The sequence below is a fragment of the Odocoileus virginianus genome, chromosome 27, assembly GCF_023699985.2.
Source record: "Odocoileus virginianus isolate 20LAN1187 ecotype Illinois chromosome 27, Ovbor_1.2, whole genome shotgun sequence".
NCBI classification, from domain to species: domain Eukaryota; kingdom Metazoa; phylum Chordata; class Mammalia; order Artiodactyla; family Cervidae; genus Odocoileus; species Odocoileus virginianus.
Genome location: NC_069700.1, coordinates 14,253,821 through 14,325,909, shown reverse-complemented (window position 1 = coordinate 14,325,909; position 72,089 = coordinate 14,253,821). Strand labels below are relative to the sequence as shown.

General features: G+C 38.8%; 1 protein-coding gene and 1 long non-coding RNA gene across 2 annotated transcripts; one reads left to right on the top strand and one right to left on the bottom strand.

Annotated features, from left to right (window-relative positions):
* Positions 1 to 35,401: 35,401 nt before the first annotated feature.
* HDGFL1 (HDGF like 1) lies at positions 35,402 to 37,402 on the bottom strand. Its single transcript, XM_070456207.1, has one exon. The coding sequence runs from the start codon at positions 37,331 to 37,333 to the stop codon at positions 36,632 to 36,634; it is 702 nt and encodes a 233-aa protein (XP_070312308.1). The 5' UTR covers positions 37,334 to 37,402; the 3' UTR covers positions 35,402 to 36,631.
* Positions 37,403 to 37,481: 79 nt separating this feature from the next.
* Positions 37,482 to 69,879, top strand: LOC110122700 (uncharacterized). The gene is made up of 7 exons (XR_011483855.1): positions 37,482 to 37,943; positions 38,526 to 38,659; positions 44,572 to 44,639; positions 62,220 to 62,274; positions 66,682 to 66,796; positions 69,368 to 69,559; positions 69,675 to 69,879. It is a non-coding gene; the product is annotated as an uncharacterized lncRNA (long non-coding RNA).
* Positions 69,880 to 72,089: the final 2,210 nt, after the last annotated feature.

Here is a 72,089-nt window from a genome sequence, read left to right as displayed (position 1 = left end):
CCTAAGTTGGTCATAACCTTCCTTCCAAGGAGTAAGTGTCTTTTAATTGCACGGTTGCAATCACCATCTGCAGTGATTTTGGAGCCCAGAAAAATAAAGTCAGCCACTGTTCCCACTGTCTCCCCATCTATTTGACATGAAGTGATGGGACCGGATGCCATGATCTTAGCTTTCTGAATGTTGAGCTTTAAGACAACTTTCTCACTCTCCACTTTCACTTTCATCAAGAGGCTCTTTAGTTCTTCACTTTCTGCCATAACGATAGTGTCATCTATATATCTGAGGTTATTGATATTTCTCCCGGCAATCTTGATTCCAGCTTGTGCTTCATTCAGTTCAGTGTTTCTCATGATGCACTCTGCATATAAGTTAAATAAGCAGAGTGGCAATACACAGCCTTGATGTACTCCTTTTACTATTTGTAACCAGTCTGTTGTTCCATATCCACTTCTAAGTGTTGCTTCCTGACCTGCATACAGGTTTCTCAAGAGGCAGGTCAGGTGATCTGGTATTCCCATCTCTTTCAGGATTTTCCACAGTTTGCTGTGATCCACAGTCAAAGGCTTTGGCATAGTCAATAAAGCAGAAATAGATGTTTTTCTGGAACTCTCTTGCTTTTTCAATGATCCAGCGAATGTTGGCAATTTGATTTCTGGTTCCTCTGCCTTTTCTAAAACCAGATTGAACATCTGGAAGTTAACAGTTCACATATTGCTGAAGCCTGGCTTAGAGAATTTTGAGCATTACTTTGCTAGCGTGTGAGATGAGTGCAACTGTGTGGTAGTTTGAGCATTCTTTGGCATTGCCTTTCTTTGGGATTGGAATGAAAACTGACCTTTTCCAGTCCTGTGGCCACTGCTGAGTTTTCCAAATTTGCTGGCATGTTGAGTGCAACACTTTCACAGCATTGTGTTTTAGGATTTGAAATAGCTCAACTGGAATTCCATTACCTCCATTAACTTTGGTTGTAGTGATGCTTCCTAAGGCATAATTACACAGGTAAGTCAGTAAATATACCTGTTTCAATAGGATAGACACATTTACTCCATGAAAGCAAACCCCCATGGAAAGCAACAGTATACAAATACAAGAAGAGTACATGTGGACAAATAAATGCCCTTTTACTGCACAATGCACAGAACTTTGACCACACTAAGTATGAAGGGCAAGTTTAATTCAAGAGGCATTTAGTTATACTCAATGACACTTTTCAAGTTTGCTATTCAAACACCCAAATATGTTATCAAGCTCATCTCCTGGCTCTCATAGGGCTACATACATAATGTTGACACGTTAAGCAACTTGCATGGAAGAATTTCAAGCCACTTAGGGAGTGGGATCCTCAGAGAAAGCTACTAGTGCTAATTGAAAGCTTAAAGACATTAAAACCAAATCCAAGTCATGTTTGTTTTAAGGATAAAGATAAAGCCAGAAGAGGAATTAGGATGAAGGGCTTCAATCCAGAGGTGCAAGCACTCATTCACTCATGAGCTGTTTATTGTGAAACAGTTATTTTTGGCCAACTATTGTTTTCTGTGCTAGAAATAAAGTGGTCTTCAGAGAGGTCTTTTCCCTCAAGGTGATCACCTTCTACAAAGATAGACATTATATGTACCCACTTTTGGTGGACTTCCCAGGTGGTGCTAGTGGTAATGAACCCACCTACCAATGCATGAGTCTTAAGAGATCTGGGTTAGACCTCCCAGAATATTGGAAATAAAAGCAAAAATAAACAAATGGGACCTAATGAAACTTAAAAGCTTTTGCACAACAAAGGAAACTATAAGCAAGGTGAAAAGACAGCCTGCAGAATGGGAGAAAATAATAGCATATGAAGAAACAGACAAAGGATTAATTTCAAAAATATACATCAACTCCTGCAGCTCAATTCCAGAAAAATAAATGACCCAATCAAAAAATGGGCCAAAGATCTAAACAGACATTTCTCCAAAGAAGACATACAGATGGCTAACAAACACGTGAAAAGATGCTTAACATCACTCATTATCAGAGAAATGCAAATCAAAACCTCAATGAGGTACCATTACACGCCAGTCAGGATGGCTGCTATCCAAAAGTCTACAAGCAATAAATGCTGGAGAGGGTGTGGAGAAAAGGGAACCCTCTTACACTGTTGGTGGGAATGCAAACTAGTACAGCCACTATGGACAACAGTGTGGAGATTCCTTAAAAAACTGGAAATAGAACTGCCATATGACCCAGCAATCCCACTCCTGGGCATACACACTGAGGAAACCAGATCTGAAAGAGATACGTGTACCCCAATGTTCATCGCAGCACTGTTCATAATAGTCAGGACGTGGAAGCAACCTAGATGCCCATCAGCAGACGAATGGATGAGGAAGCTGTGGTACATATACACAATGGAATATTAAAAAGAATTCATTTGAATCAGTTGTAATGAGATGGATGAAAATGGAGCCCATTATACAGAGTGAAGTAAGCCAGAAAGATAAACACCAATACAGTATACTAATGCATATATATGGAATTTAGAAAGATGGTAATGATAACCCCATATGCAAAACAGAAAAAGAGACACAGATGTACAGAACAGACTTTTGGACTCTGTGGGAGAAGGCAAAGTTGGGATGTTCTGAGAGAACAGCACTGAGACATGTATACTATCAAGGGTGATCACCAGCCCAGGTTGGATGCATGAGACAAGTGCTCAGGGCTGGTGCACTGGGAAGACCCAGAGGGATGGGATGGGGAGGAAGGCAGAAGAGGGGATCGCGATGGGGAACACATGTAAATCCATGGCTGATTCATGTCAATGTATGGCAAAACCACTAAAAAAATAAAATAAAATAAAATCCCTTGGAATTAAAAAAAAAAAGAGAGAGATCTGGGTTTGGGAAGATATACTGGAGGGCTTAGCCACCCACTCCAGTTTTCCTGCCTGGAGAATCTCATGGACCGAGGAGCCTGGTGGGCTACAATCCATAGGGTTGCAAAGAGTCAGACACAACTGAGGTGACTTAGCACACGTGCACATACTTACGGGCAGACCTTGTTTTTTGTGCTTCACTTTATAGCACTTTGTAGATACTGCTTTTTTCTTTTTTTTTTACAAAGTGAATGTTCCTGATAACCCAGCCTCAACAAGTCTGTGGGTGTCATCTTTCCAACAGCATTTGCTCACTTCATGTCTCTGTGTCACATTTCAATAATTCACAGTGTTTCACACTTTTTCATTATTATATTTGCTACAGTGACCTGTGATCAGTGACATTTGATGTAGCTAATATTGCTGACTGAAGACTCAGATATTGATGATTTTTTGGCAATGAAGTATTTTTTAACTAAGGTGTGTACATTTCTTTAGACATAATGCTATTGCACACTTTACAGACTACAGTATAGTAAACATAACTTTATATACACCAGGAAACCAAAAAACGCGCGTGACTGGTTTTCTGGCAATATTCGCTTTATGGCGGTGGCCAGAACCCGAACCTGTAGCATCTCCAAGGGCTGCCTATAGATAAACAAGATTTACTTTCAGGTAGATGCTCTGAGAAAAACACAAATGGAGATTAGAGATAAGGGCTGACTGAGATGAGGAACCAGTTTCAAAAAAGTCTTCAGGGACAGCCTTTCTACAGAGGTCATGTTTGCACATGCAACTGAAAGATCAAACAGAAGGAGTCAAATGAAGATCTGAGGAGGCCAGAACAAGGTTGACACATTCAAGGACCAACAAGGGGTTCAGTATGGTTAGAGTACAGAGTGAGGAAACAGTAGGAAATGGCATGGAAAAGGCAAATGGGAAGCAGATCATGTCAGGCTTTTAAAACTATGATGAGTGGCTTGGGTTTCTTTTTTTTTTTTAATTAATTTATTTATTCTAATTGGAGAATGATTACTTCACAATATTGTGATGGTTTTTGCCATACATCAACATGAATTAGCCACATGTACACATGTGTTTTTATTTTAACTGAAATGAAAACACATTTGTAGGGCTTTAAGCAAGACAAACACAATGCCTACACTTTGAAAAGATCACTCTGGTGCCCTATATAGAAGCCTGCTTCCATACTGAGAAAATGTGGAAATGAAATACCTTTTAATCATCAACAGACTTACTTTCCAATGGACAAAACATTCTCTGAAATATTTTATAACAGCACCCAGCTCAGTGCTCTCTCCTCCACATTTTTCAGGCTGTTTATTTCCAGGAATTTTGTGATTGATAGCATTACCCTCAGATTCATAGAAATCTAAGGAAGATCAGAAATAAAGGACAGTTATCCCAAGGTTCTCTAAAGAGAAACTAAATTTTAAAGAAATAGTATATAGGATGTCCCTGCTGGTCCAGTGGTTGAGACCCCATGCTTCCACTACAGGGGGACACAGGTTTGATTCCTGGTTGGGAAACTCAAACGCTGTGCAGGCCAGCCAAAAATTTTTCAAAAAAGAAATAGCAGATGACTTAACATCATCACTACACAATATGAAAAGTTCCTTAGGTTGCCAGAATTTGTAACCACGTTTATGGCTTGCCTTCCTCACAGTTCTGCATATCTCTAACTAGGTGAGTAAAAAGACTTTTTAGGTATGATTTCTAGGTTTTGTGAAGATTATCATCCCTAAACTCAGAGACTGTTTCCTCTGTTAACTCTGATCCCTAAAAATTAGGTTGTCAGCTCACTAATCTTTGCTCTCAATTCATCTGAAAATAGGAAATGCTTCTTATCATCTTTGTGAGATATGAAGTCACAACTATCTTCGTTTTCCCTATAAAACAAATGTTCGAAGCATGTTAGAACATTATCTCCCAGCTGGCTATCACTTGAGGTCACTCTCAGGTGAAATACCAGTGACTAGAAATGGGTCAAGGATGAGTCCAATTTCATTAACATCTGAAAGCTTCCATCTGATAGAACAGCCAGCACTCCTCTCGTTGCCAAACAGATCCCTCCAAAGAAAGTTATTAGTCAAAAGGACAAACTAGAATCCCAGTGGTGATACTTCTTGTGCCATGAGTACTAGATTAAGTGAGGCAAATAATGGATGGTCTGTTCACTGGGGAGTTGATTTCAGCCCTTCTCAAGATGCAGATGGACATTTTAACCCGCTCACATCCGAGGTCAGTCTGGAGCCATCTTTCTTTTCCTCCAAAGAATAGAGACTGAATTTCAGGCTAGTTAAATCATTTCCCAGCTATCCTGTTGTAACCTGATAAGGTCTGGTTTCCCAGAAGAAAGAGAACCAGGAATGGCTTTCTTGAGAGAGGAGAAGCCATTTTTGGCCTAAGTCATTTTGTGATCTAAACGTGGCCACAATGTTTGCCGTAAACAGGTCTCAGTAATTGATGATCTAAGGGAACAAAAGAATATAGGAACACTGCCTGTTACCAAGCAAGACAAGGAATGATAGCAAAGGAAACATATTAGTTGTAAAGACAGCCAGTTTTGTCTCACTAGTAAAGATCAGTCTGAAGCACTCAACCACCAGATATACAGGAACCTAACGGATGATGATGTTGACCTTTTCTGACACTTATGACTTCAATCAACTAAAGCTTGGACTCTATCAACCACTCAAGCCTCTTCATGAATATGCATATATGCTATTGGGTTAGCCCAAATGCTCTTTTGGGATTTCCGTAAGATGTTACAGGAAAATCTCAATGAATTGTCTGGCCAACCCAATACTTATAGCTTTAAACTTTTCCAGTATTACTGTTCAGGGAGACACGGCTTTGGGAAAGATCCCCCGTGTTCTCCTTACTTTCTGCAAGTAGTAACAAATCCTTCCTTCTGACCTTCAGCATGGTTGTTTTGACTCAATACCCATCAAGAGGTGAACCCTGGAAAAAAAAAAAAGAAAGAGGTGAACGCTGTTCTCAGGTAACACTATGGGTATACAAGAACTAGATGGATCCCTGCTCTGAACTTCTGCCCTGGTAGAGTTGACTACCCGTTATTTATCTTCCAAACCCAAATCAGGTTATAGCATGTAACCTTATTCTCTTGGTAGAGGCACCCACCTGAGCCTCTTTTGATTTTGATTTTATATGTGTATGTACACACATACACAACTATGCTGGCTAATCTTCTCTTCTTTTCCCGAATGCAGTCTGGTTTCACATTCAATTCAGCTGATGGGAGACTCTGGTAGAACAGAGGGCAGGAACAAAGTGAGGTCAGGATATGTAAGTTCTCCCTGAGCTCAGCTGCTGAAGAGTAGGGTTACATTTCTCCATGGAAGGCCACCGTTCCATCTGGCTGCCCTCACACACAGCTTCTAGTCTCCCTTGTTCTCTTCACTTTGAGATACCTCCCTGAAAATTCCATGCATTAATTTCTTTTTGTTTGAGCATACCATCATTTTCCTGCCTTGCTATACCAGGCTTTACTTACAACATTCAATTACAAAAATATTATATGGGGATTACTATGGTATACATATTACCAACAGTAATATTATTTTACTATAGAAGATCAAGGGTACAAAAATGTAATCAATCTAAGATACCTCATTGGAATTAATTATAAAAGAATGGCTTTATATGATTCTTGAAACAATGGGTGATCATTTGCCTTAGCATGCATCAGCCAATAAATTAAGTTTAAACTTTTAAAGTAAACAGAAGAGGAGAGCTAACATTTATTTTAAGTCCTCCATGTACTGGAGAATTTATATATTTTTCATTTCAGCTGTGTTTTTCACTGTTTGACTCTTGTACTTCTTGATATTTTCTCTTTATTGAAATTCACACTATGTTCATTCTTCTCCCCAGTTTGGTGAGCATCTTTGAAATTATCGTGTCCAACTCTTTTCTTAGATACTTATCTCCACTTCACTTAGTTCTCTTTCTGACGTTATGTCTTATTTCTTCATTTGGAACACACTCCTCTGTCTTCTCGTGTTGCCCAACTCTCTGTGTTTATTCCTTGTGTTAGGTGGATTGGTTATGTTTCCCAATCTTGAAGCGGCCTTGTGTAGGAGACATCCTGCAGGGTCCTTACCACTCTCCCTTCTGCTCATCAGAGCGTGTGCTCTAGGGGTGCCCCTTACATGGGCAGGCTACATCATTCTGCTGTGGTGGGGCCAATTACCATGGGTGTGCTGGTAGGCGGGGCTGGTTCCTTGGCCTGGTTGGCTGTAAGGCCATGCTTTGTGCAGTTGCTTGGGATCTGCTGGAGGGCAGAATAAGTTGACTGTGGTCCAGGGAGGCTCAGGGCTGCTGCCAGCCTGCTGGAGGACAGGGCTAGGTCCCTGCGTGGCTGTGTGCATAGCCCACTAATGAAGCTACAGGGTTTGGAACTCAATTTCCCTCTGCCATCGAGCACAAATGCTTTTCTACCTTTTTTCCCAACGTTTCCACTAACAGATGGTTAGGGCTTCCCAGGTAGCGCTAGGGGTAAAGAATCTGCCTACCGATGCAGGAGAGGCAAGAGAGGAGGGTTTGATTCCTGGGTCAGGAGGATTCCCCTGGAGAAGGAAATGGCAACCCACTCCAGTATTCTCGCCTGGAAGGTTCCATGGACAGAGGAGCCTGGCGGGCTACAGTCCATGGGGTCACAAAGAGTCAGACACGACTGAGAGACTGAGTGAAGTCTGGCTGAACGCTTTTCAGCTGTCTCCTGGTACATTAGTGAGCAGCCATGGCCCCGCAGCCCTCTTCCTTTGCTCTGGGACTATAGACACGGAAAACCTCCTGCAGTCCAGTTCCCACAGCTCCACTCTCACTGCCACTTCCTCCGGCCTGTGTTTGACTTTCCTCGGGGGTCAGCTAATTTCAACTCAGCTCGCCAGGTCCTGGAAGCTCCTTGAGCCTGCTGCCTCTCACTTCCTCCCTGCTCCCATCTCCACCTCTGCTCCATGACATCATTTATCCATTTGCAGACTTCCTCTGCTGCTCCCACAGCTCAGATCACAGGCATGGGTGGAGGCGGGGACCCCTGTTCCCCGCTAGCCTTTCCCTTAGCTTAATTGCAAATGACCGTATCGATTACCAGGGGGCAGAGTGTCCAGTCAGCATCCCCAGAGAAGACTGTCTGAGAGAGTTGAGGCTTTTCCACTTTCCTTTTAAGGATTCATTTTTCTTTTCTCTTGGGATTTGCCATTGCAATTAATCTCTCTAAATCAGTGTGTTCTCCTCTTTCGACTTTTCTCTTCCTCCTTAGCTGTCTCATTTTCTCCCTCCCTTCCTGCCCCTCTTCTTCCTGTTTTTCCTTCCTCCACCCAACTCTTCATTTTGCTCTTTTCTGGGGAAAAAAATGGTAAGTGAATAATGATAAGCAAATTTTAAAAGGTGATAGTCAAGGGGTGAACCCCAAATGCCTAGCCCCTAGTGGCAATGTATAAAGAAAGAAGGCACTGTATAGAAAGGGCCATGTTCATGGAAGAACACACACTAAATAAAACATCTAAATGTTAATGCTCTGTTTTGATAAAGTGTGCTTAATTCTTCCCATACAAGGAATGACATTATAGGTTGCTCACACTGAGTAGGAGGGTTTGAGAGCTTTCTACACAAATTCACTAGCCCTCAAAAACTAGCCTTATACATACTAAAAAATAAATTTTACCCATCTTTGTCCACATGGTATTTTGTTCAAAATCTAGGATAACAAACGCATGGCATAATTCCCACATCTCTCACTCCCCAACCCCACCAAGCTCACATTAGTCTTTGCTAATTGTTCACTACTATTTTTCCATTTCGGCTTAGAAGCACTTTCTGCTTTTCTTAGAACAGTGATCCAGGTAGCTTGCCCCAGTTAATAGAAGACACCCCTGAAAGAGAAATCTATTTTCTACTTTTGTAAAAGAAGTATAGGCACGAGCTACTAACTGTGAGGTATTAATCATCTCCATACATTGCATTACGGGTGGGATTTTTTTTAATTTTCTAAATTATCAACATGTGCTATGATGATGCATCATGTTAATAATCAGATACAAATCGAGTTTTCATTAGGAAATTGACTATCCTACATAATTTAAAGACAGGGCTACCAACAAATAGATTTCATTCTGACAATACCAAAATGAAAAGTCATGCAAATTATCTGAGCAAATCTTTTTATCTTACCTAATTCTCTAGGAATTATAAATATCCCGAGATAATCATATTTAATTATGTCATTTTAAAGACATAAATACCAGGATTGATTTTTCAATCATGGTTTTAAGACTTTTATTTTTAGGGGAGCAAGGAGAGAAGGGGAATGACAAAACAAGCTGCCTGTGATGATTAGTAAGTTGAACACAACAGGCTCCAAAGAAAGAACTGTCCTCAAGGGGAAAAACATTTTCTATTTCCATTGATAAACTCTCAAGTTAGTTTCAGTATAACACTTGGGGAAAATGTTAACATTCACAGGTAAAAATATTACCCCAGCTTAAAATTAAAGTGGGTGTATGTATACATATATACGTACACTTCTATTTCACCTTTACTTACATTTACCTTGACATTTACCTGGACTTTGGTAATGGCATTTATACTTAACAATTTATCCTTAACACAAACCCTACAATGTTATTCTCAAAAGGAACTCTTAGTAAATATTGGTCAAGGATAAGGAATCTGACAGGAGGCTAATATTGGCTTTGACTTTAACATGTTTTTCTCATTTCTATATAAAAATGAAATCAGAGATCATTAGCATTCAGGATTTAAGCTTTAGTATGCATCTTATGAACAATCCTGGAATGATATCAAAGCTATCAAAAATCTGAATAATATTATTGTAGTTTGGTATGAGATATGATTTACTAAAATCACTTAGCTACATTTCACACACCAGATACTTCTACTCATAACCCTGAAAATTATAGGATGGAGTTCTGGAAAGCGCCCCCAAAAGTCACAAAGTTTATGCATTTATTTGACAAAAATGTATTGAGCATCTCTTATTGCTAGATTGTGTGCTTGTTAGAAAGTGAATAAGATAGATATGTCCCCTGCCTCATAGAGCTCACAGGTTAGTGAAAAATATAGACAAATAAATGGCCAAATACAATATAGTGTGTTAGTATTTACTAAACGATGATTCATGATCGTGCAGCATCAGTATCACCCAAGGGTTTTTTATAAACACATATTCTCAGAACTCTGCTCCAGGCATCCTGAATCAGAACCATGCTTTAGCAAGCCAGGAAGGTCAGGAGAGACAGCTCACTTCCCAGAGGAAACGAGTCTCAAAAAACGACGGGAAGTGATCAAGGAGAGGCCAGTGTGTGGCTGCTGTCAGGTGGGTGAAGGCCAGGGCTGGTGGGCCATGCCAAATACAACAGGGGTGGGAGAAGACCCTTACAGCCTGAAGGAGCAGCACGCATGACACCTTAAATGTGAGCAAGCATGTATGATGATCACAGCATAGCATACAGTGTGGACGAAGCAGGCCTAGGGACACAGTCAGGAGAAATAAAACTAGTGATGTAAGCTCTAGCTCATGCAGGGCCTCTGTTTTAAAGAGTTTAGACTAATTCAGTTAGTTAGCTACTAATTCAGTAGCAGTTAGCAGAGGAAGAATTTGCTCAGGGTCAGCGTTACAATGTTTCTGGCTTGAGAATGATGTAGATATTATAAAAATTTCTCCAAGTATGGAGCACAGAAGGAAAAAAGAGTCCTTGGGGGTAGGTTAGAGATTCCATTTTGAACACAGTTTTCAGATCCCTGTCTTACCATCTACAATAATTACCAGTTTATCAATTCCAGGGAACATTAAGAGTCACCAATCATTTACTGAGCAAATAGTCACTGAGCACTTACTCTGTGCTACACTTTGTGCTCAATCTAGAAAAACAACAGTGAAAGGAGAAGGTGGGGGTCCCCTGGACCTACTTGTGGATAATTACTGAAACCCTAGGAGAGCAAGAGATCATTCCAGAAGGGAGGTGTAGTTAAAACGGGAAAAGATTGAGAAGATGTGTGGCACATACTCTATAAATGTTAACTACTAAATAAGCAAAAAATCAACAGCAGTCATTGCAGAGAATTAAATGCGATCAGATCAAGTACAACCAGTAAAGAAGTCTGAGACCTGAATGATATTAACAAAGAATAAGCCATCCATCTGAAGATCAGGGAGAACAGTGAGAGACCGAGGGCATCGCTAAGGTGCAGACCCTGAGATAGGAAAGCATGCACACAAGGCTCTCTCTCACATTGGGCTCTGAAGGCCTGGTAAAGGCATTTGAATTTTAGCCTAAATGGAAGGGGAAAAGGTTGTGTGGTTTTAAGCCTGAGAGTGACCTGATGCCATGTGTAATTTTTAGAGATGTTACTCTGGCTGTCTCGTGGAGAACTGATTTTGAAAGCGGAAGAGAGAAAGTTGCGAGATGCTTCAGGATGTTGTTTTAGGCACCCAGGCCAGAGATGATGATGACAGCTTGGTCTCATAGTGATTGGATTTCTTTTGTTTTCCGAGAGTAGCAAAAATGGACTTGCTGATGAAGTAAATGTAGGAAAATGAGAAGAAAGGAACAAGTATGACTCCTAATTTGAGGGAGCAAGGGTCGACAGTATGCCAATTATTGAGACACATTAGAAAAAAAAGAGAGAAGTTGGGATTTTTTAGTTCTTCAGGAATCCTTATATTGGATACCGTTCTGTTGTTTTCCTAAGTATAATGTATGTTACTAGAGGAGAAAGAGCATAGTTCCTGCCACAAATGGTTAACTCTCCCTACCCTTGTTTTTTCGAATGGTCTGAAAATGTCTGAAATGTTTTCAGACAGTCTGAAAACAAGGGATGCTTTTTGAACAGATGAGTAAATGAGAGAACATGTCCTCAAGTGGAAAATGAAACAGCTACCATCATGAGTTGTTTTTCTACTGCTTAATTTTACTGTGTTCTCCTAGAGCATTAATCTCTATTGTGGTGTGTGTGTGTGTGTGTGTGTGTGTGTGCGCGCGCACACCGCTCAGGCTCTCGGTTGTGTTACACTCTTTATGACCCCATGGACTGTAGCCCGCCAAGCTCCCCTGTCCATGGAATTCTCCAGGCAAGAATACTGGAGTGGGTTGCCATTTCCTACTCCAGGGGATCTTCCCAACCCAGTGGTAGAACCTGCATCTCTCCTGTCTCCTGAATTACCAAGTGGATTCTGTAGCACTGCACCACCTGTGAAGCCCTGTCATGGTGTCCTTGATCTTTATTTACTAAAACATAGATAAAAATAAGTTGCAGCACTTTCTTATACTTTTAAGGAAAGAAACATGCAAAATAAAGGAAAATATGATAAAACAGGCTTTTCAGAGAGAGCAGGTTTATCGCTGTAGAGAGTATTCAGCATCTGGAGCTATTTGACTTCAGGAGGGGTGAGTGATGGAGGGGAAAAAAATTCGCATTAAATAAGTACCTATATTGCCAGACATCATTTAGATGTGTTCTACACCTCACAACAACACAAAGGGAGATGACATATTATTATTATTACTCTTATTTGCATTTTATATATGTGGAAACTGAGCTCTCAGAGAGGAAATGACTTGTTTAAGGTTTTTTTTTTAACAACAAGGTGCCTAGTCAGGAGTCAACCCAGGTCAGTTGGTGCTTTTTGCAGTTTTTGCTTTTTTGCATCTGAGGTTTCCCAAGGCAGACACCAATAAGACTTGTGTCTGAGAAGTCAGTGGAGACCTAGGAGAGACCTATCCACAAGTTCATGGGCACTGAGGAGCCATCTCTCCCCAGGTTTACAGATGAGCAGTGCAAAGGTTCTCCAGGAAGACCTGCCAAGCACAGACACATCTACTTCAGGGCAATCAAAGATCTGGAAGCCCTTTCCTAATTGGGCAACACACACAAATGGAAATAAGAAAGCTGAATTGAATGAATGTGGTCTTGGAAACTTTTTTCCCAGTCAGATGAAACCCAAACATTGGGTTGGCCAATCCGAAGCCTTAAAGTCTGTGACCCTGGATCCCAGCTCTTAAAGCTAGAGCTCTTTGACTACCTCTCCCATCCCTAGTGCCTGTTTAGCTCACAAGCTTCTTGGCCCACAGAAAAAGATGTTGAGGCAGGAGAAAGTTTAGGCTAAGGGTCTTAATAAATGGTTCCCATGAACTTTGCTTCTTCCATTGCACAAACTGGAAAAGAGATTTTCAAGTAAAATCATTCCAATAACTCCATTCTTACTGTATCCTCTGCCTCTCCTGGAAGACCTCTACTAGCTGTGCTTATATCTTACATTCTGTTTAACACCTCAAACCCAACCTCTTTTACACACATACACACCATTCACTTATTTCTAAGACATCACAGAAACAAGGAAATAGTTCAAGTTTCATTTTAGCAAGGTTTCATTTTAGCAAGAGGAAAATTTGGCATTGAAGGAACTTTCTAGGACAGAGGTTCCTAACCATTTTTGTAGTATGAAACCCTTTTACAGTCTGGTGACTGCCATCGACCCTTTCTCCAAATAATGTTTTTAAATGCATAAGATAAAATACAAAAAGTGCATGCTTATGTGGTCAGTTGCTCAGTCATGTTCAACTCTTTGCGACACTATGGACTGTAGCCTATCAGGCTACTCTGTCCATGGAATTTTCCAGGCAAGAATACTGGAGTGGGTTGCCATTTCCTTCTCCAGGGGATCTTCCAGACCCAGGGATCAAATGTGCACCTCCTGAATTGACAGGAGGATTCTTTACCACTGCACTTCCTGGGAAAAGCCCAGGATTAAAAAGAAAGTCAATTATATTGAAATAAAGTCTTTAAATACAAAAAAATACAATACAAAAAAAACACCTTTTTTAAAGTTTAAAAAAACAGTGCTATGGTATAGTTATTTATGCAGTTCTGTACTGATACATTAAATAAAAGATCTAGCAGTTGGTCTAATAATTACCATTATTTTTAAGTAGTGACAATCCTAAATGATATTCAGAGCTATCTGCAACCTACATAAAGTGATAAAAGAAAGAACTGTGATTCCTATTAGTAACAAAATCATAGGCATGCTAAAATGCAATTTGTCTCCATTCAAAGATGAAGGGAAATAAATTCTTAGTGGTTAATGAAACTAAAAATGTAATGTTTCCACCTCCAGGTTATGAGCCTCTTAAGTTTATGTTAAGAATCCCTATTTTAGAGTCAGAATACTATAAAGATCATAAATTAAGTGAAACTTGATTAATAAATTAAGTGCAACTAAAATATCTCTGACTTTTCTAGTCTTTGCATATGTTTGTTTTCATTGTTGAGTCCCTAAGCTGTGTCCCACTCTTTTGCAACCCCATGGACTGTAGCCTACCAGGTTCCTCTGTCCATGGATTTCCCAGGCAAGAATACTGGAGTGGGTTGCCATTTTCTGTCTCTAGGGGATCTTCCTGATGCAGGGATTGAATCCCCCCTCTCTTGCATTGCAGGCAGATTCTCTACCACTGAGCCACTAGGGAAACCCCTTCAAATGTGGTATTTCCACTTAATTTTATTATAAGAATAATCTGATGACTTGCAAAGTGGCCTAAGACAGTTTGGACAAGAGCAATTCTTTGGTGGAGAAAGTTAATCACAGAATAGTTGGAGGTGAGAGGAAGTTAGCTAGAGAATCTTATACCAAGTTATAAACAAAATAATTTTTAGAGAAAATTCTGTTGTTGTAAATATAGAAAATATTAAACATTTACATGCAATCAAATCTCTATTCTGTAAGCTGGCTGAAACCTCACTTTCCTTCCTACCATCTTGCATGAATCTTTCTCTCCAGGTAGATGTTTTAACATTTGGGGGATGTAAAACTGTGACTTTAATAGTTATCATCAGGCCATCAGGGACCAGCCACAAAGTCATGAAGGGTTCAAGCATCAGGGGCCATCCCTGAGAACCATAGGCTATGAGCCTCTTTGAATTGTTACACTCTGTCCATGCACGTCTATGCAACATCACTAAAATATTTCAGCCAGGCCAGACTCTGGGAATTAGTGATGGACAGGGAGGCCTGGCGTGCTGTGATTCATGGGATCACAAAGAGTCGGACACTAAGCAACGAAACTGAACCGAACTGAACGTCTCCAGAATAGTTTTCATTTTATCTCACCACAGTACAGTTCTACGCAAGATCATGCCAAAAACCAAGTCACTAATTTCACTGAGCAAACCCTTGTCTGACCTTCATTATGCTGATTAGAAAATCCTCAGATGTTGATTGAGCTATAGATAGTTAAAGGCTTTTAGTAGTCACCTTTGGAATTAGCCTTTTGCCTATCATGTTAAGCACCTTCCTTGGAGTATGGATTCTTGATTAGAGATACTGAATGGCCCTAGAGTTGAAGCTTTAACTAACTAGCACGCACATGATATTGTACAGTGTGTGCCAAAGTGTTTTAAAGTAAATCATTACAGACACTTGTAATAGTCCCCCATTCAGCTTGAAATTAACAAGTGTGATACTTTAATAAGTTCTCTCACCGAGTATTTCTGGATGCCTGACAGAATGCTCACATGTCCTCAGATCTACCAAGTTATCACCTGGTACCTCAAGTGAGGTGCTGACTATCACTGAAACTTTCTGCATCTTCTCCTGTCACTCCTCATCATCCCCTCCTTTTTCCAAATACCAGCACTTTAAAAACATAAGATTGAACTCCAGGATGGAAATGAGAGCCTTCTTTAACAAGTTGTTTAGTTTCTGTTATCTCACATTGTCTTATTGTCTAAGATCACAGGTATAGTGAAGTATGAGCTGTTTATTAGTTCAGTTGTGTACTTCCAGCTCCTTCCAGGGAAGGGAGATAAGAGGTCCCATTAATTCCCGTTATTATTGCAAAAGTCTAAGCATCTTTTTTCTATACAAGGTAGAGACAAATGCGTTCATTCTAAAGGAACTAGAAAATGTATGCTCGTGGCACTTGCAAGTTATTACAGTCTAATTGTAGTTAATTTTATTTTATTCTCTGGGACAACTAATCTCTCGATAACATTTGCAGTGACTGATTAAAATCCACTCCTTGCTAAAATCAAGGTCTTTAGATAATTGATGTGCTAATAGACCCGCAATTATTTGAGGCTGTGCTTCCTCATGGATAGCAAGTCAAGGAATGGATAAAGCCCACATAAAGCACCTATTTTGCAACAGGAGCTATGATAATTGCCAGGAGACAGCCTGCTTATCAGTTGTGAGAGGTTTTCATCCTTCATTAATATGGAGTTCAGTTGGACATCAGAGAAACTGGCCCCCATGGGAATATGCTTTGAATCTCCCATTATCTCATTTTCCATACATTTGGCTTGACCCAGTTTTTATCTACATTCACAGAGAGATCTGGCTTTTCACATATGGGCTTTTTAAACAATCAGCTAGCCATGAACCTGGAGTCCCTAAAGCTCCACGCAGTGTTGGTAGCTATAAATTTGGACAAGTGTGTACACCAATAAAGTATCAGTTTAAAGGGTTCAGACTAAATATTTTAGAAGTAGACAAAATAAATATTCTAAAGTGCTAAGCTGTGAGTTCTCCGTGCTGTGGCTCGTGCTTGCAAGGCTTCCTGCGGCGGGCTCTCGATGGAGGCTATAGGTCTGGATTGTTGGAGAGCCGCCCTGTCCGGCTTTAGGTTTCTTGAACGTCAGGCTGAACCCTCTACTGAGTCAAAACATACCTGTGAAGAGATTGAGAGCAATGCTTTAAAATTCCATTTAGTGAGGCAAGAACTGTAGTCCTGGGCTTGGGAGAGAATGTTTAAGTGGGTCACAATTCTTTATGGCTTTAGCTCTCTTTATCTTTGGCCTCATAAAGAATGTTCTTTCCTGGGAGTTTATAATTGAAGTTCATTGAAGATGATTCTTTACAATTATCAGTGATGACTGGTTTGTTTTTTGACTCCATCGTCATTGTAGCACAAAACAAATATCCAAGGTGGTCAATTACTGTGGGCAATTATCCAGAAAAATCAGTTGTTCAATTATTAGTAGAGTACACTTTTCAGGTACTACACTAGCGGTTAATATATGTTTTTAGTTTAGTGCATGCCAGTCTCTGTGTTAAGTGTTTTATCTCCAGCATATCATTTAATCCTTACAAGAAGTATTATTTCTATATTACATCCCAACAAGTACCATTCTCCTCCCCATTTTACAGATGAGTACACTGAGGAAGGGAAAAGTTAACTCGACTAGAGTCCTACATGTAATAAGTAGCAGATCCCAGGCCAAAACCAGAACAGTAGTCAACCGTTCGATGAGAACCCTGTTAGGTATAAGTTGTGGTCTTCTGGATAAAGTTGAACATGGGAAAACTGGCCATCCATCATTTTAACCAAGTTTAACTTTTGATGTTGATATTTAAGCATAATTTAGTCCTGGGAAATTCACAGTGAGTGATTGTGATCGAATTTTCCTCATCTACATGCCTCTGACACTCTTGTTGAGGATGCTAATCTTGTGCAGAGCTGTCTTTGGAGTTGACGATGCTGCCACATCCCACTCCTGTGGGAAATGGAGAGATGACATGCATAAAATCAAATAAAATGCATTAGGGCCAAGTTAAACCGCTAATAAGAATAATCACAGTAATAGATCAAAAAATTATTTTAAATCTAGTTTTAATTATGTAAGTTCATTCCAGAAGTCCTACTGATGTGATGAGAAATTCACAAAATCTATACAAATTGAAAACAGAAATTATATTGCTTATTAAAATACTGTCTCTATATTATCACATATGTAAATTTATGCACATATACATAAATTATACATTTACATGTATAAACATTAATTTATCAGGACTACTCAATTTCATCTCCTAGTTAATAATTTAGTACTTATTAACCTTCACTATTCCCATCAAAATATATTCTCCCATCAATTATAAGAAAAGATAAAAGCATTACAGAATGTATTTTCTAAACAAAATTTGCTTCCCATTTTAGAAACTTGATGTCACCAAGGCATTACCATCAAATTTAACTTCTGTATTTTACTTTAAGATAAAAATAGAGAAGAAAGCTTTCAAATCTGTAAGTCCAAGAAAAACTATAATTAGAATCCCTGGCTCTGGCTTAGGATGTATTCTACATCTTATTTCAGCTTGACAGTAGGCAGGAGATTTCTCATTCAATTTCAAGTTGAAGCCAGAATGAAAAATGCTTTGAAAAAAAAAAAAGCTCTGGTTTCCGTCCTTATAATTCCCTTCTCCCCATGAAATGAACCCATGCAGAATATTTGAAATAGCATCCCAAATATACCCAGCTCTTGTCTATTTGTCATTAAAGAAGTTGGATGACTGAGTCTTGAGGGGTCCATGGTGGATTCGATTGGAAACTCATGTCTACAGGGCTTTCCCACCAATGGGTTTGCAGTGGACTCAAAACACTGTTATTTGCAGAGCATTTCCTGTGGCTCATGGCTAGCATTAGATATTGCATAAGTCTTGGGATTTGAAACTCAAGACAGGCTCCCATGGATTCTCAGCTTTCTTTTTGTTTAAGGACAGAAGACTATCTATCTATCTCTGTGGCTGAGCTGTCAAAAATGCCTGCTCTGAAAATGGATAGGCCTGTAGCTGGGAAATTACTGGCCAGGAAACCTACAGCGGCAGGGCTCAAAACCCACTCCAAAGATATGATATGGAAATAAATGAGTGGGGTTGAATAGGAAGGTCAGGCTAGAGGTCAAAACACTATCCAGACAGAAAGAGACCAGATTCCTAACTTACTGTCTTTAATGGAGTAATCTTTCTCAAGTTAAATGTTTGATATGTTATTCCCTTGCTTAAGACATTTCCGTAATCAAGGCCTGGGGCAAGAGTACAAATAGAATCCCATATACATATGGTTAAATACATAAAAACTATTCAATTTAATAAACCGATAAATAGAATATGTTCTGGGAAAAATATGCCTTTATATTGACAATGTCTTATATACAACATGTAAAACTATGGCTTTTTAAATGTGAAGTTGGGAAAATAGCAAAAATAACTAGAGTATGTCACAATTCTGCATATTTTAGTATTCTGTTTAGTCTGGTGAGTTTAGAATGGGTAATAAAAGCACACAAAAATATAGATTTTACATATGTCTGTAATATTCATTTTAGGAAAATTACTAATTATATTATCTTAATTAAATTTTTTACATAATTTATGTTCTAGTGATTACAGTGATCTAGAGGATTAAAAAATAGTACAAGTATACAAAGGTTTTAGTTTCACTCATTAAAGATGTAAGACACAAGGACAAATGAAAAATAAATATGTTTTCATGTTTTCAGTCTTTACTTCCAAAATATTCAGTTATCTTTAAAATTAAAAGGTGAAAGGCAAATTACAATAAAAAGACTATCAAAAGAGTAAGTAAGATATTTTAACAAGCTGAAATCTTTATGTAATTTTAAATAATTTAGTATTTTCACATAAATAAAGCCTTTTGGATTTTAGCATTCAATGTAAAATTTGCATGCTTTATGTGTTTTCATGAATATGTTTTTGTGTATATATTATGTGTGAGTGTATATGCATAGATAAAGAGCAAAAGGCGGGGGGGGTGGGAATAGAGAATTTTTTAAGCAATATAAATACTTAATTCATTGTTGGTGTTTAGTCACGAAGTCATGTCTGACTCTTGCGACCTCATGGACTGCAGCCTCCAGGTTCCTCTGTCCATGGGATTTCCCAGGCAAAAATACTGGAGTAGGTTACCATTTCCTTCTCCAAGGGATCTTCCTGACCCAGGGATCAAACTTGTGTCTCCTGCTTGGCAGGCAGTTTCTTTACCACTGAGCCACTTAGGAAACCCATAAATATTTAATACTTTACAACATTCCTTAGCCTTTATGTGCAAATTTTGAGAATACCACCCTACTTACCAAATTAGGAATTAGGAATTAATTTTATTTCCTTCCTCGTCTACAAACTAGAACATTAAAGATAAGCAAGGATATGGATGCTCTTTTGGTCCTAATTGAAAACTGTCCTTTGTTAGGCAAGAATCTATTGCACACATATTATCTGAGAAGTTTTAGTTAACTGGGACAAATTAACGCAAGAAAATCGTTTCCATTTTTTTCTCAAGTGTCCCGTTTGTGAAACAGGGTCCATTTCTAGTACTGCAAGGGCACAGTCATAGATCTTCACAGAGTGAGCACTCAGTGACCGACAGACACAGGCCCAGCTGTGGAGAGGGGTTTCCCTGGGCCCTGAACATCCATCACAAGAGCTGATGTTTTACATTATGTGTTGAACGGGGCAGCAATGACCGCTAAACCCAGAGCACAGAGGTGGTCTTGTACGAAAAGCCTTCTAACTATATGTAACTTGTTCTGTCTTTTCCATGTCTCCTGTAAATGTGTTATCATATTTTCATAATTTAAAAAAAGAAACAAAAGCTTCCTAAAGCATGGGTTCCAGAGCAAGGGCTCCTCTCGCCTGAGACTATGAGCAATTATGTCAATAGCTATTCTGATCTTTACACTAAAATTCATATATTTCAAACACAATAAAGACAAGGGTTTTTATGCACAAACTTGCTTTTCTTTTTTCTACTTGATGCTTTCCTCATTCTTCCATGTTCTCATCCCCAACCAAAGGAAAGAAAACAAATTATTCTTCTTTTTCATTTTTTATAAGGTTGGGTGCTTTGAAAAACTCTAGCCCTTTTGCTTTCAAACCCTTTCACTTCACTCCTTCCTGATTAATTGGCCCTTAAAGACCCAAACACAGATACCACCATATACGGGAAACTTCCTTCTCACACCCATCTGGGTGAGGGTCCCTTCCAGGTACTCCTTTAGCACCCTGGGTCTCCTTCCATCATAGAATTGGCCACACCGTAGTGTAATCTTCTAATGAGAAGACGGCTCCTAATTATTTGCATGTTAAGGACAAGAACCGCATTTAATTTGATTTTATAATCCCTTCACCTTGTACATCAATTGATGCATTGTGGGTGATTAATAAACATCTGCTAAAAATAAGCTATTAAACAAGTAAAGACACTTAACTGTTGAATTGTTGCCAGTGTAGGATGATATCAACTCTATTTTTATCCATTAGTTTGATTTTGCCAGAGAGCCAAAGCGTGGTCAAATCAAAGCCCATCCCTGGGATGCCCATCCAGAACAGGGCCTTTATGGGGGTCATAAAACAAGGCACTTCCCTCAAGGTACACAAACTTCTCTTCAAATAGAAATTGAGTTGGCTGGCATCAAGCCTTGCCTCTATTCCGCTTACTCCTTATAAGCCTCAACTTCATCCCTTTGTCACCACATGTGTGAAAAGACAGCTGATGTCAGTGTTCCAGGCAGAGTTTGCAAAAAAGGTCAAGCAGCATTCAGATTTATGCTGCTAAAATTCATCCATTCTCTTTCAAAAATTTAATGAGAAAGGACAGCTTTGTGAAATGGAGGAGCAAGAACAATATTGCTTAAATAAATTGGAATTTGCACTCTGATTACCCTGCAGTTTCTGCCATACTTTACTGGAAATGCTCCCTGCGGTGCAGGCTTTCTCTGGAATGACATCATCATATGAAGCCATCCTCACTATAATTATTTCCATCCATATTTGTAGAGCACATAGCAAGAACATTCGGTAAGGAATATTTGATGCATATAGAACCATTTAAAACTGTAGAGTCACCAGAAAGCCCCATTAAAAGGCAAATGATATATCTTTATGCATGCCTTGAACCCCAAAGGAGATATTTCACATTCACATTTAGAAGAAAAAAAAAAAAAAGAGTCTCTTTCAAACAATGAGACTCTGATAAGAGCAAATATCCTATGCCATGAAATAACAAACAAGTGTAGCTTCAGTTGCTTTTCTTGGAATAACACTTTCAAAAAACTGTGATATTGCAGGAGCTGGCATATTTTAGTTCACATTCTCAAATTGAAATCCTTTTGGAACTTAGGCTCTGTCAGTGCTAATACCAAGTTTTGGGATTTTAAATTTTTATTCTTGGGAATTTTGATTTAGAAATTGATTGTTCTCTTTTGAATGTATTATTTTCAATTTTAATAAAAGTGAAAACACCAATGTATTAATTTTCTCAAAAATCAAATAGTCAGAAAAACAAGATGTTTTGACACTGTATATAATATAAATGTATAAGCTGAGATGGCTACCCTCACAATTTGCAATTCCCTGATTTCCTGGGGCTAACTGTAGTAGAGGTGGGGGTGGGGGAGTGCAGCCTCCCGCTGTTGTGATGTTAAAAATATGTGGGCAGGTTCTTTGTCTTCTGGAAAAGAAAAGCTTCTACCATCTGCTCGCAGAGGCTCTGATTTTGTTTTAAATGTAGAAAAACACGTGTTTAACTCTGCAGTTAGTGATAAGGTCCAAATTCATGTGTTCATCCATTCATTCATTCAACATAACAACCAGGGAAAAGAAAAAAGGTGTTGAATATGAAGTTGAATGGAGAAGTGTACTTAACAGGATGGAAATGTGATTCTTTGATTTCTCTCTAACCACTATTTTCAGACCTGCTCTGTAAAATCTCCCTTCCATGTCCTTTAATGTCATCTCGATCAAATGCTATCATTTTTAATGAGTATCAGTTGCTTAAAAGTTCAAACTAATCTCTGTTTAAAATTTCTGCCTACAACAGTGTACTGCCCCCTCCAGTGTGGTCTTCAGCCTTGTTGGCCACCACCTGCTAGCTTCTTCTCTCTTCTGAGCTCTCCCACCTCGGCCTTGTCCCACTGGGAGGATGGTTGTGCTGATATGTGTCATCTTTAGACTCTCTCCCCTGCCCTGTGTCACAGGTAAATGGCTATTTTCTATGGTAGGGGGAGAATCTTGGTCCCTCAAGTCTCCGCAGAGGCCCTACTCCCCATGAGCCTTGTGACTGAGTGTAACCTCCCTCCACAGCACCCTTGGCCGTGGCCTACCACAATACATCCTCAGTCTCTCAATGTTGGGGTCTCCTCAAAGGGCACACTGACCACCTGCCTTCATAGCTCTTCACCATGTCCCCGAACTCCCAGCGACAGATGCTGTCAAGCACTTTATTGACATCTGTTTTGGCTGCTCGAACATTGTTCTCCTTCATATTCTTGACTTCACTATTTTACTCTGAATGATGATGTATTTCATAAAAACTCAGATGTGAAATGAAGTCAGTATTATATATTCATCCAAGCAACAGACGATCACCCATGTTTCCGGGTCAGTATCAGATACCCATCTAAACCAGTGATCAGATACCCACCCTGGTTTATGCTGCAGTGCAAAGCCTGCAATGTAAGTCCCATTTGTCTGGACATGAGCCACTTTTTGGCTGAGCTTCGAGGGTTGCAAGTATGCTTTCATTTGCACATGGCACAAGACATTGGTCAAGTTGACTGTCTATGATAATGCTGTCAAGAGTTGTCAAACACAACAGTATTCCCTAATCTCACATTTCCTGTTTCCTTGATGGAAATTTGTGATGGTAAGTGGCAGCAAGTGGCTCCAACTAAGTTCTGACCTCACTTGTAGCAGAATGAAATTGTTCTGTTAAAATGTTTTACATTTTCCATTGTTTCTTAGGGGGACTTGCTCTGCAAGGAAAGTAAAACCACAGTGTCCCGACAGTGGATGGTTTCCTTCTCACCAGCTTTAAGCTCCTGAGAACCTCATCTTTTTTGAGTTCATAATCAGAAACTAGAAACGCTGACTCTCATGGAAAACTCTATTTCCAGGATTTGGGTAAGGAGTTATCCCAGTCACTAAATAAAGTTCTACGTGTCAGAAAAGAAACAGTTACATTAAACAAGTCTGCCAAATACTTTAAATACAGAAGGGCCATTAGGGGATTTAGGTTAAATACTGACATTTTTTACCATCACAACAATGAGCCCTTACCATCCTGCCTGACCAGGAAGGGTTTTAAATAAGTCATTTATACCTACAAACTTCATAAATTGCATGCTTCTTTCACACATGTTTAAAGAAACTTAACACCTCTTCAACTATACATCGTAAATAATATTGACCAGGAGGCAAGTAACAGATAAGACTGTAAATAACAGATAAGTGCTTTAGAATTTGGTTTAAATCATTGCACTTTCTTCATTTTTCAAAGAACACTGAATTAACACTCATAATCCATCCTTAGATCTCACTAAATAGCCCTCTTCCCCATTAATGCAAAAATATTCAAATGTTGAGCTGTTTAAAAATTTTCTGTGAAGTTATAAATGCTAATCTACAGTTTTCAGAAATTCTTTCTCATAAATTTCCAATGTAAATTTATAACTTGTTACCACGAGGGGGGAAAAAAAAACATCAACTTCTTACTATTATCATCTTAGAAAGGGAGGTGAAAGTATTTTATCATAAAGAAAGCTGGGCCTTTAAAAAAAATTTTTTTTGGAAATTATCTAAATGCCTGCTGCTAGGTGTGTGTAGGGAAATTTGTTATTCTTGAGGAACAGGGCATGATTTTACATAAAAATACTTCTCTGGTTGATTTCCCCAAATTTCTTAGTAAGTGTCTCTGGTGAGTTTACTTGAAAATGCTGATAGAATCCCTGGGTCAGGCATGAGGGACTGAGTGTGGCTGCTCACCAGGGTTCATCACTGTGCTTTCACATTCAAACGAAATAAAAGCTGATCGTTTTGCTTGGTTCTGAAAAATGACTCCAGGTCCCCTTTTCCTCTTTTCTTTATGACCATTCTTTCATTTTCTTTCTCGTTAGCTTCAATTTTTGCTTATGATTATAACTGTTCATCATCCAATAAGGCTTCGAAAGGCTGATAATACTAGGGAGAAAAACAAAGGTATTTATGGGCTGAGAGTAAAACCTAATGAGGAAATTAATTACCATTTCTGTGCATATTTTCATTAAAAAGCAATTTGGTTCCATTCCAAACAAATTTAAATTCCAGAGGAACTATGCTTGCATATCTAGATTAAGAAAGCTGGATAAAGTTTCATTTTTAACAGAAGAAATCATAAGACATATAGATGTTAACCAAATGAAAATGTAAACAATTCATAAATGTTTCAATGGTTATAACTCCTCTGTGTATGTGTTAGTCGTTCAGTGTCTGACTCTTTGCAATCCCATGGGCTGCAGCCCACCAGGCTATCTATCCATGGAATTCGCCAGGCAAGAATACTGAAGTGGGTAGCCATTTCTTTCTCTATGGATCTTCCTGACCCAGGTCTCCCGCATTGCAGGTGAATTCTCTACCATCTGAGCCACCAGGGAAACCCTCTAACTTGTCTACCTTAAACTCTGGAATTTATGCCACCCAAAGTTTCCTGATTATACCTCTAAAATGAACTTTTCCCCTGAAACATCATCCCTGGCTATTTTCAGAGAGGCAGTGTTCAAAGCAGAGTCCAATTACTAATGACTATTAATATCTTCTTTAGTAACAATAAAATAACCCCTGAAATAGTCTTAAGAAAAATGCAACTATTTTATATATGTAGGTGCTGCTTGTACAGTAACTAAGCCAAAACTGAAAAGAAGCCATAGAATTTTGCCTCCCCTGATAAATATTCTTCAGGTGGGCAAGATTAGGCAATCCTCTATTGTTCAATTTCTATTAAAAAAATAATAATTCGTTGAAAGGTCACAAGCTATAGTCTCTTATTCAATCATTTATTAATTAATTCATTAAGCATTTATTCTGTGCCTACTGAACCCTAGTACACGTATTAAATATTAGAAATGCATTGCAATGTAGAACTCCATCAACGCACCTGAAATCTCAGAGACAGTGAGTAACAGAGAGAAAGACCAGGAGATTCAGCTAATATTTGATGCATTTCATCAGGCTTCAGGAACTCAACAGGGACATAGTCTTTGGTGACTGACTGCATATATAATGAGCAGGGCAGTAAGGTTAAAAAGGCAGCCACACAGCCACAGTGAATTCAGCAAACTACATCTCACTAACACATTTGATTTTTTTTTTTTTAATGTATGAATTCTGAGTTACCTTGAATCACTAGCAGGCTCCTTCTAATTACTAACAATGACAAGTCTGCCCTCTCAGCTGCAGCTGGATGCCTCAGGCATCTTCAGAGCAAAACCAACAAATGATTGGAATACTATGATTTAAACCCAAAACTAAAGCACAGTTGGAGATTCTTTTTTTTTTACAACGCTGCTTGAAAGTCTTGCATCCAGGGTTTGCCAGATCATAGAAGATGCAGAAGGACAACACAAGGTCAAATCTACATCTCACACACAAAGAACAAACTGGTTTTCTAATCCGTTTGCCGTAGCTCATGATCTAGAGGACACGTAGGATGAATAGCAGGTTCCCGGGTACAGAGACCACACCAGTGACCCCAAGTGCCCTGCTATGAATAATGGCCATTATGAGAGGGAGGTGATGGCAGCAGGAGCAATATACCATCATCTGTCCTCCTGAACCAGAAGGGGAAAGTGCAGAAAAAGTAGCCTGCAGATATACACTATGCTAATTATTTTTGTGATATAATTCTCGGGGGCATCTCTATGTGAACAGCCAAAATAGCCCTTCAAGTGTAGCAAGAGACACCTTGCCATTAACAATCTGTGGCTCAAATTCTGTTTTTTGTTTTTTTTTTTTAATTTGATAAATATGTGGTATCCATTCTGGTCTCACAAAATCACTAAAAAAAAAAAAGATTCAATATGCAGCTTCTATGAAGGAAGGTTCTCTTTGATTCTCCATGCTAACATATATGGTGATGCTGTCAACATAAGAGTTTGGGGGCCACTTGTTATCCACCGTTTTTAACATGTTAGTTATTATTTATATTCACCGGTGGCTCAGACGGTAAAGAATCCACCTGCAATGCAGAAGAGCCAGGTTCGCTCCCCAGGTGGGAAGATCCCCTGGAGAAAGGCATGACAACTCACACCAGCACTCTTGTGTGGAGCATCCCATGGACAGAGGAGCCTGGCAGGCTGCAGTTTATGATGTTGTAATAGAGTCAGACATGACTGAGTGACTAACACTTTCACTTGAGGTAATCTAAAGAGATTACAGCTCCCAAGGTTAGTACAATCAAAGGACCAGCGAGTTGGTCTCCTGCATGATGTAATATTTGTTTCTGGGAGCTGAGAGAGATGATGTTTTCCAGGGGGAGTGAGGAGGGCTGAGGGGAAGACAAGAGAAAGTGGACTGCGTTTTGTTTTCGGTGGTTTTGTTCTACACTTAGCACGTGGGATGTAAAATGTCATTTTCCTCATTCTCTCTCTTTTTAAGCCACGGAGTCAGAAATATTACAGAGTGCCTGCACTGCTTGTAATGCTTGCACAGTGACATCTGCTTGGCATTCAAACACATATAAATCAATGTGATTAAAATATAGTTAGAATGTCCATTTCCCATGACAGTCGTAAGAAACACAAGAAGGTGGATACTCAGCTGTCTCATTCATTGATGTAGCCCAGCAGCCCTTTTCTGTCTCACGGAGGAACTGCCTGTGGACTGTTTCCACAAGGCCATGCCTGCTACCGGGTGAGAAGTGGTTACAAATGACAATCGAGTAGAAAGAGTAAAACTATTGGTTTTCTCTCTAGTGTGACAGGAGGCTTTTAACTTCTCCTAAACCCATCTCCGCACCCTCTGCACCATCACCCAACCCAGGCTTATATTGTTAATTTCAAAGATTAGCATTTCAAGAAACCCAGGATGCTACAAGGCCTCTCTGTGTGAGACTGAAGGCAAAATAGGACCCTAGAAATGTATTTGACTTATATCTATTGTATCAATTCTAAACTCTTCTCCTGAAACAACAATTCAGATTCTGGACCAGAAAAAAAAAAAAATGGCTTTCAAAATCTAAAATGATTTAACACTAACAAGAAATTCAACCTATCTTTATGCAATCTATGTAAAAAATTGATCTTAAGAGTTACAATAAAAATTTGTCTCTGGGATCTTCTCCACCTGCACACATTCTTCCCTCACTATGCACACTCCAATATGAATCACTCAGGGAAATTAGCTAGTAAAGACTGGGGTAGGGAGCTATTCAGCAAAAATACCCACACTGCAAACCTTAATCTGTAGGCAGGCAGTCACCACGTGCCTCATGCATATCCTATCAGATTACACTGGTATCCAGACCTTACCTTACCTGGTGTCACATGTGAAGCTTATCTCACACGTGCACAGAATTCTCAGGACACTGAGGTGTGCTGCTGACATCTACCTACCTTTGGTTCCATTAGGTTATAATTGACTATTTACAGTGGCCAGGACATGGAAGCAACCTAAATGTCCATTGACAGAGGAATGAATAAAGATGTGGATATACAATGGAATATTACTCAGCCATAAAAAGGAATAAAACGGTGCCATTTCCAGAGAGATGGATGGGCCTAGAGACTGTCATACAAAGTGAAGTAAGTCAGAAGGAAATAAACAAATACCATTGCCTAATGCATGTATGTGGGATCCAATACATACAGTACATAATGTATGCACCATTGCATACATGCATAATGCATGTATGTGGAATCTAGCAAAGCGGTGCAGATAAACCTTTTGCAAAGAAGACATAGAGACACAGAGGTAGAGAACAAACATATGGATACTAAGTGGGAAAAAGGGATGGAATGAATTGGGAGGTTGGGGCTGATACATATATACTACTATGTATGAAATAGGTAACTAATGAGAATCTACTGTATAGCAGGGAAAAGCACAGGGAAAAGAAGAAAAACTGCCCTTTGTGTGTAGGACATATATTAAGTTCACCTTAACAATGTATTCCAGTATACATTAGGTGCAGACAAAGACCGTTTGATTTCACGTATACGAGGTACCTAGAATAGTCAAATTTAGAGAGTTAGAAAGTACATTGGTAGATGCCACAGGCCGGAGGGTGGGGGCGGGGAATGGGGAGGGCAAATGGTAAGCTAGTGTTTAATGAATTTTAGTTTAGGAAGGTGAAAAATTCGGGAGAAATGGATGATTGTGAGAGTTGCACAATAATGGGAATGTACTTAGTACCACTGAACTGTATAGTTAAATATGGTTAAAATAGTATGTTTTATATCACGTAAATTTTTACCACAATAAAAACATTTTTTTAAAATAGATGGTTCTTTGTGAAGTGCTCTCCTAGGTATTGCAGAAGACACGGAACATTTTATAGCCTCTATGGTTGAGCAGTTCCTGTTTGGTGAGGGAAAATAAAAAACCACGTAAAAAGTTAGATGTCACAAAAAACAAAATCTTGGTCTATATCACAAAGCAAAGAAGACCACGTGGATGTGTCTGATAAATACACAAATCAATGCTCTTGGGCAATAATTCTTATTTCAAATATTAGAGAATCTGTGTGTATTCTCTGCCATAAGTTGTGCCACCTGTAACTTATTATGAATAATGAGTATTTTGAGTTTGTGTTTTCATAATTATATCGATTCAAGGCCACTTTTATAAGAATGCCATTCTATGCACTTACATTCTGATGTGACACATGGAAGGGTGCGGAATGTGAAAGACCCAGGTGCACACCTAAACCTGGCGACCAACCCTCACTGCCCTATTTAACATTACACCATTTCCCTCATGGAGTCCTTCTTACCCTGCTCTGTTCTTATTCAACAGCATTTATAACTTTCTAACATATAGTATAATTTTCTTGTTAAGAGTCAGTCAGTTCAGTTGCTCAGTCGTGTCCGACTCTTTGCGACCCCATGAACTGCAACACGCCAGGCCTCCCTTTCTATCACCAACTCCCGGAGTCCACCCAAACCCATATTCCATTGAGTCGGTGATGCCATCCAACCATCTCATCCTCTGTCATCCCCTTGTTAAATGTAGTCTTGTTAAGTTTAGTCCCCTTGTTCAGTGTAGTCTTTTTTTAAGTTTTTTTTTTTTAATTTTTATTTAGTTTTACTTATTTATTTTGGCTGTGCTGGGTCTTGGGGTCTTGGTTGCTGCATGGGCTTTTTTCTAGCTGCAGTGCTTGGTCTTCTCACTGCGGTGGCCTCTCCTGTTGTGGAGCACGGGCTCCAGAAGCATGCAGGCTTCAGTAGTTGCAGTTCCCGGGCTCTAGAACACAGGCTGAGTAGCTATGGCACATGGGATCTTCCCCCAAATTGTGAAAGTCAAGCAGTTATTCCATTTCTGATCATTCAGCAGATTGTAATTTTTAAAAGAAAAAAAAAAGCGATTCACACTATGGAAGAGTGACTCTTTTCTTTTTCAGTTTTTTGTTTTAAAAGAATATTTAAGGTATAGTCATCAAAACATCCACTGACTAAAATCAGTGCTTTGGGGTCTTCCCTGGTTGTCCAGTGGTTAAGACTTCTCCTCCCAAAGCAGGGGGTGTGGGTTCAATCCCCGGTCAGGGAGCTAAGGTGCCACATGCCTCTTGACCAAAAAACCAAACCGAACCAAAATGAACAAAAATCAGAAGCAATATTGCAAGAAATTCAATGAAGATTTTTTTAAAATGGGCCACATTGAAAAACAAAACAAATTTTTAAAAGTCAATGCTTTTGTCTCAGCCTCTCAGGGTAAAAACAAGGATGAAAAAATAAGGTTATGATTAGCATAGGGCTGAAATACAAATATTGCAGAGGAAAAGGCTCATGAAAAAAATTGCATCAAGAGCAGAACGAATGACTGACAAATACTAAGCACCAGGAGAATCACAAGTGGAATGGAAAAAGCAGGCCTTGTTGACAAGTGATGAGCAGTGAGAAAGTAGCTGAGTTGAACATATTTTTTAATGAAGTGTTAAGTCGATCACCAAGAGAGGTAGGTAATGACTGTGATGAAGAGTTGACCAGGGTGTGAAAAAAAAAAAAAAAAGCAAAATTAAGTGACACTTGGTAAATCACAGGAGGACATGAAACCTAAGAGAGCTTCTGAAAGGAATGGTCCATCCCTCGGTACACTCTGATGCCTTTTAGCAATCAAATTGCGCAGCTCATTAAAATTATGTGTGAATAGATAGATACTCTGGCAAAAAGGCAAAGGAGCCAAGTCAAAACTAGAGCAATACAATGGCTATATCCACAGATGCAGAAAACCAGTGCTGGAAGGTTCTGGAGGAGATGTACTGGAGAAACACTCATTGGAAAACAGTGAGTGGGTCCCCTGGAAATAATAGGAGCAATGAAACTGGCCATGGGAGGGGTGTGTCATGCCAAAAGAAAAATATTTAAAATTGGATGTGTTTGCATGAAATAATTCAGTTAATAGCAAGGGAATTTCAAGAAACTAGTTGAAGGAGTCATGTGAGTAAATGGGAGGATAAAATCTGGTTTCTCTCTTTGTATGGACAGAATAAATACAGGATTTTTCCCAACCAGGAAACTGTCTAGGCATTGGTCAGTGGCTTCCAGTGTTTTCCTAAATAAAAGTGATGCACTGGGCCATAATTATTTCAAATGGTATGGTTAGTTCTCTGGACAACACAGAAGGGAAGTGAATTTACTTGTACAGAATGCTGATTTTGTGTTGGGTCCTATTTGACATTTTAACATATATGAGGTCTTTGGCTTCACACAACAAAACTATCATGTAAAAGGCATGATCACCACGTGTAGCTGAAGGAACCTGAGATTGTACAGTTCTCAACAGCTCGGACTCACACCTCAGCATGGGTGGCTCCAAAGCCAGAGGCCATCAAGATGCTTGCTGCATCAAAGGAAGTTCATAATGAAGTATCAGATTATTAAAGAGAAAACATAACTTAAGGAACTGGATATTGTATTTAATATGCTTATTCACACTCAGAGTCAGATGGCCAACTTGGATAATTTGATTTATCCTCCTAGTGTCTTGCTAAGGCTTGTTATTTTATTAGACCAACACATATCTCTATATAAAAACAAAAAAAAAAATCTTTTTTAAAAATGGTACACACATCCACTTAAAAAATCTGTAGTGTGTTTTACTAAGCATGACAAAATTCCCCCAATTTTTCTCAAAGGGCTGAGATGAGGGTGAGCAGAAGGATTTAGTCATTCATTCATTTATTTCTTTATTAACAACCATTTACTGACTGCCTGGACTTCCCTAGTGGCTCAGAGAGTAAAGAATCTGCCCGCAATGTGGGAGACCCAAGTTTGATCCCTGAATTGGGAAGATCTCCTGGAGAAGGAAATGGAAACCCACTCCAGTGTTCTAGCCTGAACAACTCCATGGACAGAGGACCCTGGCGAGCTACAGTTCATGGGGTCACAAAGAGTCCAACACAACTGAACAACTAACGCATACAGACTGTGTGCCTAATGTGAACCAGGCACCTTGCTAGATTCTTAGAATAAGCAAAATGATCATAGTTCCTGTCTGCTGAGAAGGTACAGTCTATTGGTTGATACAAACTAGTAAATAAACTTTACTGATTTACTGTGCATAAGAGAGCATATTTTCTTTCTCCTCTAGTCTAGTGGAAGGGCAAAAAATATACAGGAAAGTGGAATATGATCAGTATGGATATAAAGTTCTCCAGGAACACCCAGAGTGGCTCTTGCCTTGAGTACTTGCCCAGGATCAAAGAAGGCAGCAAATTCATGTAAACACAAGGACAGCATGTGTGCATAGCATGTGTGGCAGAAGCTTCTTGACTAGAGTGATGACAGTGAAGCAAAGAGAAGGTGCCCTATGTGCCCTGAACACCTACTACATTTTCAGGAAACTTAAAATGGATGTATGAACCACAAGGAAGAATGTGTACCATGGATGAGAACTTGCAGAGGTGTGAGAGTTGAAAGAAACAAAATTTACAACCCTCAGTGGCATCTTAGTCCCCTGCCAAAGTGATGTAATCACTGATGCTTGTGTGAAATACCAAATACTTGGAAAGCCGCACAGAAACCAGAACGCTAAATATGTCTGCAGATCACTGACAATGTGATGAACACACATTTACTTGGAATGCTTAAACAGGATCTTCAGAACATTCATGAATGCATCTGACTGAATACCCCCAACAAAGCATCAGTAAAAGGTCAGGAGGTGCTCTTTGTTCAGTAAAGTAACTAACTCTTGATCAGTAATTTTGTCACTGAGACATGCTTGTTCAGAAGAAAATAAAAGATAGCACCAGAATTATGGGAGATTTTTAAATTAAAGACATTTTTAGAAAGCAGTGTCTTTTTCAGTCCACACAACATTTCTTGGTCACCAAAACATACATATAGGGCCTTCTGCCCAGAGGAAGAGGGGTGAAAACACAGATTTCCCATGCCTCCCTTTCATTATTGGGTTTTTGTGTGTGTGGTATCTACTAATTCTTGTGAATCATTCTTTAGGTGCACTATTACTTAGGTCACCATTTTAACCACAATATCATAGTCACCAAGAAGGCTGCTTCCTAATAAACACTGAGGTTTTCTATCTTCAACATTTGAACAAAAAAAAAAAAAAAAGAAGAGGAAGAAGAAAGAAATAATACAAAGAGAAAGACTCAGATGGTATAATAATAATTTCATTTTATGTCATTCAGCTTACTGAATCATTTCAGAAGATGTACCTACATAAAAACCTTATCAAACCTGCATGCCTGCCTGTGGCAAGTATAGCGATCCATATTCAGATTTCCTATAGTCATATACTTCTTGAAAAATACTGAATGTGCAATTGTCTTCATCATTTCACAAAGTCATTTAATGACAAAACAATTGTCAAATGTTCCAAATGGTTTTTCTTATACACGCACAAGCAATGGTTGCTAATATATTATTTGCCATACAAATTTCTAAATGGTCACTTCAAAATAGTAGAGCATGAGTACTTCCATTTTACTCAATAAGAAGTTTTATACAATGGGAAATGACAAAATAAAACTAAAGCACCCATGATTTAAAATGAGAGACACCTGCCTTTGAAATTTGGTTCATTGTCTAGTTGTCTGACCTTGGGAAAATAACAACTCTGACCCTCATCTCTCTCAGCTTTGAAAGAGAGTTCATAGTAGGTACCTAATTTGGTAGTTGTATTAATAAAGACATTATGTATAGAATATAGTACACTGGCCTGACTCATTTTAGAGACTTAGTACTAGCTACTCTCATGATTGTTACTGATATGAAAATAACATTTTTTTTAAACCTCTGATATCATGGTAGTGCTTTTCTGAAGGGCTTCCCTGATAGCTCAGCTGGTTAAAGAATCTCCCTACAATGCTGAAGACCCCGGTTCGATTCCTGGGTCAGGTAGACCCGCTGGAGAAGGGATAGGCTACCGTGGGCTTCCCTTGTGGTTCAGCTGGTAAAGAATCTGTCTGCAATGAGGGAGACCTAGGTTCAATTCCTGGGTTGGGAAGATCCCCTGGAGAAGGGAAAGGCTACCCACTCCAATATTCTGACCTGGAGAATTCCATGGACTGTATAGTCACAGGGTCGCTTTTCTGAATGTGCAACTCAGGGGGAGAAGCTTAGGCTTGGAGCAGTAAAATTTGTATTTGCAACCTGAGTTTTCTGTGAAATGCAAGAAAAGCCAGAGTTGCTCTCTGAACCAGAGTTGCTTTCAGTGGGAAATTTGAATACTAATACTTACCTGCCAGATTATTACAATGGTTGAATGGGGCCATTCTTCTCAGTACATGGTAAATGTTCACTGAATAGTAATTCCTAGTATTAATATTATTGTAAACAGAAATAGTTGAAAAGCAAGGAATCATCTGGTGTATCTGCCTTAGAATAAAACATGTGTGCATGCTAAGTTGCTTGAGTCATGTCCAACTCTTTGCAACCCCATGGACTGTAGCTCACCAGGCTCCTCTGTCCCAGGGGGATTCTCTAGGCAAGAATACTGGAGTGGGTTGCCATTTCTTCCTCCAGGGCATCTTCCAGATCCAGAGATTGAACCCTCTTCTTTTCCGCCTTCTGCATTGGCAGACCAGTTCTTTAACACTAGCGCCATCTGGGAAGCCCTGGAATAAAATAATACCATTTTATACAGGGATGGAAAAATAGGGCTGTCTTCAGTTGTTAACCTTACTGGTTAGCAATGGCCTGGCAGGTTCTACGAGAAGGACTCAAGTATTTACTAAGTCCTTGTATGCATGCAGTGTTGACGAATACTGAAACTGGAACCCAGCATGTGAGTACCATTAAGTAGATTCCAAGTAACCCCAGATACTTGCGCAAAGCATTGAAAAGACAAAGTATTCTGCAGATACTACATTAAGAACAGGAAATAAAAAGTAACTGCTTTTTTTTCCCTCCCATAGAAAGTGTTGGGGATAGTAAGATCTGGGAGAGCAGCAAGAACAAAAGAAAGACCGAATCTGTTTTTTGGCAAAGCCTGTAGAATATTAGAAACTCAGTTGCTGTCCAGGTGCTATCATTCCAGCATTTTAAGTTCACTTCTTTCTATTCATTCTAATCAGTGGCAGTAATTATTATAGACAGAGTGAAGGGTAAATACCTTACAGAGGTTTATCGAGGATGATTCTAAAAGATCCCTGTACATTACAAATAATTACAAACAGGATGTACAGAAAACAAAGAGGAACATTACATGTAAGGCCAAATTCTTCAGAAATCAAAGGAACAGACTTGAGATTTGTTAAAGTAATCAACGGGTTTTATTTCCTCAGAACTGAAAATATTCAGATCTAAACTTCGAAAGCTACTGTCAACAATATTTCCTCAGAGCCCAAGGGAGAAAGGCATGGGTGAGAGACAAAAGATGGCGGAAGGCAGAGAGACCACCAGGAAGAGGTGGGGGAGGGGCCCCTTGTTTTCCTGACAGTCGGTTACACATCAGATCTGGTGACAACACTGAGGGGACCAGGTCCAGGGATGTGGGTGGGAAAAAAGGAACAGCGAAGCTTAACTACATAAACGAGCCATGAAACCCCAAGTAGAAAGGGAACCGCCTAGTTCATCTAAGAAACGGGTAACCGCAACGGTAAAACTAGGAGAGTGGAGGTACCCAGTTCTTTTATACCTGGGTGATGTTTATGACTTGGAGTGGCCTTGAGGCTGGGGGAGGAGGGAAAGGGGTGGCCAGGGGTCTTCCCAGAACATCCCGTGAGCCTCTAAAGATCTAAATGGGGACAGATGTCCCTCAGCCTTACAACCCAAGAAGCTGGGCGAAGCTAAGCGTCTGCTCGCGCCGCCAACCTGGAAGTGCCCAACTTATCTGATGAAAAACGACAACTCCCATGACTCCCTGGGGCAGCAAAAGGGAGGCCCTCCCGCCAAAGCCGTTCGCTTTCTCAGAATCTAGGCCTCAGATACCGTAGGCCTGGGAGGAGTGGACGCGAGTTCAAGAAGACGCCACCCTCCTGCCACCCCCACCACCACAGCTTGAGGGTTGCCCCTGCCAGGTCCCTGGAAGTGCCCCCCCCAGCTCCTTATCCTTCACCCCTTCCAAAACTCCCGGCTCTGATTCCAACGTGGACTACAGAATGCCGGGGGGGGGGGGGGGGGGGGGGAGACAGAGGGGCATCGGCAGGTGGAAAACGGCTGGTCCGGGCTTCAACAGAAACCTTGGCAAACAGTTCCAGGCAGGGAGGGGCCACGTAGTCTCAACTCGCCCCAAGGAGCAGAGGCGCTGACTCAGATCCCAGGGTGTGGGGGCGCAGAGGTGAGGGTCTGGTGGGCTGCCCCCTCCGGGTCAATCCCCGAGCGCCAGGCGGGAGAGGCAGAGAGGGCGGTGGAGAGCAGGTTGGGGGGAGAGGGGGGGCGGGGGAGGCGGTCCCAGTTTGTAGGCCGTGGCCAGTTCCCCCTGTGACAAGCAGGCAGCAGCAGGAATGGGGCGGGGGGCTCTTCTGGAAACTTTGGTGACTACTGGCTCTCGTGGCCGCCTCCGACGCCTGGCGCCTGGGCCTCTCTCTCGGCGGACTCTTCCTCTGGCTTCTGCTCCACCGCGGGCAGCCCCCAGGCCGGGCCCGGCCCAGAGGCGGCAGGGTCGTTCTCCGCCTCCACCAGGAGTGGCCTCGCATCCTCAGCTTCCTGGGCGACAGCGGCCGCCTCCTTCATCTCCTCTCCTTCTTCCAGATCGGCCTCCTTGGGACGCTTGGCGGTGTCCTCTGGCGGGGCCTCGGCGGTCCTCTTCAGCTTCTTCTCATTCTCCTCAGCTGGCAGGTCGACGAGCAGCTTCCCTTGCCCATCGTCGTCGCCGCCGTAGGTGTGGCTCTTCAGGTCCTCGCCGCCTTCGGTGGCCTCGGGCTCGGGCTCCTCAGGGCAGCTCTCCTCCAGGGCACACAGGTAATCGGAAGCCTGGACAGTGGGGTTGTTCTCGATCTCCCACAGGCCCTCGCTGAAGCCCCTCCTCTTGTTCGGCTTGCCAAACTTCTCCTTGGACTCCTCATACGGGAAGAGGTGCCTGGGGCCCAGGAAGGCCGTCTCGTGGGTCCCGAAGAAAAACACCTGGTAGCGGTTGGCCTCGGCCGTCTGCTCGATCCTGGCGGGCCAGTGGGCGTAGCCCTTTAATTTGGCGAACACCAGGTCCCCGCATTTGTACTTGCGACGGTAGAACTGCGACATGACTGCGGACGCGGCACCAGCGGCCGAGAAAGGCGACCCACCGTGGCAAGCACGGCGGCGGCCGCTGGGCTTAGGCTGCGCGCGCCTCGCCTCGAGGGGGCCCCCCACGCGCCTCTGTGGGCTCAACGCTCCGGCGCCTTGAGAAGGTTCTAGTGCGAAGAGTGCAGAATCTCTATCTCGTAGACCCTAAGCCTGTTTGGGCCCAGCATCGACGCTGGGGTTTTTCTAGAATGAGAGCTTGAGGAGCTTGGGTGTCCCGGGTGGCGGCTCTGCTGTGCCTATCCATCACTAGGCCTCGTTTATTGGGACAGCCAGAGGGGCCTAGAAAGGGAGACAGGCAATGTGGCGAGACAACGCAGTAACAGGACGAGCACCCATTTCCGTGACACTAGTCACAGGGCACATTTGCAGGATCGTTGGGGACCGCGATCTGTTCATGGCGGAAAACTCCACTCTCGCCTCAGGAGAGCCCTAAGTCAGTGGTTTCACCCCATTTCTGATTTCCTTGAGAGCTAACGCTGGTGCCTGCAAGGGGATTCAGAAAGAGTGGAGTCAGCCACCTTATTAGGATGTCTAGAGGGTGAATCTCTTGGAAACCAGTGTCCTAAAGGTGTAGTACTTTGGGGTGGCGGGGGGGAGGGTCACGAATGTAGAGAGGCATCATGACCATGTCCAAACTGGCCATGTACTTTAGATGGGATGCTGGGCATGACTTTTTACCCTTGCAACTGTCCTTGCATCTTTTAAGAGATAAGTCTACTGTGTTTATAACATGGAAAGGATATCAAATGCTCTCAGTATTTTTCTAGGGGAAAATTGAGTTGAAGATTTAGATAGAAGTCTGTTCATATCAGATATCTTGTTGGTATCTGGAACTTCTTGGTGGGGGGGAGGGGGTAGGGTGGGTGGCACAGACTAAGGAAAAAGCATCATCTCAGCTATTTAAAGGATAGACTTTTTTCCTTAACTGATATTTATGGGAGTTTCTGTGTAACTGCCCTTGTTACACGTTTGTCTACACTTTTTTTTTTTTGGAGCCCTGCTAGCGAGCTATAAGTTTGCACTCTGAAACCTAGCCAAATTTATCATAAGGGCTGTTATGACAAAGACCTTTCAGTGTCAATTACACAATTTAACTACACAGTTCTTTTTTTTTTTTTTTTTGGTTTTTTTTTTTTTTTTTTTTTTTAAGGTGACCGACAGTGATTAGTGGAGAAATAAAACCACTGCCTGCCCTAGTTGAGCATGACTTTCAGCAAGAGGATCACAGGGGTATAAGCCAAACATCAAAGACTATTGGAGAGCTGTATCACTGCATGTGAACAGGTAGGCATTTGAGACAAAAATAAAAACTAAGGAAGAAGAAGTGAAAATATCTAGTAAAGAAGGATCCCAGAGGGTAATAGATATTCTGTTAGGCAAAAGGGGTCATTTTTATACTGTTACCCATTGCCCACCAATACACGTGTAGTGCTAAGGGCTGGCACAAAAGATGCTGATTTTGAGGACTTTATAACTTAAGAGCAAAAGCATCAGGGACTTCATTAGGAGAAATGCAAGCTAGTCTTCAAGTGTTAAATCATGTGTTCTTACATAAATATTGAAGGCATTCCAGGAGAAACCAATGGGAGTGTGGTATCCTTTACTTGCTTACCAGCCTTGTAAAGCTTGGAATAGATATAATCTTTCTGAGCTTCTGTTATAAGATCTTAAGGTGTTTAAAGTAATATTTAGAATTTCCCTCAGGATTGTTTTATATTAATGAGATTATGGGTATGAAAGTACAGACAATGGGTATAAAGTGCTAGAATGTACTAAAGAGTATGTCATACAATTTCATTATGGATGGATCGGGCTGTTATTGTTATTATTGGGCTAAACGAAGGAAAAGGTATTCAAAAAGAATAGAGTCATGAATAAGGACACTGAAGAATGAAGAAAAGTTACTTACCAACCAAATTCTCTATTATGCTTGGAATCCCATATGGTATTATATATACAGCACAACTTCTATATAAAACAACATAAAAGTTTTTCCTACATGGAAATATTTTTTTAAAGCAGTGTTCTTTAAATTTATCACCTGCATATGTGCTAAGTCACTTCAGTTGTGTCTGACTGTTTGTGACCCTGTGGTCTGTAGCCCGCCAGGCTCCTCTGTCTATGAGATCTCCAGGCAAGAATACTGGAGTGGGTTGCCATGCCCTCCTCCAGGGGCTCTTCCTGACTCAGGGATTGAACCTGCATCTCTTATATCTCTTGCATTGGCAGGAAGGTTCTTTACCACTAGCGCCACCTGGGAAGCCCACAGTTTATTTCCTAATGGTAGCTAATTCCTCAAACGGGAGGATAAGAGGAAGGTTGAGCAAAGTTGAATGCATTTACAGAGTTGGATATCATTTTGACAGATACCCCATTCCTTTTGTGCCTGCATGCTGCCTGATGGAATTAAATAACAGAATCTTGGCTTCTTTTACCCTTGAAATTAACTTGTTCTTAAAGTTATTGTCTATCTTTTGCTCAAAGTGAGGAGACTGCATAAGTAGTGGTCATGATAATTTGCTTAGGTCTGTATTTAGCTATTATATAAACAAAGTACTCATGAGCAACTCTCATTATTAATTTTCAGAAACTAGATCTCCATGAGCTCACATATTTCTAATAAAATCAAATGTACCAAGAACATCTATTTGTAGAAAGGGTCTAATTGTAGCAGCAGCAGCAAACCTATCAAAACACCTTAGATTCCAGAACAGATAACACATCACAGTTTCCTTTTCTGGAGAACTAATGATAGGATTTAAAAGCTGCTTGGCAACAATTATGAAACATGGGCAATAAAACAATGTAATTGTACAAGAGAGAGAATAGATATCTAATTGATGTTTTCTTGTTTAATTAGTTTTAAATTCAATTACTTTGGTGTAAACTATGATTTAAAATAAATGTAATTGTCTTCTACGTGCTTTTGTCTTCATTAAAAAATATTAGCTGCCTCTGGGTTTATACAACAGAAGTATTTATACACAATTGGTATTTGGGATCAAGGGTTTTCTTTTTGAAATGTTCTAGCAGACATAATCACACAGAAAATAAGCCCCCTACTCCACCATGGGTAGAAAATCCCCCACCCACCTTTCTTTAAAAGTCATAGGAGGTGAGCTACCTCTATTTATTCACTTCTTTTCATCAGAGTGAAGTGAAAGTTGCTCAGTCATGTCCAACTAATTGCAACCCCATGGACTATACAGTCCATGGAATTCTCCAGGCCAAATACTAGAGTGGGTAGCCTTTCCCTTCTCCAAGAGGTCTTCCCAACCCAGGAATTGAACCCATGTTTCCCACATTGCAGGCGGATTCTTTACCAGCTTGAGTCACAAGGAAAGCACACTTAGCCTAAGCTTTAAAGCCTCAGGGATTTCGGAAATCCACGGGATCTGCTGGGGGTGGATAAATTCTGTATCTGTGGGGATGTCCCGCAACTACAGGATAATTTAAGGAATGTCCCTGAGGAGCTGTGTCATTATCAATTTGAATGGCGTGTCAAGCCTGTGTCTCATTTAATGATGAGTTTGGAGTCGGGGAGAGAGATGGGAGTGCCGATTTTCCAAGTGATGTATGTGTTTATGTGTGCTGGTGATTCAAGCCCACTTGGCTCGTCATAAATATCACAGGGTAGAGTGTCAGAGGGGCCATACAGAGAGATCAGAATTTAGTGACCTTGGAAAGAAAATGACCACTGTAAAATGAATAAATGTGGCTGGTTTGAAATATTTCATAATAATGATTTTAGGCCTTCCTTGGGGGATCAATGGTCAAGAATCCACCTGCCAATGCAGGAGACACGGATTCAATCCCTGGGTTGGGAAGATCCCCTGGAGAAGGAAATGGCAACCCACTGCAGCATTCTTGCCGGGAGAATCCCCTAGACAGAGGAGTCTGGCAGGCCACAGTAAATGGGGTCCCAAAGAGTCAGATATGACTTAACCACTACACATCAGCACAACAACATACTGATTTTGGGATCACTTAAAGATTTTAAAAATTACTCTTTGGAAAATGAAATATATCAAATAATATGAATATTTTTCTAATTTGAATCTTGCATCATAATATTTATTTGAGCTCTGCTATGTGAAAATATATGAGGGTTTTTTCCTTTTATTTGCATAATTAGCAAAGTTTAAACGAGTTATTAATGTTGGTGAATATTAAATAATTAGGTATTGGATGTATATAACATCATCTGTTTACACAATAATTATATAGTTAGATGGCCATCTTCTGTGTTTAGAGTTTTTAAAGTATAATTTAGTTACTTGGAAATTCTTACAGTATGAAGTTGAGTGAAAAGACAGGACAAAATATATAACATAAGTAATTTATTAGCCTACGTGAAATCCAGTTCCTTAAATCTAAAATGTGGATAATCTTGAGAGAAACACTGCTTAAAATAAGCAGAAGAGTGTGTCAAGTATGTTGCCTGGCACCTATCAAGTATTCAGTTACTATTAGCCATTGCTATTAAAATAGCCAGTTCTAGCTCTATTTGGGCATCCCAAGTAGCTCAGTAGTAAAGAATTGGCCTGCCAAGCAGGAGACACAGGTTCAGTCCCTGGGTTGGGAACATCCCTTGGAGAAGGAAATGGCAACAACTCTGGTATTCTTGCCTGGGAGATCCCATGGACAGAGGAGTATGGCGGGTCCATGGGGTTGCAAAGAGAGTCAGATGTGACTTAGCAATTAAACAACAACACACTCTATTTTGTTTTGTTAAAGTGTAATTTTTTTGCAGTATATGATACATGATTTTTCTTGTAACTATTATTTTCCCCTGTTCAAGTTGTTTCTTTAATTTTATTATTATCATATTTTTTCTTATTTTTTGGAAAGGGTACATTCTTCATAAAATAAAAACACATTTTCAAAGATTTAAGATCAACAATGTCATATCTATAACTAAATATAGAGCTTGGTTTTGCAATTTCAATTTTTTACTTCTTGCCATCACATTAAAATATCACACAAATTTGGTTAAAACAACCAAAGTTTTCAGAAAGTCAGGCTAAAGTTTTTGATGAAGTAATTTCAGTCTTTACCTCAATTGTTTCTTACTGTTCCTTCCAGTGGTTTCCTAGCTTTCATATATTGAAATATTATATGAAATAATATTACCAAAATATTAGTCTTTGGGAATAAATAATTATAAAAGTTAAGGAAGTCATCAACAAGGTGAATGATAATGAAAAGGAGGACAATTTTAAACTAAGCTGTCCAATTTTGAATTAATGGTAATGGTATGTGGAGCTGGACAATCATTTTGACTTATCGAGGTTTTGCTATTTTCATTATTACAAAATGACTTTAACTTTTCACTTAATTTTCATTTAGTGATATCTGTATTGAGTTGATAGTTATCTTTAACCAGAGGATTATTGGAGGTGGGTGACTTTCTCCTTTTAAACATTATGAGAGAAATATTTGGCCTTCTGAAGAGATTAGTATTTTCTGTATTAGGGAGCATGTATATTATTTATTGGAGTAAACATTCCAATATAAATATTATAGATAAAATGTACTTCTTTTTGAGAAATGTCCTGCCCTTCTTTTTCTCTTCAGATATTTATAACTTTAAATTAACCACGTAAGAGAACTTTTTTGAAGTTTTCAAAGGGCATATATTCTGAGCTTTTTATCAGCTACCATCTTGTTTCATGACGGCTGAACCAAGCCTTTTGCTCTTTAAGTAAAAGCAAAATCAAGTTTCCATTGAACAGATAAATAAAAAATGCATAACTATTAAATTGAACAATGTTATGCTAATTAATAATAATTAATTAATGATGCATAGGAGAATCCTATGGACAGAGAAGCCTGGCAGGCTACAGTCCACTGGGTTGCAAGAGTCAGACACGACTTAACGACTAAATCACCACAATGATGCTTCAGTTGATTATAATTTTGAAGTAATTGAGTTATTTTGTCTTCACTAAATTTAGCTATTTCACACTTTTAAATATAACTGGAAGAAATAAAAGAATGAAAGCATATAGCTTTTTCATATTGGAAAAGACTAATCTGGTTTTATCAGTTTTTTCTTCTGTTCACTTAATAGGACTCCTGTGAGTTGACAGGCAGTTTGTAGGCTGCATAGAAAACAGTGAAAACTGAAATCTAGAATGTAATGTATCTTTTAGGACATTAGTTCAGGAAATCCAGTTTCTGAGTACTTATTATGTGGTCACCAGAAAGCTAGTGCTATGAGAAATATATCATGATTGTAGAATATTTTAACCACACTAGGTGGTCTGTGTTATATCAGTCCTTTGATATATTTTCAAATATTATTTGTGATGTTTTATAATTTGCATACTTTTAAAATATATACATTTTCAAAATACATAAACAATCTCATTGTTAATAGTTCTATGTACTTGCTAATATTTTATCTATTTTATTTGATTAACATCTTTTAAAATTTTTCCATGGTTTATTTCTAGATTTGCCATTTTTCCTTCCAATTAGGTTTATTTCTGCTTTGTGCATTTCAAGGCTCTATTACTGTTTAAGTACCTGCATATTCTTTATTTTAATATTGTTTTACTTTTATTAGAACCTTCATTTTATTAGAATGAAATTATTGCCTTATTGAAGGCTGTTGCTTTAATATCTGCTTTGGTATTAGCATGCTGCTTTCACTTTTTTTGATTAGCGTTTCATTGTTAACAGTTCTTTTAAGTTTCCTATGTCATTTTGTTTAGTTATACCCTTGAAGCCAGGATATGGTCTCCCTCTGTATAGGCAGGGGTTGGTTCCAAGATAGTCTCCACCTATCTCCCTGATACCAAAAATCCCCCACTGCTCAAGTCCATTATGTAAAATGGCAGAGTACAGTAGCCCCTCCCCCATCTCACCCCTTCACCCCTGCATCCCCGGTTCTACCTCTATAGATTCAAACATTAAAGTGAAAATCACTCAGTCATGTCTGAATCTTTGTGACCCCTATGGACTATATAGTCCATGGGATTCTCCAGGCCAGAATACTGGAGTGGGTAGCCTTTCTGTTCTCTAGGGGATCTTCCCAACCCAGGGATCCAACCCAGGTCTCCCACATTGCAGGCAGATTCTTTATCAGCTGAGGCACTATGGAAGCCCAAGAATACTGAAGTGGATCATCTATCCCTTCTCCAGTGAATCTTCCCAACCCAGGAATCAAACCAGGGTCTCCTGCATTGCAGGTGGAGTCTTTACCAACTATGGATCAAATCCACAGATGCTGAACTCTTGGATACAGAGGGCCAACTGTGTAAGTAAATTATCTTCAATCTAATATTTTATCAAGAGAATTTAACTTTCTTAACATGTGACGAATTCTGTGTCTACCGCCTCATTTTGTGTTTTTGACTTACACCTTTGTAGGATTTTCTTTTTCCCTTTCTGCCTTTCCGCCTTCCTGTAGGTCAGTAAAGTTTGTAACATGATCATTGTGTGCCGTGTGCCAAGTCCCTTCAGTCAGGTCCGACTGTGCGACCCTATGGGCTGTAGCCGACCAGACTCCTCTGTCCATGGGTTTCTCCAGGCCAGAATACTGGAGTGGGTAGCTAGAATCATTATCATCATTATTATTATTGTTTTCCCTTTTGCTGGTTCCTCTTTGCTGGTTGGCAACTCTTCCTTCATTATTTTCAGTAATTTTTATTTAATATGCAGAAGAATAAATTTTTAAACCAAATGTAAAGACTTGAGCATATTTTAAGCAACCCTAACACTCAACTTTGCAATTGTCTAAAATTTTACATTTTAAAAAGTTCATAATAGGTATTTTTGTAATTATTTATTAGTTTATTCACATATTTATGATTAATTTCTTACACACTCTTCCCTTACTTTCAATAAAGAAAATATGTCACATAGTAATTGTTTTAGTGATGGTATGGAGTAGTAGATATACTCTCTTAACTTTATATAGCTGAAGATATATTTATTACAACCTCATTATAAAAAGTATGTTAGCTGAGTATGTAATTTATATTTAAATTTTTATTCCTTTAATATTATGAGGGCATTATGTGTTCTAGCATTTATTATTGCTTCTGAGAAGTTTCCCATCGTGTGATCATTATTCCTTGCCAAGTGTCATATGTCTTTTTCTTTATCCTTGATATACTTCAGTTTCTTTAAGACAGATATCATTATCAACTTATTTTCATCCATTATGACTGATAGTTGGTGGAGATTTTGAATTCACGTCTGACTTCACAGGTGGCTCAGCCGTAAAGAATCTGCCTACAATGCAGGAGCCACAGGAAATGGGGGGTTCAATCCCCATGTCTGGAAGATCCCCTGGAGAAGGGCATGGCAATCCACTCCAGTATCCTTGCTTGGAGAATCCCATGGACAGAGGGGCCTGGCAGGCTACAGTCCATGGGGTGGCAAAGAGTCAGACACTGCGACTTAGCATATGTCCTTAATTCAGAAAATTCTTACATTTTAAAATATAGCCTCAGACACTTTCTCTGCTGGAACACTTACATAATAACATTAAATTATCCCAATCCATAGCCCATACTTCTTATACATGTTTTATGTTTCTATCTACCGTGCTACATTCTGTAAAACTTCCCCCAAACTGTATTCCTATTTATTTATCCTTCATGTCTCATTTAAAGGTTAACCTAATTATGAACATTTCAAAAACAATAATTTTCATTTTAAGAATCTCTTATTTTTTTTATATTTATCCTTCATTATTACATTTATATCTGTTTTGGTTTCTTAATTTCTCATTCTTGAGTTACTCATTTCTCATTCCCTTTAGAGATTCTAAACATACTTATTTTAAAACCACTATTGATGTTTTTCTCTTATTTTCATTTAATCTGTCATGAGTTCATTTCCTGCTGCCAAGTGGTGGCTTGGCTCAAGGTTGCCTGGCTGCAAGGCTGTCTGCTTCTTTTTGCCTCTATAAGAGGCAGTGTTATAAGCACTGTGTCCCCCCAAATTAGTAAATCAGGGATTTTTTTCAGCTCCTTTTCAGTGTCAAGAAGCTCCACAGTGAGACCAGCTCTAGTGCCCCCCATTGCACCCAAGGAACCACATTTCCTTCTATTCCACGGAATCTGCCTTTCCTTGCTTCTAGTCTCAGATCCTAACAGACCTGCAGTGTTAGTTTCTCTCAGTATTTTGCATTTCCTTCCATTTCTGGTCTTTCAGTATATAAAAGATATTTAATTGTATCTTTTATATTTTATCTGCTTTCTGCCATATGTTGGATCAAAAAGGGAAAGTCTCAAAGCGTGAATTTATAACATCTTAATTAGGTATCAGGAAGTTATAAAATGTCATGCATACCCTTCCCCTTAGCAGTCTGCAAATTAATTGAGAAGAAAAGATTCTCACATGAAACATTCTAGCAAGAAACATTTAGAGAATACAAAGGAGACTCTAATGAAAATAAAAACTTATACCCATTTATACCAAAATAATCAGGGAAGGCTTTTTGACCATAGCAGGAGTTGAGATTTTTCTTAGAGAATGAGTAAGGTTTGTAGGAAATACATGAATTTTAATTCTTTACAGATGCACTTTATTATGTGCCCAAGATGCAATATATGTAACTTCCACTAGTGGCTTTTCAGTAACTTCCATTAGAAAGACAGTATGTTAAATTGTAAACCTCTGGGTACACACTCAAGTGGGAATATTAGATAATTTTAAGGGGGCCCTAGAAGTTTCACATAAAACCTTGTCCCAGTAGTCACTCAGTTTTGCAGAAGCTGATGCAAGAGGTGGAAATGTGTACACACATCTATGTCCTCTAAGAAATGTTAAGGCTATAACTACTGTGTTATTGCATTTAAAAGAATATTCTTCCAGGAAAGTATTAGCAACAACTAATTGGATCAGTATTGACTCATTTCCCAGAGAAATCCAGTATCTAATGCTGAGTGTCTCTTACTCCTTTTGCCTCAATTTTCAGCTTTAAGCTACTTCATAAACTGTTCATATCCTCAGAAAAGCCTAAAAATAATTGCATTACATAATTCCCTAATATACCTCTGATGCCTCTCATCAGGGCCCATACTAGGGGTTCAGCACACAAGTCAAGAGCCAGTAAATGAACAGAAACCAGAGGCAGGACTTTTCACAACTAGGCTCATGGTTTATTTAATGCCTCTGTTTAAGTCTCTCTTATTCATGCTGCACCGAAGTTCACCCAGCCATTTTACAGAAATAATGGATATATTTGGCCCTGTGCCTTGTTAGTTCTGATGGTTAGTCTGACTCAGACGAATAACATTCCAGGCAAAGAAAAATATGTAGCTCTTCTAGTGCATGGAAAAGAGCAACTGCAGGCTTCAGCCACGGGCTGTGGCAAGGTCTGCAAATGGATGACTAAATAGGTTCAAAGTAGGTGATGGAAATCAGGAGACAGAAAGATTAACCCACAAGACTGGTCTGTTTTAAGTCAGCTTGACTTCCATTTATTGCAACCCTGACATTGGAATAAACCTATTAAATATATTTTCAAAATGAAACCAAGTGGTAAAACATGATACCTTACTTTAAAACTTTTTAAATTGAATGCACCTGGTGAGGCTCTCTATCAATTTATGTTAATACCACACACAAGCAAGCCAGGACCTAATTACCAATTAAGCAATAAAACTGTTTATAAAAGCAAATGTTCTCTGGGTCAAGTCCATGAAAAAAAATATATATATATTACATGTATGTATAAATATAAATGTAAATATTATATACCCATATTCATGCTTGCATGCTCAGTCTCATCCAACTCTTTGCGACCTCATAGACTATAGCCCACCAGGTTCGTCTGTCCATGGAATTTTCCAAGCAATAATATTGGAGTGGGTTGCCATTTCCTTCTCCAATATATACCTGTATACACATACTATATTTCCTAACCTTTGTTATAATTCTCAATATGTTATTGAATGTATGTTTCATAGAGATAACTTCTATGCAGTAATTTGATCATCCTAAATGATGAGAGGGATCCCATAATTATATAAAGTTCAGGGTCTTTGTAAGTCCAAAACAAAGATTCTTTAAAATGCATGAAAAATAATTGTTTCTTGAGTGGTCATTGACTGAGTCCTCTCATTCCGAATGTGGCTGTTTATGATCACAAGCATCCGCAAAGAGACAGTTCTGACTGAACTCACCCTAATCCGCCCAATAAACCTTCTCCAGAGAGCTGCTGTAAAAACTGAAGGTCAAGAAGCAAAGGGGCTCCCTGGAGGCTCAGCAGTAAAGAATCCGCCTGCCAATGCAGGAGATGGAAGAGATGCGGGTTTGATCCCTGGATCTAGAAGATACCCTGGAGTAGGAAATAGCAATCCACTCCAATATTTTTTGCCTGAAAAATCCCATGAACAGAGGAGCCTGGAGGGCTGCAGTCCAAAGGGTCGCAAAGACTCAGACACAACTGAACTACTAAACACGCACACACATATACACATATAGGTTGTGATTCCAACAGATACATGTTAATATGCAGCACTATTTCCACAGTGTTTCACTTACTAATTTCTCTAGTGATAAACACCTATACTAGTCTCTGTCTAGGTATCCATCCATTCATCCTTATTCTATCCTTTTAAATAGTTCAGTCATCACGTTTTTTTGACGATTTTCCCTCCCATGTAATAGAGTGTTAATGCAATTTTCAATCTCTGTGAGTAAAATACAGTGAAATCTGCTCCAGCATCTGAGAACAATCATCTTCAAATGTGAATGTTGTGAAGAAATAAGTGCTGGAGTGAGTTTCTTGGTCATCCAGGTTATACTCATTTAAATATCTTCAATATGGTTACAAACTAGATCAGAAGTCTATTTGGAATTGAAAGACTGCCTTTGTCACACACGCATGTGCTAAAATCTCTTACATACTGTGGGTTAATTTCAAGTTTATATCCAAAGAATTCTTATTTCATCCAAGTATTGTTCGCACTTCCAAATGTCAATTTCACATACTTCTCTTCTGAATTTGCCACTGAATGTATTATTTTGATTAGTGTTGTCAGGAAGTACCTAAACATTTTTCCTTCTTGATTGGTATTCAACAAATTCTTTATTAGTCCCAGGCTGCTTTGGTATGTTCAGGAAAGTGTAAAGAAGTATGGGTTCTAGATCTTGCCATCTTTCCTACTCTCTAAATCAGGTGTCCCCAACCTGTGGGGACTAATGCCTGATGATTCCAGGTGATGATGATGTTTTAATAATAGAAATAAAGTGCACAATAAATGTAATATGCTTGAATCATCCTGAAACTATTCCCCATATTTGGTCCGTAGAAAAATTGTCTTCCGTGATACTGGTCACTGGTGCCAAAAAGGCTGCTGCTCTAAATTATTCTTGGGGGACTTCTCTGGTGGTCCAGTAGGACTTCCCTGGTGGTCCCCTTTCAATGTAAGGGGCCTGGGTTCAATCCCTGGCCAGGGAGCTAGATCCCACATGCTGAAACTAAGACCTGGTTCAGTTTAATAAATAAATAATTATTTTTTAAAAATCACTCTTGGCCTCAAGTTTTCTCATCTGTACAAAAAAGGGGCAGGACTAAATCACTGATTCTAGTAGGAGATGGATATAACAAAATCACTGATGAGACAATATGAGCATGTCTGTCAATAGTGGTTGTGACATGGACTCAAGAGTCAAATCTCAGCTGTTCCACTTATTTAGTTTTGTGATTATTATTTAATTTTTGCAGCATAGCATGCCATGTAAATGAGGGAAAAATTATGGTGGTAAAAATATAATTAAAAATCTCAGTCATATGCCTTTATGTGAGTGTGTGAAAGTTAAATGTAATATATTCTGTAGGGCATTTAGTTCATGCTTCAAATGCAGTGATCACCCAGTAAACATCAGCAACAACTATAAAATGCCAGCATTACTGTGCACCAAAATGGTGCACAGGACTGTGGAGCTAAAACTATCATATAATTTATTCAGATATTTGACATTTATTGAGCACCTCCTAAGTGCCTGACATTGTTCCAAACACCATGTTACCCTCCACCCACAGAGTTTACTTACATTTTAGTCGGAAACACAACAAAAATATGATATGACAAGACATAATGGAATATTGCCAACATGACATAGAGTGAAAAAGGCCACAAAAGAAAATGAAATAGGATAAAGAAATGCAGAATGATATAGGATGGTCAGTGTTCCTTTCTATAAGGTAGCAGGCAAGGCTTCTCTGAGGAGAAAGTGTTTGAGTGAAGGAGACTATACAGATACCCGAGGGAAAAGCTTTCCCAGTAGTGGGGTCAGGATATGCAAAGACCCTGCATGTGAGCAAACTAGCTTGTTAGAAAGAAAGCAAGAAGGTCATGTGACTATCGATAGGGAGAGGGTAACCTTATACGGAGGGGCTAATTGTAGGAGATAAAGGCAGAGGCGTAGACAGAGGCCAGAGAGCTAAGACCTCGTAGAACATGGTGGACTTGGGAGTTTCAGTGTGGTGAGAAACCATCAGAGTACCATGAACAGGGAATTATCATGACTTAAGTTTTAAACACACCTGAGTTTAAATCCGCTGCAGGAGAGTTGTGAACCAATATGGCGTGTTTCTTCACTTGTTATTGGAAGGTTTAAAAGAAGCAATGGGTGTGAAAGCAATAGACACAGTGTTTGGCACAAAGGATATGCTTGAGATCCTTAAACATTAGAAATTCTTCTTCTTCACCTTGAAAGTCTTAGGCGAGAAAAGACACAAGATGGATTTCAACCCATGCTTTCCCACTATTATTCCCAGCTCCTGACATGACCTCCATTGCAGCCACTCTTTTGGATAAAAGCTTTTCCCTTAAAAAACTCTTGTAATAACATGTGTTACATAAGATGAATTAGTTCCACTGGCCTTTACTAACAGGAGTCCTAGTTACTATTATAGTTGGTGATGCTTTGAGCAAATGGGGAACAAGGTGTGCATGAAGCAGAGAGAGCCTCCTTCATGGCCCATGGAGAACAGCATGATCACTGGTCCTGGGGTTGGAAAGAGGAAATTAGATAACAGCACCCTGTGAGGGGGGTGGCGGGGTGGTTGATGAATGAGATGCTATCTTTAGACAGCCTTCCACTCCAGGTTGGAATTTTGTTTTCTTTTTCCACACTTGAGGAGTATATGTCACATGGAGCCACACAGAGAGTAACAGATACACTCATATACTGGAGGCCAAGATTTCAGAGCCAAGCTCTTCTCAGGGTTAAGATTAACACTTGAGGGTTTCCTGGACTCATTGTTTCATTTTGGAAACAGCATTTTCCATTTGATCTTTGCCTCTTATTTGCTCCTTCTTAGTTTCATCTTTTATTATGATATTTGTATTGGGCCACTGCCTTTCAGTGAGTCAGTAAGTGGGTATTCAGCACTGTAGATTTTTCTACCTAAAGCAAATCAGTTGTGAAAATCTAAAGCAAGAAGAGGGACTTCCAAAATATATACTTTCTTGCCAATGATTCAAAGAAGGCCTACCTGCCTTGGATATTATTTAACTTGAATATTCTACAATATTTTAAGTCTTGGGAAAAAATTTTTTCTAACACAATTACACCAGGAATGCTAATGAAGACTGTAGCAAATTATAAAATGTTCTCTAGGTCTGCTTCATATAGAAATTCATGTAATATTTTGCATGACATGATTCAGTATCTTGATAGCAAATATGGTACTATGTTTTGAAGTTTCTACATAGACTGAAACTCGGCACTGAGTCCCTGGGTCTTCAAAGCTGAACTGAAAACGGAAGGAAAATCAGTCCAGACTTGGGCCGAACTCTTGTCTTCACCTAATTATAAGGATAGGGATGTTTCCACTCTGGTCTCAGGAAAGACTCACAGTGTTTCCCTTGGAATCTCAAATCATAGGTCTAAAGAAACCTATGCCAGTCTGGTAAGTGTGACAACTATTACACGATAAAAGTTTCACGTCCTGCATCTCTCAGATGACAGTGCTAAATGAAAATAAATGAGAGTATAGATTTTTTTTTTTATGGGCCTGTTCCCCAAGTCCTTTGTCTCTGTTACCTTTTCATGTGGAATTCAGTGTTAGCTATCTATAAATTATCTTGCAGCTGTCTGAAATAAATTATTCAGGATGCATTTTCTTGACCTTTTACCAGCATTCCACATGCTTCTAATCCTTTTTTATGTAATAGGTGGGAAATACATTATAAATAAATGAGAAAACCATTTTCATCAGGTAAAAACTCCCCTTAGTTTTCTTGTCCCTTAACTGAATTTTATTACCACCCATTCTTTTTTCTCTATTCTATCTTGAAGTTCACCATTCTTATTCCTGACCACATACTTTTACTCCTTCTCAGTGAACTTGTTCCATCAATTATTCATTCTTTTTTATTTTTGGCCACGCTGCAGAGCTTGTAGGATCTTAGTTTCCCAATCAGGCACTGAACCTGCACCCTCAGTGATGAAAGCTCAAAGCCCTAACCAGTGGACTGTCAGAGAATTCCCTCTTCCTTTAATTTCTCAATCTTTATCAAATCTACCCACTCTAAGTTCTGATTAAAGATCTTTCACAGTAAAAATGTTATTTTCTCAAAAAGCAATGTTTTCTTATTCCTCCCTTCCCATCAGTCTCTCCCCTCCACCTTTTTTCCCATCATCTTCACACTCTACTTGGAGAAGCCACTTCACCATTTGACTCTGACTCCTCTGCTCTGTTTCCCTCTGCCACCTGCAAACTGTTCTTTCAAGTTTACCAGCGGCCTCTCCTGGCCCCTGATTGTACATCCCAGCTCCTCTGAACACCTCATTTCCTTTAAAAAGTCACACTAACTGTGTTTTTCTTTGGCCACACTCCTTTAAAAACTCAAGATCCCTTGATATTAAACATATCAGATGACATGCTGGGTCAAGTGAATCAAAAATAACTATAACAGAGTCTCAGATGAGATGAAGTTCGCAGCCTAGGAGGGTAAACAAACACATACAAAGACAGAATGCACAAATTCTTGTCACACTGCCTTTTTTGGTAAAAAGGGAGACTAGATTTCCAGAAACTTTCCTAACAAAAACCACTTCGAATGATCCAAAACTATTTTGTGTTGACTTCTCTTCAAATGCCATGCTTAACTGGCAGAAAAGCAAAGGAAATCTTCGAAGTTGGGGGAAAAAAATGTGAAAAGGTGAAGCAAGAGAGGTAAACAAACTCTAGAAGTAGTGCTTTCCTTGAGAGCTGCTAGTTCATGAACTGTACTGGGGACAGAAACATAATTAGGAGAGGGAAAAAAAAAAACATGGCACCCAATCAAAGTAGATATCTGAGCAGAGAAAGCCCTATCCTTCTCATCTTTCTGCCACAACCTTCCCTCCAATTTTCCACAAAACTTTGAATTCTGAAAGACAACTTTATCAGAAATAACACAGTGAGAAGGGGGAAAAAAAAAACCATAAAAAAGGCATAAACAACTAGAATATTAGCAGTCAAAGTCAGAAGGCAATGAAACAATATCTTTAAGGTCCTAGGAGAGATAACTCACAATCTAGAGTTATATACCCAGTTAAACTATCTTTCAAATGTTATGGCAAAGTAAAGACAGAGGATTTTATGCCAAAAACGGTCCCTCACAAATATTCCATCTGAAGGCCCATGTAAGAAGAAAAAAGTATGTCAAAAGAAATGGTGAAGAAAGAAAATGTTAAATGTCTGGGTGAATGTAAACAAACATCAGTTGCATAAAACAGTGATAACCACTACTTTGTATGGATAATAAAAACAATATTGAATTTCTGAATACTTATAATAACATAGCTTATAAATAAGAGAGGTACTTGATTTCTCTATTTCTGCTATTATATATTTTTCTTTTATTTCTTTGATATTCATTTACTGTTTTTTCTAATTTCTTAAAATAGTACAATCATCAATTTCCAGCCTTTCAAATTTTCTAATAGATGAATAGAAGACTGTACATTTTCTTCTTAACTCAGCTTTAGTTGCATCCTAATCATCTGATGTCTAATTTTCATGATCACACAAAAATATTTCTTTTAAATTTCCCTTTGATATCTTATTTGACCAACATATTATTTAGAAATGTAAAGCTTAGTTTGCTAAAAGTTGAGTACTTTTTGTTATTTTCGTTACTGATTTTTAACTTCATTAGGGTCTGTGAGGCTGTAATTTTGGTCTCTGTTCCTGCAAGATTGCCAACATCTCTACTTATTATTCTGCCTTTTAGTAGGAGTTCTCTGTCCAACACTTTGGACCCTAACTAAATCTTTTCTCCTATATCCATAATTGACAAAAGTTCTGAAGTTAAAGGTGAATTCTTTCTTCTCTATATGGTTTCCTATTGTCAGAAATTGTTTGCCCTTAAGTCTCGGTTGCCACAACAGTTTCCTAGTTTCTTTTAACAGATCACTTTTAAAGAAAACTTTCTCAGCTTGAATGTTCTCAGTGACAACCTAGGTCTGGCTGAAATAATAGCAAAAGTAAAAAACCCTCATATTCAATTTTATGTTTGCAACTTATTGTTCTTAAAAATTGTCACCAAAATTATGTGTTTTGCCACCTTAAACATACAACTTCCTCCATTTCCATTACTCCTTTGTTGTTAATATTGATCTACTTTATAATGTTATGCAACTAGAATGTAAGTTATTGAAGGCAGCAACCAGTATCCAATATATGACTACACTTTTCTGTAGAAATCTTAATTGGTATCTTTTTTTTTTTTTTGGCTGTCCATTGCACAGCATATGGGATCTTAGTTCCCTGACCAGGGATCAAACCAGCGCCCCCTGCAGTGAAGGCACTGGAAGCTTAGAGTCAACCACTAGACCTCCAAGGAAGTCCCTTAGTTGGTGTCTTTGAGCAAGAAGCTTTAAAAGAAGTGGAAAGAAGCACTGGAAGAGGGTTAGGATAGAATAAATGCACATGAAAATAGGAAAATGTGATCTATTTGTCAGAAAAAGGCTTTTTAAAAACTTTAATGGAGGAAACAAGTAAAGTCTCATTCCCCAATTTATACAGACCTCCATAATTTTATATCTTACCATTACATGTATCATCATCTATTTCCTGAATAATTAAAAAGAGTTGGAACATTTCTGATTATTTTTTCTCTGGATTTCATTTGTCAACAATGCTTCTTTCTTCCATCATTATACATAACAGAAAAATATTGAATTGCATTTCATACCAAAAGGAAGTTTTTACTGGAATATTGGGTAGCAATATTGGGTAGCAGAGATTGATATATTTTTATCAGCACTTCCCCACTAGTTACATTACATTACTTTGCATACTGTTCCCATTGACAGTGATATTATGAAAAGCCATAGTGCATGCTGGGTAATGCAGACTTCAAGCATTCACACTCCATTAATTAATTCATCACCTAAAAGCTAAGTATTGATTTTTTAATGGTTTTACAAATCTATTTAAGTTTCTGTGATGTGATTAAGAGGATATGTGTTTACTGTAAATTATCCAACAAGTACAATGGTATTACTCTCAGAAATAGCAAACAATTTAGCTTGTGAGAAAGGAGGGGAAAAGATCAGTTAAAATATTTTTCCAAATACTGATTATTTATTCAATAGCTATTATAACTTTCTATTAAAAAAAAACTCTGCTATTTCAAACCATGGTACTATATTTTTGATTTGTGATGATAATGAAATCATATACCAGTGACTTTTTCCCCTAGATCCTATTGAAAATTATAGTGGATTAAATATTCTTTGATTGCTAGAGTTGGTCAGAAATTTTTCACTTTAGTTCTTATTTGGAATATTGTGGAACATGTGGAATTATTTTGTATGTTTTCAACTTCATTCCTAAAAATTTTAGCTCACAAAACCATGCAATCTATTCTATAATTCTTAGAGTAAAAAGATATTCCTCGTCAACTTACTAAAACTAGAAATCAAGTAATTATAGGATAAATTGATTCTTAATAGCAGAACAGAAAAATAAAAGACTTTGGAAATGATGGGATTTGCATTCAAAAGAAATGATTTTTTAAGTACAGTTGGAAAACATAAGAGTCATTTATGTATCTGCACAAAGTTAAGTATATCCTCTAAAAATATTCAACGTAAAGTGTCATATAGAATGTGACAGTGACACGTAAGCTTTGGCTTATCCTCTTAAAGGAATTTTATTGCAAAGATCCTGGAGATGTTTTACCAAAAACCCTATATCATGTTTTCCTGTAGTGTAGTGCAATATAATCCTAAAACTAATTCACCTTGTAGCATTTCAGACATTGCTAATATACACAGCCAAGGAAGGCAGAGAACATTTCTTTCTAAAAGTAAAACAGTGGGCAAGAATTATGTGTGAGTGTGGGTGGTGTGTGCATAGAAAAAAAGAGTATGGAAATAATTACATGAAAGAGTTTCAAGTAAAGAGGTTTTTGTTTTTTGCTTACTGTCAAAGCAGAAAAATATTCTGGTGTTACTTTCCCAGCTAATCTTGACCTTACAACTACCTTAGAAAAAAACCTGGTCATTAGATAATTATGTGGCTGCCCATTTTCTTTTACTTTATATTCTAGAGGAAGTGGGTGCAGTATTTTTCCTAAGAATAGTTGCCGCTATTATTCAGTTTTTAGATGACATCCAACTGGTAAGGGGAGATGGGAGCTATTTGAAGCCACTTATCATGCAGAGATAAAAAGGCTGCAGAAACTCCTGCTAGGTCTTTTGATAGCATTAATTAGCATCAGAGTTAAGGTTGGTATATATCTATGACTTTCTTAAGACAAAGTTAATGTTTTATTCTCAGTGTCGAAAGAAGAAGAAAAAAAAAACCCAACATCAGAATGCTCCATATTTTATGAATAAGGAAATGAGACTATTTTGTAATGAAAGCTAAATAAGTACATGTGCAGTCAATTTGGACTTAGGGAAGCACATGCCCCTTTGTCGAGGTTTGGTTTCTTTCTAGCTCTTTCCAAATCATCACCATTTGGCATTTCTTAAAAAGTGTACATAATTAGGATTTTTAAAAGGCTTTTTATAAGTTATGAAGTAGTGCTCTCATTTGTGGTTAACATCAAGTAAGTTTTTGGACTCTGAAAAGGAAATTAAGCATTACTTATTTACATATTTCTGCATACAGCCCATCCGTTCTGCATCTGTGTACTTCAGTAACTACAGACCCACAATTCTAAAGTATGCCACCTACAGAGGGTCATCAGAGATCTTTACTACCTAAGTTCCCACTTCTGAAAATGTACTCCATATGACATCAGCTTCCCAAATGGCTGAGTGGTATTGAATCTGCCGGCCAATTCAGGAGACACAGGAGACATGGGTTAAATCCCTGGGTCAGGAAGACCCCCTGGAGGAGGAAATGGCAATCTACTCCAGTATCTATGCCTGAAAACTCCCATGAACAGAGGAGCCTGGCAGGCTACTGTCCATGGGGTCACAAAGAGCCAGGTATGACTGAGCAACTGAGCACAAATAGGCATGATAATAGTAACTGCTTTTAAATCAGGCTCTCAGCACTGGGACACATTTATGTTCTGTTGAGGAAATTTGATGATATTCCAAAACATGTCAAGTAATACATGATTGACTGTCTTCCAATGAGGGTAGTAAAAAGTCAATTTCTTGACAATGAAATCATTTTGATGACAGTACAGTTCTTAGAAATCCTGATAGTCTTGCGCTTGGAACCATGATCGTTTGATTCTGAAGTAGTAGGTTATGTTAACAGAATCTTGACTATTTGTTTGGCATTATCAACCACCTAAAGAAATTATTTTTTTAATAAATCTTTTCTTGCCCCCATCAGATATTTACATGAGTACCTTTCCTTGACAATCAGCATTCTGTAGCATAGATGTGTATATCATGCTGAAAAAACATATCTTTAGAGACAAAATTTGATTGTATTTTCAATTTTAATTCTTCACCACTGAATCAAAATTCAAAGACATATTATCGACTTCCAACTGTTTCCTCTAATTAATGTGGTAAGTGGATTGTCATCTTTGTGCAGCTTCTTTTGTTCATGTGACAATGCCTGTCCTTGCTGATCAGATAGCTGAAACCATGTCAATTAGGAACCAAATGCTATTTCAAGTTTATATTGTTTTTTAGAATAATCATTATTTAAATGAAAAGCCAATTGTTTTATCCAACTACAATATAAAAATATCTGCTAGTACATAGATAGTAATTAAACCTCCACTTTGTATGCCACTGAGACAATCTCCAAGTGTGCCGCCAGATTTCAGAATATTGCCAATTGATTATTCTGCTGTCTCTCTGAAAAAATTAGTATGAAGTGTGCAGGTTGTACAACTTAGCAATACCCTGACTTGCATCTAGTTGTGTACTGTTGAATGACACCTTTTCACACTGAAAGGAGTATTTTACCCTGTTCTGGAAATGCTCCTTGCAATATAAGAAAGGTCACTGTACTTTGAAAATGACAAGAAATCCCATCACTCATTTATGAATGAATTTATGTGATTCATTGACATAGCTTCATAATAAATAACACTCTGAAGAATTAAAGAAAAATGGATTGACTCTCCAATAAAAATCTTATTTTCAATTATTTGAAATTTGAAAATAAGGACATATGTAATAAATACAAAATAATTTTATATAATAATAAAAGGAATATTGATTCCTTTTATACTTTAGTGAATATATTATTAAACATTTTTATGACATTTTGATAAAATTCAATACAATAGTAATAATCAAATTTAGCACTTAAAAAGAATAACATTTTATTTATAACAGTTAGGACAAACTCTACACTTAGAGTATGTTAGTCAAGATAAATTGACCACATTATTCCTTACAGCTTATGTTAAACCTTAAAAATGTAACATCAAAATATATCTGTGAAAACCATAATTAATTTACATTTCACATTTGTGAAAGGTATCCTGTGATACAAAATATTCTAATGTGCTTTCCGGGCAAGCATCAGACGCCAGCAGAGGACTTATTACCCAAATGTGTATTTACCATCCAGCAGTGTGTTGCCAACAACATTTAGAAAGACTTTTAGAAAAGATGGAATCTGTTTTATTCATCAGTATGTCCTTAGTGTTGAATACAATGTCAGACACACAGCAAGTGCATAATAAACATCATTTAGATGATGTTGATAAGTCAGTATAAGACTGCATGACACTGAGAACCCAATATTATGGTGTCTAAAATGAGGGCTTCCAATAGCTTGCCTTTCATATGAGTAGTTGGTTTGGATTGAGTGAGCTTGATGGGCTCTGTAGAGTTGATCGTGTTCCTGGATCTGGGCTGCATTCCTGGGATGGCATGGTCTTGACAGGACTTCCCAGGTGGTACAAGAATACTGGAGTAGGTTGCCATGCCCTCCTCCAGGAGATCTTCCTAACCCAAGGATTGAACCTCCATCTCCTGTTTGGCAGAGGGATTCTTTACCACTGCACCACCTAGAAAGCCCATATGTGTCTGTGTGTGTGTGTGCATGTGTACACAATGCAATTAAGGTATTAGTTTTAATATTTTCTGAATGGCTAGCACTTGATTCAGAGTTTTTAATTTTAGTCCAAAGAAAGTGACAGTCACCATCTCAATTCAAATAATGGCAACCATTGCAGAATTTAAGGACAGGAACTGCATAACCATAAAAGAGTTTTAGAAAATTTGCAGATAACTAAGCCTGCGTATGTGAGAGAAAAAGTGTGATACTGACAGTCTGTAAATTTATGTTATGCCCCTCCTGGAGCTTTGGTGTCATTTTGAGATGATGTTGGAAGTGAGAATATCAACAATACTTTACAGGCAGAGATGATCCATGCAGTGATCAGATTTCTCATTTAATCTCTCATTAGCTAAGAAATGTCAGATAGTCTGCTGAGAAAAAAAAATACGGTATTCTTACACCCTGTGTGTGTTTATAAATATCTACCGATACATTAAGATGAGCATTGAAAATAATTCACTAAATGATAGCTGTAATGAAGTGTGAAATAAATTATTGTCTTTGTTGGTAATAGAGATTATTGTGCTGGGCACAAAACATATTTATCATTGGAGCCTTGACAGTACAGACCTGCTATAATAAAGGAACTATAAAACAAACAAGCTACAAGCCAAACATATGAAATTAATTTGCTATTTAAATCTATATGGTAGATATAACTAAGACACTTGTCACCAGGGTCAGAAGGTGCCTTTGAGGACATTTGGATTCCCAGACAGTAGCTGAGTGATCCACTGAAACCGTGCAAACTTGCAGCTGCTTCCTAAGATCTGAGACAGAAACTTTAAGTGAAGAGATTTTCTTAGGACTATGTCTCAAATGTGAGCACCATGATGATTTGGTTAAACTCATATCCAGCTCATCAAAATGTTGCAGTGTTTTAGGTCACTATCAAAATTCAGTTATTTTCAGGTAAAAAAAATCATACCCTCTTCAGAAAGTTTCTTGTAACTATTTCACATGGCACCCATACATCTGCTACCAACACTCCTTCTTATCACAAAAAAACTATTACTCCAAAGCCTAACATGTTATCTCCAAAGAACTATACTGACATTTTGCAAAGGGAGGAAAGGATGGTCATCACAAATAACAATTTTAAAATGGTTTGCCATTTGGGGACATTTCTCTTTACATTAATTTTAGTACATGCTAATTTATAAGTAGGGCTTCCTGATGGTTCAGTGGTAAAGAATCCGCATGCCAATCCAGGAGATACAGGTTCGATCCCTGAGTTGGGAAGATTCCCTGGAGAAGGAAATGCCTTCCCACTCCAGTATTCTTGTTTGGAAAATTGCATGGACAGAGGAGCCTGGTGGGCTACAGTCTATGGGGTCACAAAAGGGTTGGGCACGACCTAGCAACTAAATAATAACAACAAATTTATAAGTAGTATTTGTATCATTAGTAAGACAGTACACTACTTGAGGCAAGTAGAATATGTATGTTGTTCCTGTGCATTTTAACTGAAACTGACTTCGAACTGTGTGCCATGATGTATTTTTGACCACTTACTACATGTTGACTCTCACTTAAAATTAATTTATCACTATAAATCTCAGTTAAGTTGCATATCAGTTACATTGCATATTTTTTTTCATTTTCAGAATAACGAGACAGGAAGATGTATGTGCACCATAATTCCTCTTAGGGAGAACACTGCCTTTGGGAAAATTATTTAATCTATGCTTTGTGCAGCCTGGGAGTTCTTGTCTTTTCCCTCCCTGGAGCCTAGGAGCTGTCTCACACTAAGATGTCAGAACATGTGCTAAATTCCTCTGCATAATAGGAAGAGAAAAGTGGGCAGTTCTTGAGGGAAAACTAGAATAGAAAAGTAGGGAATCAGGATGTTGGGCATGACATATTATGAAAAAATGTATTAGCTTTAGTACTGAGTGAAAACACACAGTGGCCTAAAAAGCTGCTGAAAAAATATTTTAAAACTTAGCACCAGTTGAGTAGAAGAAAATAGTTTACATGTGTTGACAGTGGTTATTTTAAATGGTAGGATTAGATGACTATTCTTTTCTCTTTATAATTTTTGTGCATTTTCTGTTTTCATAATAGGTTTATTTTATTTTTAGATCTTTCACTGTAAAATGCTAACTATTACCAAGCTGGATAAAATGTATGTGTGTGTGGTGTCTATGTAAGTGTGTTAGTATGTATATGTGGGTCTGGGAGTTTGTGTGTGTGTGTGTGTGTGTGACTTTCTTAATTTACCAAATCCAAGTTATGTGACACTGAAAAAAGTCATTTAGCTTTTCTGTATCTCAGTTTTCTCTTCTTTAAAATGGGGATAATACTATTTCTTTACAATACTACAATAATACTACTACTTTTTTTTAATACTACTTTTTAATATTATTTCTTTCACAGAAATATATGAAGATTAAATGAGTTAATGTTTGAAAAGACAGAAGATGCTCAATAAGTATTAGCTTTCATTATTGCCATTATTCTTGTTATTATATGGGCAGTTTATAGATAGGCATGTGTACATAGACAGACTCCAAGTAAATTGAATAAAACATTAACATCTGTTAATACTCACTGATGGGATTATAGGACATTATTTTCCTACTTTATATAACTTTTTTATTTCCACAATAAACATCTATTATTTCAACAATTAGAAAAAAATATTTTGAAATGAGTTCCTTTTCTTTGAGAAAAGGTTATCTTATTCTTTTGAAGAGAGTATAGTATTTTGCTTGCCTGAAATGGTATAAAATATCTAAGAGACACATTTTAAGAGCAAGATGCTGAAGTGCAGGGGAAATACCATTTATGGAGATTTCTTCTTTGCTTTTTCCAGCTGTGCCCTTAGGAGATGGAGTTACCTTCTGGGTGAACTATTTTAACTTCTTGATTTATTAGGTCTGTAGGAACAACACACTCTTCTTGTGATACTTGCTTGCGAAAGCAAAAAGAGACATGTCTTCAATATAACACATATATTACATTGACTATCCTCAGTTTTGTGTCCAAATTTCAATGATATTTTAGTAATCACAGACTATAGAGATTCAGGAAGCTGATACCAGAGTCCTGGCACTGGCTTGACGCTAAAAGAATTACTGCCTGTGGAGTCAGACAGAGTCAGAGAAGGGAGGTGTGTCCTGGGTCCATCCAAGAAAGAAGAGTGGATCAGACATACAGCTCCTCATTGGATGGGGGCTTCTGACTATGAAGCTGTTGCTTGCACACACCAAGGCTGATGGGAGATTCACTAAACTACAGGGTAGCCCTTTCTGCTTCCCTATCATTACCGAAGAGGCTGTGGAGTATTGAAAAGCTCATGAGATCTTGGGAACGTTTCTACAGACACCAAATGAATGTTAAGCCATGGAATTCTGACAGAAGAGCATAGACACAGCATTTCCCTAGTTCAGAGAAAATCTCCATGCATCTTAAAATATACATGTATTTTGATATGTGGCTACTCACATGGGGTGTTTGTGTTTCACTAATACATTTCCAGAGAATGACTGCCCCAAGAGAGTCAATAACAGCAATAACAACCAAAATAATAATGCATGTGCTAGCTCATTGGGAAACCTGCAACAGCATCCATCTTAAGCTACCTCCAGAATCGAATTCTGCCTTCAGCGGTTACCAGTCTCCAGAGGATAACTGAGAAGATTTACTAACAATCTTCACCAAAATAGTTCTTATTATCCTCCAGAGGATTTTCATCTATAAATAATGGAGATGATAAGCAAATGGCCTCAACCTTAACAAGCTACTGCTTTGAAACAGCTGCATTTAAGCCTAACTTAAGGCTACCAGCTAGAGAGACTGAACAGTTTCCTGGAAGATGATTCTATGGTAACAGAAAACCCTGCAGACCAACGTGGTCCAGTAAGAAAGCCTAATTAGCAGTGGGGAGAGCAGTTCCTAGGGACATTTGTTGTGTGTGCGCATGTATGCTCAGTTGTGTCCGACTCTTGGTGGCCCCATAGATTGTAGCTCATCAGGTTCCTGTGTTCATGGAATTCTCCAGGTAAGAATACTGGAGTGGGTTGCCATTTCCATCTCCAGGGGATCATCCCAACCCAGGAACTGAGCACGTGTCTCCTGCCTTGGTAAATGGATTCTTTACCACTGCATCACCTTAAACCATAAGTCCCAGCCCAAGTTCAACTTAATGGAGTAGTCGGAGCCTTGGAAATGTTTGAAGGGGAGGGTCTATCATTTTTTAAGAGTTATTTTGAAAATGCCCATTGTGGACATATGAAACACTAGGTTGTTGGAACTGATTCTCCAAACCACTGCTTAGAATACAACCTGCCTTTACACATGGACAACTCCAGAGAATTGAGCGATAGGCCATGTCAATGGGTCTTAGAAGCACAGACTTTCTAAGAGTGCAGGAGAACTGAGTAGAAGAGGAGGAAAATGGAATGATACTGCTTAGGAACTGACTAGACCTGCTTCGTGGTACATCTAAGATATCTCCTGGGTAGTATTTTAGGATAGTGTATTTCCTGAAAATGTTGTGGATGTATTGGTAGACATGGGTAGAGCACAGAATTTGCAAGCTGTAGGTTATAAAAGATTCAGGTTCTACCAGGTGTCTCAGCAAACTTAGCTTGTTGCTAGAACTTTCATGGCACCTGGTCCCATCACTTCATGGCAAATGGATGGGGAAATAGTGGAAACAGTGGTTGACTTTGTTTTTCTGGGCTCCAAAATCACTGCAGACGGTCATTGCAGCCATGAAATTAAAAGATGCTTACTCCTTGGAAGGAAAGTTATAACCAACCTAGATAGCATATTAAAAAGCAGAGACATTACTTTGCCAACAAAGGTCTGTCTAGTCAAGGCTATGGTTTTAATCCAGTGGTCATGTATGGATGTGAGAGTTGGACTATAAAGAAAGCTGAGCACTGAAGAATTGATGCTTTTGAACTGTGGTGTTGGAGAAGACTCTTGAGAATCCCTTGGACTGCAAGGAGATCCCACCAGTCCATCCTAAAGGAGATCAGTCCTGGGTGTTCATTGGAAGGACTGATGTTGAAGCTGAAACTCCAATACTTTGGTCACCTGATGCGAAGAGCTGACTCACTGGAAAAGACCCTGATGCTGGGAAAGATTGAGGGCAGGAGGAGAAGGGGATGAAAGAGGAAAAGATGGTTGGATGGCATCCCCAACTCAATGGACATGGGTTTGGGTGGACTCCAGGAGTTGGTGATGGACAAGGAGGCCTGGCATGCTGCAGTTCATGGGGTTGCAAGGAGTCGGACAAGACTGAGCGACTGAACTGAACTGAACTGAGAGCTTAGAGATTGACATGGTTCCATTTTATCTACTACAGAAAATATTTTTCTAGACATTATTTAATTTAAAAAGAGAATAAGTTTCACCACTGTTATTTATGTTGAAGGGTCTTTCCAGGTGGCACTAGTGGTAAAGAATCCGCCTGCGAATGCAGGATACACAGGTTCGATTCCTGGGTCAGGAAGATCCCCTGGAGAAGGAAATGGTAACCCCCTCCTGTATTGTTGCCCAGAGAATTCCATGGACAGAGGAGCCCGACGGACTGCAGTCCATAAGGGTGTCAAAGAGCCCGTCAGACACGACTGAAGTGAAGACAGACTACAGTCTGTAGGGTCTCAAAGAGCTGGTCAGCCACGACTGAAGCACACATTACAAAATGTAGACATTATCTGAAACAAATTGCCTCCATGGAAAATTAAACCAAGAATTGCTATCAATCAACAGTTATATCAAGGAAGGAAATATGAAAGGTCCTAGCTATTTTCTTTGATACAAAAAGATAGAAAAAATAATTTTTTAAAATAGGCCCAAATCATCCAAACTTTTTTCAATCAAGGTGGTAAACTAACACATTAATTGACATTGAAGTACACCTTGAACTTTCTACTAAATTGGGTCAGAGTCATCCAGCTTCCTCTGAAGTTACCATGAATAGACAGAGATAAAAGCAAAAACACTTAGTTCAAAGAGATCTGATGCCTATCTGTCAAAGTCCTGCTGCCTAATTCTCCATGGCTGTTAGGCTCAAGATTATTTTTTCCAATAACAATTAGACTGCCAGACACATTAACCTACCCCCATCTTGTGATCTTCTAAGTGCAGTTCTACTCACCTATAATAGTTCTCTAAAAGCTACTCATTTTTAAGCTATTCAATCATTTACACTTAAAATTGATCAAAATCGACAGAGGTTCAACACAGCACCACAGGTGATGGTATCTCATGCTACTAATGCTTCATGTGAGTGGCTGGTTGGCAGTGCACTGGTGTCAAGACAGAAAAATGGGATCAGAACAGTTTCAAAGACCTAGAGAATCTTTCAAACTAAACTACAATTACATATCCCATTTTGCATAACACTCTAAGAATAGTTTAAATAGTTTATTTTCTCTCTGGTGGAAGATATTTTTCCAGGCCCTATTTTTTGTTGTTGTTGTTGTTATGAAGTCTTATGTTTTACTTTCCCATTTTTTTAGCTCCCATCTCTGCTCATGCAGGGTCTCATATGTACAGGTTTATTTTACATTTTCTGTAGTGTCATATATTTTTTAAAAATAGGTCATTTCTTCAAGGTAATGCAAGCATCATTTTAAAATATTGCTAACTCATCATCACTGAAAATATCAACTTTTAAAATCCTTTTTGTTCATGATGTGAAATTAAATTCCAATTGTCAGAGAAATCCTATCCATCCTTAATTCAATGACCTGTCCTCAGTGGTGGGCTGTAACTCTTTTAGACACCAGAAATGAGTTTATACATATAGGTTTACTGGAAAAAAAAAAGGCAGATCATTATGATTTAATAATGTGAATACCTACTCTTTTATCTTCCATAGAAAACATCATACCAAAGATACATTTTGGATGGTATAGAAGAAAAGATTGATCTTATAAGATGATAATCTGTTGAGCTTTATGGCATTGGAAAGCAGACTAGGCTTCATAGGAAATGTAAGAAAAACTGAGATAAACCATTTTGTTATACTACTTTACTATTAACAGCTTTTTGTTCTCATTAAGTTTGATTCTCTCTTTAATGAGGATGAGGGGCTGGACATACGGATTGCCCTTGAGGTTATTCTATAAACAGACATAGCAATGGAACCCAGTTTCTATTCTGAGGATGAAAGGGGTGGTCTGGGTATTTACTAAAGAGTATAGCTCTGTTTGAGCATCGAATTTACTAAAGAGTATAGCTCTGAGCATCAAGAGTTAACTAAAAGGAAAATGTTAGGGCATAAGTAGTATTCTCCAGGTCTCTGTTGCTATCTGTATATGTTTCTCTAAGGTTTGAAATTCACAACATAGAATTGCATAAGTCATTGTGAAATTATGAAGATTATCTTAATTCTGAAATTTTACTTTCAGAAGCATGTATAGTTGGGATGTCCAACTGCCATCAACTCCAGTTTTGATCTTAAGCAAAACACTTAACAATTATGCCTCAGCCCTTATTTTCCTAGCTTTATCTACCAAGTCAACTGGCATGAACTTGATTGGACCCAAGTTAATTCCTAAGCCTATCTTTACAATTGCTCCTTATAGAAAATAATTGATGTAAAATTCACAGCATTCCTACCTCCAGGATACTTTAGTTTCAGTATCAGAATATAATAACAGTACTTCCTGAATGTAGTTCGACATGCAATTTGGGGTTGAGACATCCTTCTCTTTTTTAAATATCATACACTAAAATAAAAACTAAAACGTGTTCCACTTTCCCATCCTAATTTTCCATCCTAATTTTATCTTTATGTGTACATTTGAATTTTAGTGTACAGCTCAAGAGCTGAGTTGTGTGCATGTGCCAGAATAAAGGAATCTTATTTCTCTTGTTTAATTTACTACTTAAAATTAATGGTGTACTGTAATACCGAACTCTAGAGCAACACATTGCAAAACTGTGCCAGTGGACACTCAAACATTATTTCCCAGTTTAGTCCTTTGCTGGACAGATTTCCTGTGCCTGCCTCATTTGAACACATTTAGTCATTTGTCATCAGACTCCAAATTTAACTGAGTTAACATATTTTATTTAATCTCCCCCAAAGGAAATATATTGAACTCTACTAAAATAGCAGGGCTTTTTTGGGCAAAGAGGCTTCACAATAAATCACACACACACAGCTAACACTTTAATATCCTGCATATATGTAAGGAAAACAACTGCCAAAGTAGTTTAAAGTATAATGAAACATCACCTTCCTCCCACGCATGAGTACTTGCATTTCTATTTTCTTGTTATATCTTTTTGAGGAAAGGTAAAAATATCTTCTTTATTTTAAAACATTGCTTTTAATATTTATGAAAATATTATGTAAATATAGTTTGTTCTTTCCATATATGTTGGGAATAGAGTTTTCTTATCTCATGAAGTGGCACATATTCAAGCAAGTATTTAGTAGAAATGCAAGAACAGCCTCAAAAACTTATGACTTGACATAAGGAGGAAAAGAAAGCAGTGACTACTGACCCAAAGGGGGAAATACAACCCAATATATTTATTCTACTGAATAATCTGAATGGAGTATTTATATGACAAAGTCGGGGCTAAGGGTTGCAATAGGTGTTTAACAGCCCCTAATGTTTCTGTTTAAGAAGCTCGTTAAGTTCTGAATAGTGGAACAGCCTGGTTTCAGACAAGAAGACCTAAACACATATCCCAGGGATATAAATTATGGAAATAGAAGATGGACTATGTAAATAGAAGATAAGTGCTTTAGAATAAACAGTAATAAGAAAAAGACTTTTTGCCCCAGAACAAGATTGAAAGGGGAAAAAAATCTGTAAGTCAACCACTGATTTTTACTCTTCAGCATTGAGCATATTTTTGGTTAGAATGGAAGAGGTTTAGTTCTAAAATAAAACTAATTTTTCATTTTTCAACATATCCTATATTCAAACATCAGTTCTCATGTGAGTTGACACATGCGATGCTTCTATATATTCCTCCTCATTGATTATTATCAACTCTTAGTTACTTTCTCTAAACTTTAGACATCAAATTTTCATCAATATCCAAGCTAAATTGTCAGCCAAGTAAAAAATAGTTGAGATTATTAATATTTCAAGCAAGAGGTTGCTATATTTGAATTTTATGCTGTGACCTCTTTTCCACAATCATATATTATTTAGGAGGTATAATGTCAAGTTTTCATCATACATATTTTGACAGATTTTCTTCATTCAGACCATCTTTATAAAGCATCCAATAATCACATGGTATTCACTTTATTAGGCATGGTGGAGGATATAAGCATGACTCTGCCCTCAAGACGCTTACATGAGAATAGAAAAAATAGAAAATATACACCATAAAATAAACTCACATTAAGCTTCATGAGGCTGCTTTCAGTGGAAGATGTACTATTGATTTTTGTGATGAAAAGAGTTTTGACTTTAACATCCAATGACCATAGTGAGTCCTGACTCTAATACTGGTAACTTTGTAGCTTTGGGCATGTGATTTTAACTTTTCCTCTTTGTCTTCAAAACTGGAATAGTAATATCTACATTACACAGTTACAGCTAGGATTGGAGATACTGTAGATGATGTGCCTGACACGTAGTTGGAGGAAGACAATTCTCCATGATCATCCTATATTTCAAGCCCTCTGAGAAAAGGCATTTATAGCCAATGTTTGTATAAGGAGATATTTCAGGAAAGTAAAGCTGAATACATCCCCTCCCTGAAGACATCCTGGGACAATAAAGGTAAAGAACCTCCTTTCCCTTCCACTCCAGGGTAATCATCCTAAAGATGCTTCTACCCTCTTCTCCTGGGAACATTTGCTTACAATTTAGCTCAGTGATGTCTCTTCCTTTCTAGAGCAGAGAATGGGCGTGTCACCAGCAGCCCTATATACGATCAGAGTTTCCTAATTTTGGAGTTCCTTTCCTTTGATGCACAAGCAACATCTGGCACTCACAACATCACCCTGTGGGAACTGGAGCCTTAAGGAATCCGTGCAAAATATTGCTGTTGCTGCTGCTTTGTTGTGTGTAATAAATGGCCTTTGTCTCTGACCCAGACACATACGGTTGGTGGATGTGTTTATGTATGCACAGATAGACAGAAAAACAGACATAAATAAACTGTCAGGTTAAATTTTTAGCTTGCAAGTACTCTAAACTTTCAGACTATTTACATGTTAATAGTTGTTCCTTAGGCTTCCCAGGTGGCACTAGTGGTAAAGAACCCACTTGCCAACGCAGGAGACATAAGAGACGCTGGTTCAATCCCTGGGTCAGGAAAATCCCTTGGGGTAGGACATGGCAACCCACTCCAGTGTTCATGTCTGGAGAATCCTATGGACAGAGGAGGCTGGTGAGCTATGGTTCATAGTGTCTCAAAGAGCTGGACACAACTGAAGTAACTTAGCATGCAAGCAGTAGTTCCTTAAAATTTAGTCATTATTATTATTAAACTACTATACCCATAATTTAAAAGGCATTATTATTACCAAAGAAAGTATCAAATAAGAGATAGTATTAGAGCAGAGTCTTTAAGGATGGGTAGAATGAAACCCCTGACAAATGGTGTGAGAAAGCTTTGCAAATATCAGGAATAATATGGACAAGGCTATGTGCAGGAGCTGAATCATTGCTGTGCTCATCATAGAAATAACCAGATATTCTGATGAAGTACAGGTGGCACATGGAAGAATAGACAGGAACAAGCCAAAGAAAGCTTGATTTGAGAGCATGTGTTGCCTTCCTGGATAACTAGCTTGAAAAACATTAGATAGCAATGGAAAAAAATTACACTTTTAGCAAACAGTAGGACATTCAAAAATCAATACTTGAAAAGATAACTCCATTGGTAGTATATATTAGGGAGAACTGAACAAGCAGAAACTGGACAAGAGACCTTTCAAGTAATCTGAAAGATAAGTAATGTGGCCTAAAATCAGACATGACCATGGAAACGGGACTGGGCGAGGTCAGAGTAGTGTAATGCTTGGGGTCCTGGTTTTAGGTCAGTATTTTTCTGGTCTTTGTTTCAAAGAGTCTGATCTATGCATGATCTTTCAGAACACACACAGTAGACTCAGGGTTCTGCTGCATGTCATTTTCTTATGGTTTGGGAATGAACTAAGTTCACAGTTCTTGGATTAGCAGAAGTGAACCAGGCTTTACAGAGCATATGAGAAGTAAGTTTGGCTGCATGTGACCCAAATGCTAATATAAAAATGTACCTAAACTTTTCACCTCCCATAATCTCTGCATTGCTGTACAACTCTCTCTGAATGGTCCAAGGTGGCTGTTTGGACCATTATCCAGTCCAGCCTCCTTAGGCCAAACAGCAAGATGAAAAAAAGGAGCTAAAGAAGCACACTTTAGAAATAGTTCATGAAGGAACTATAAAACTATAAAACACCGGCCTGCATGAAACTTCAAGGGAAGAAGGGATATGTGGTATTTTAGCTGGCAGCAAGGTACCCAGATAAAAACTGGTTCTGTTATTCAATGCAAGGGAAAGAGGGCTATCTCCAAGGTGACTACACATAGTGGTGCTATGGAAACCCAGTTTGCCTCAGTCTTCAGGAGCTACTTCAGATCAGAGCTCAGGGTGTGGGTCCTCCCTGATGGTCCAGTGGTTAAGAACTGCCTCCCAGGCGCGCCGCATCCGGGGAGAGTGCGCCCAAGCCTCTGGCTGCCTGAGCCGCTCAGGCCGGGGAAGGCACAAAACGCAGGCGCAACCGAATCCACGCTTTTGTGGAGTACCCGAAAACTGAAACCGCACTCAACGCAGGGCCCGCTCCACGCAGAGCAGCCGGGAGCCTGAGCAGTGTAGACGGCGAAAGCACAGACACCCATGAGCGGGGCAAACCCAGTGTGGCCGGAACACGCTGAGTGCTATCCACACACAGCGATATCTGTCTGCACCACCCCGCCCTCCCCATAGCAGGACTGAACTGAACTAGAGAGACCACCTCCGCCCGCCTGTGTCAGGGCGGAAATTAGACACCGAAGGGACGGCAAACAGAAGCCAAGTAAACAAAGGGAACCGCTTCAGAAAGGACCAGTGCAACAGATTAAAATCCCTGAAGGTAACACCGACTACACCGGAAGGGGCCTATAGATATCGAGAAGTGTAAGCTAGAAAGAGGAGCTATCTGAAATTGAACTGAACCTACACTGACTGCAACGGCTCCAGAGAAATTCCTAGATATATATGTATATTTTTTGTTAAATTTAAATTAAAAAAAAATTTTTTTCTTTCCTTTTTTTAAAATTTTTT

Coding starts and splice junctions, on each gene's coding strand:
- HDGFL1 (XM_070456207.1), bottom strand. CDS start 37,333: ATGTCGCAGTTCTACCGTCGCAAGTACAAATGCGGGGACCTGGTGTTC.